The sequence below is a fragment of the Citrus sinensis genome, chromosome 5 (assembly GCF_022201045.2).
Source record: "Citrus sinensis cultivar Valencia sweet orange chromosome 5, DVS_A1.0, whole genome shotgun sequence".
NCBI classification, from domain to species: domain Eukaryota; kingdom Viridiplantae; phylum Streptophyta; class Magnoliopsida; order Sapindales; family Rutaceae; genus Citrus; species Citrus sinensis.
This window is the reverse complement of record NC_068560.1, coordinates 3551998-3624086: the sequence shown is the minus strand read 5'-3', so window position 1 is coordinate 3624086 and position 72089 is coordinate 3551998. Positions and strand designations below refer to the sequence as shown.

General features: G+C 33.3%; 2 protein-coding genes and 2 long non-coding RNA genes across 6 annotated transcripts; 1 reads left to right on the top strand and 3 right to left on the bottom strand.

Annotated features, from left to right (window-relative positions):
• Positions 1-6434: 6434 nt before the first annotated feature.
• Positions 6435-14033, bottom strand: LOC102628868 (protein ACCELERATED CELL DEATH 6-like). Of its 2 annotated transcripts, none has more exons than XM_006487572.4 (11): positions 13440-14033; positions 12220-12315; positions 11686-11774; positions 11455-11574; positions 11221-11340; positions 10583-11083; positions 8785-8934; positions 8411-8563; positions 8253-8306; positions 7745-8163; positions 6435-7315 (listed from the first exon to the last, which is right to left on the bottom strand). In XM_006487572.4, exons 2-11 carry the CDS (start codon positions 12270-12272, stop codon positions 6650-6652), a joined length of 2325 nt encoding a protein of 774 aa, XP_006487635.2. In that variant the 5' UTR covers positions 12273-12315; positions 13440-14033; the 3' UTR covers positions 6435-6649. The 2 variants fall into 2 exon arrangements, with proteins under 2 accessions (XP_006487635.2, XP_052296426.1); XM_052440466.1 differs by having other exon boundaries at positions 11686-11762.
• An 18762-nt stretch (positions 14034-32795) lies between these two features.
• LOC102622311 (ankyrin repeat-containing protein NPR4-like) lies at positions 32796-34702 on the top strand. Its single transcript, XM_025102347.2, has 3 exons — positions 32796-32844; positions 32935-33353; positions 34062-34702. Exons 1-3 carry the CDS (start codon positions 32796-32798, stop codon positions 34650-34652), a joined length of 1059 nt encoding a protein of 352 aa, XP_024958115.2. The 3' UTR covers positions 34653-34702.
• Positions 34703-43847: 9145 nt separating this feature from the next.
• LOC112499230 (uncharacterized) lies at positions 43848-45355 on the bottom strand. Its single transcript, XR_003066731.2, has 3 exons — positions 44685-45355; positions 44291-44388; positions 43848-44179 (listed from the first exon to the last, which is right to left on the bottom strand). It is a non-coding gene; the product is annotated as an uncharacterized LOC112499230 (long non-coding RNA).
• Positions 45356-47836: 2481 nt separating this feature from the next.
• LOC102629332 (uncharacterized) lies at positions 47837-50240 on the bottom strand. Of its 2 annotated transcripts, XR_008054620.1 has the most exons (6): positions 50138-50240; positions 49970-50030; positions 49795-49852; positions 49595-49675; positions 49120-49263; positions 47837-48582 (listed from the first exon to the last, which is right to left on the bottom strand). It is a non-coding gene; the product is annotated as an uncharacterized LOC102629332 (long non-coding RNA). The 2 variants fall into 2 exon arrangements; XR_008054619.1 differs by lacking the exon at positions 49120-49263 and having other exon boundaries at positions 50138-50239.
• Positions 50241-72089: the final 21849 nt, after the last annotated feature.

The window sequence follows — 72089 nt, the reverse complement described above, 5'->3', positions numbered from 1 at the left end:
AAGCACTTATGACTATTAGACATGCCATACCAAATATGCACTAAGCCAATTTTTGTTGTTACCAAAACAATTACATGGTTCATATGTATATGTAGTGTTAGAAAGCTAGGGCGCTGGGGATATCTTTTCTATGTGGGATTGCATGCAACTTTCAAATGGTGAAAGTTCAACAATTTCACAACATTCCCCTTTGAACTTCACCATTTAGGTACTTAACTAAGTCTGCTAAAAACAACCTCATTAAACCTTGCCAGTACTATGAGTGGGAAAAACCTAGTCGAAGGAAAAAGAGTACAATGCACATTTATCCAATATAGCTGTGGAATTCTTCACTTCAAAATATGCTCCTATGATGAAATATCTATTCAAATGCCGTATATTAATTTGATGATTTGCTGAGTCAACACATGCCAATATTGTGGACTAACTTCACAAACGTCGATGTAGGTAAAGCTTCAATAAAAAGATCAACAAAATTATTAGTGGAGCGTATATGCTTGACATCAATCTTCTTGTCTTGCTGTAGCTCATCAATGCATAAAAACTTTAGTGAGATATGCTTGGTTTTATCGCCCTTGATGTATCCTCCTCTATTTTGAGCAATATAAATAGCATTGTCTTTATATAATTATTGGAACATCAGTTACAGAAGTTAAATTACATGTGCCCAGAATATAATGGATAATAGAACACAACCAAACATACTCTTTGCTTGTTTCATGTAACGTAAGAATCTCTGAGTGATTAGAGGAGCTGGTAACAAAAGTTTGCTTAGTAGATCGCCCTGAAATTGTTGTACCATTGTAAGTGAAAACATATCCTATTTGTGAAAGGGCTCTGTGGGATTAGAGAGATAGCCTATTTCTACATAACCGATAAGATTAGGATTCTCTGTTGGTCAAATTGAACAAAATAACCCTAAGTCTGACATTCCACGAAAATATTGAAAGATTTGTTTGATGCCATTTCAATGTTGGTGTATTGGTGCTAAGCTAAATCTCGCTAATAAGTTCACAAAGAATGCAATGTCTAGTCTAGTACACTAAGCTACATACAATAAAGCACCGATTGCATTGAGATATGATACCTTTGGACCAAGTATTTCCTTGTCATCCTTTTTGGGCTGGGATATATCCTTTTTAGGATCGAGAGACCGAACAACCATAGGAGTGCTTAGTAGACAAGCATATTCATATAAAAACGCTTTAAGAGTTTTTTAACATAAGCTGATTAATGGATAAGCACTCATTTGTTTGATGCTTAATCTATAGGCTGAGACAATATTTTGTTTTTCCAAAATCTTTCATTTTAAATTCTCTGTTTAAATATTTAGTAGTTTTTAAGAGCTCTTCAGAAGCTTCAATTAAATTCATGTCATTAACATAAACTGTTACAATTGTAAATTCAAATTCAGATTTTCTAATGAATATGCATGGACAAATAGGGTAATTTTTGTATCCTTCTTTAATCAAATATTTACTAAAATGATTATATCACATGCTTCAGAAATTTTGAATAAGGACCACTATAACTTAATTAAGTAGAGCTTACAATTTTTTGATTTAAATGCTTTAGGAATTTTTATGTAAATATCAGCATTAAGTGACCCATATAGATATGTCGTCACTACGTCCATGAGACGCATGTCAAGTCTTTATGAGATTCCTAAGCTGACTAGAAACCAAAATATAATAGCATCCATCACTGGAGAATACGTATCCTCAATATCAGGTCTTTGTGAGAAATTGTTAAGTCCATCTCATTTGGGTGGCCCAAGCCTAAAGTTTAATAAGTTTGGGCAATTAAGTAATTAAAGAAATATTGAGGGGCTAAGTGAAATTTTACAATAAAATTTGGCTATATAAATAAGAGAAAGTGAGATGGCAAGAATCCTTTTTGCGAGAAGAAAAGCACGGGAGAGAAAGGAAGAGACAGTGAAGTTAAGACCATTTGGGGGTAAGATTTTTAATCTTTAATTGGGCAATTGGAAGGCAAAATTAACTCCGTTTTCTCCCAAATTTTGAGGGTAAGCTCTTGGCATCACCCTCTACAATTCTACTGGTCTTGATTTTTATTTTATCATCTCATTGACTATTATTTGAAATACCTATTTCTTAGAGAGACAATTACTGGGCTATTACTGTAAGCGAAGAATATTGAGATTTTTGATGTTGGTAGCCTCTAGTATTATCTAAAGAAGAATTTGTGCTGTAATCCCATTAATATAGTGGAAGATTATATCGGACTACGGTCCTGTGGTTTTTCCCGCTTTGGGTTTTTTCATGTAAAATCTGTCTCTTATGGTTGATTTTTGCTTTGAATTTATTGGTTTATTTTTCGCCTATTTATTTGTGGTGCACATCTCATTTTAATCATATAAAGAGAGAAAGAGTTTTGTTTCCGCTTAATTTACAACTACTTGGTAGTCCATTTCCCAACAGAGTAGTATTAGAGAGTTGGGGTTTTATATTTTTATTACTTGCGTGGTTGAGATGGAGGAGTCCTCAGCATGCATGATTAAATTAAAGTCATAGAATTATGGTATATGAAAGTCTAAGACGAAAGATTTGTTGTGCATAAAAGATTTACATGAATCCATTGAAGGCGAAGAAGCTAGACCCGTTGATTTAAATGATAAGAAATGGGCTCAATTAAACCAGAAGGCCGTGTGTACTATTAGATCATGAATTGATCGGAGTGTGTACCTCCATATCACAAAGGAATCCAGGGCTGATATTTTTTGGAGAAGATTAGAGACGATTTATGAGTAGCTGGCAGCACATAATAAAGCTAATCTGATAAAAAGGCTTGTTAATTTGAGCACACTAGTGAGTTTCAAGGCTTGGTTGATCAGTTGACTACTATGAAAATTATTCTAGATGATGAGTTACAAGCATTGTTGTTACTTAGTTCTTTGTCTGATAGTTGGGAGACATTAGTGGTGTCAGTGAATAATTAAGTGCCGAACGAGAAATTAACCTTGGATATGGTTATAGATAGGCTGCGAAATGAAGAATCTAGAAGAAAGAGTGTTGAAGCAATTCCCTCTAAGTCAGATGCACTTGTTTCATAAAAGAAAGAAAAGCGAGGGAGAAGCCAAAGCAGAAATTACCGCCAGCAAAAAAATAATAATCTCAGAGGAAGATCTAAGTCCCAGAGGAGAAACCTCAAGTGTTTTCATTGTTAGAAAATAGGTCACATTAAAAGGAAGTGTAGATTGTGGAAAAGAGAATAGGCGAAAGAAAAATGGTAATGGTCAGAAAAATGACAAAGAAAACACTACAGCCATAGTTCATGGTGATTTGAGTATTGTTTATTATAATGAGAATTTAGTAAATCTCACTTGTCATACTAGTGATTGGGTGATTGTTTCAGGTACTTTGTTTCATGTTACTGTACATCGTGATTACTTTACATCTTATGTTAATGGTGATTATGGCCATGTTTGGATGGGAAATAAGGGGGCATCCAAGATTGTGAGCATAAGAGATATTTGCTTGGAAACCAGCATTGGCTGTAAGTTACTTAAAGATGTCAGACATGTACCAGATATGTTAACATATATGTGTTTATAATATTGATTTTGATGATAACAAACTTTATATATGTTTTTAATTAAAAATGTTAGAGCTTTCTTTAATAAACAAATTCTTAAAAGTCGTATAATATTACTAGACAGTTTATGAAATTAGATATTCATTACCTTTAATTAGAAAATCATTCTCTGCAAAAGCCTATTAAAATGAATTCTAAAAATTAACCTTGAACCGTTTACTGAAAATGATTAACCTATTATCTCCATAAACGTATTAGTTCTTAACCGTGAACTGTTTAGCAAGAACGGATAAGCACAACTTGTTTTACAAGTTTCTGGAAATAAACTGCTAACCAATAAGTGTAAACAACTAATCAATAATTTCCAGAAAGGAATTACATCTAACCATGAACCGTTTAGCAAGAACGGTCAAGCCAAATTTGTTTTGCAAGTTTCTGGAAATTAACGGCTAACCGATAATGTAAAAGGTTAACCGATTATTTGAAATTTCAGCTCAACGGTCATTTAAACTAGACAAAACGGTTAATCGACAGCCATTAACGATGATCCGATTTTTCTCAAAAAGTCAACAACGATTAGTTTGCAGCTCCAACTATAAAATAACATAATCAAATTCAAACAACAAGAGATCCAACTGTTATCGTTGAGATGATTATTGAGTATACAACCATTATTGAGCATCAAACTTGTTTTTGTTTCATTCATTCACACATTTAGCTTCCATTTGTAATCAAACACATTGTGTGAGAGAAAATTCATTTGTAATCTTGAATTTTGAGTAATTGTAAGTTTTAGGATACACTTGGGTTAGGAGATTGGTGATAATATCTTATTGTAAAGGTTGATTGACACCTATGAAGTCAATTGTAAGAGTTCTTGAAGCCTTGGAGGCTCAATTAGTGGAATCCTCAAACCCAGTGAGCTTAGAGGTGTGGACATAAGCACGGTTGGCCGAACCACGTAAAAGTCTCTGTGTTTGATTTTCTCTTCACTTATCTTTTTACTTTTGTGTATTGTTAAATTTATTGTTATTGGTTTCATTAAGGCATTAATTTATATTATTATGTGGTTTTATTTATTCAAAGTTTTAGAAACCCAATTTACCCCCCTCTTGGGTTGCGTAGTTAGTATTTCAAGATATTTGTCTTAATTTGATCTCTACCGACAAGCTTCATGATGATGGTTATACTAACCACTTTAGTGAAGGAAAATGGAAGCTCACCAAAGCTCCCTAGTATTAGCTTAGGGGAGGAAAGTAAACACCCTCTATGTGTTAGAAACCAAGATTAAGAAAGAAGATGTGAATGTGGTTGTAAAAGATTCTAACATTGAGATATGGCATAAAAGACTTGGTCGTATTGGTGAGAAATGGTTGAAAACTCTTGCCAAAAAAGGATTACTACCCAGCTTCACAAGTATGTCCCCCAAGACCTATGTACATTACTTAGTTGGAAACACACACAGAGTAGTTTTTAAAAGTTTTCTTTATCTGAAAAGTCGTAAATCCTTGATTTATGCAAAATAGATCAATAGGAGATGCACTTTATTTTGTGACTTTTATTGATGATTGTTCTAGAAAAGTGTGGGCTTTTGCTTTGAATCTAAAGACCAGGTGCTTGATATATTTAAGTTCTTCCATGCTTATGTTGAGAGAGGGACATGAAGAAAATTAAAATGCGTTAAGGGCCATTTGAGCAGTATTGCAGATCCCATGGAATTAGACTTGAGAAGACTGTACCAAAAACCGAGCAGTAGAATGGTGTTGCAAAAAGGATTAATAGAACAATTAAAGAGAGGGTCAGGTGTATGCTTTCTAATGCCAAGCTTCTTAAATCTTTCTGGGCAGAGGTTATGCATACTGCAATTAACTTGATTAATTTTTTTCCTTTAGCTGCATTAAATGGTGATGTATTTGAGAGAGTTTGGACAAGGAAAGATGTCTCTTATAAATATTTGAGTGTTTTATTGCCAAGTATATGTTCATATCCCTAAAGATGAGAGATCGAAACTTGATAATAAAGTAAAGGAATGCATTTTTCTTAGGCAATGAGCATGAAGAATTTTGGTATAGACTATGGGATCCAGTGGCAAGAAAATTAATTAGAAGTAGAGATGTTGTGTTCCTTGAAGATCAAATAGTTGGTGATACAAATAAGAGTGATGAGTCTCAGTCATCTCCAGAGATTCTTATTATTCCAACTTCAGTTTCTCCACCTGTAGTTCATGATGGTTATGGGGAGCTGGAGAGGATAGTAGTGACGGTCCAGTAGAACCAGTTGAGCAGTACCTCCAGAACCACCAGTTGGGCCCCACTCAGGACCACTTCGTGGTTAAAAAAAAAACCATTGTGAGGCTGGTCTGAGTTGAGGAAATAGGCACCATTTGACAAAAGGAATGGAATGGATGCTTCAATTCCTACAAAGATTAATTTTAGCATTCTAGAAAAGTTGGTAGTCCAAAATATTTTATCGCAAATTCTAATCTCCAATTTTAGGGGATGATAGAAATCAAATGAAGGGCATAGAAATCAATATTGATTGTAAAGGTAAAGATAGTGATTAGAATAAGAAGAATAGATCTTCCTCGATCGAACATGACATCCACATAAAGCAAAACATCAAATTCATTATAAAATGAAATTATGTCAAGAATTGGGACTTATTAAGGAAAGAAAAATATAGTCCCCAAAATATTGTATCCGACTACATTACTTTTTAGGTCATTCAAAAATTTGACAGATTGGGACTTGAGCACTATCGAATGACAAGAGTGAAAATTATTTTGTTTCTCTAAATTTTTCATCCACTAAGAGACATATATGTCCTTTGGTGGTTGAAATATGTTGATCTTGTGGACCTTATTCAACCAAGAATACAACTAAAGATCAATCCAAATATTGTATTAATTATTAACAAGCAAGGATCAGTAAGAACCTAAAATGAGATCAAAACAAACAGAAGAACTATTTTAAGCTTCAGTTTCTCAATCGAAATTCAAGTACGCAGTTCTAAACACTCAATAAGCATTATAGAACAGGCATCGTGAAAAATCAAAAAGAAATAGCTTAGTGACTCAATCGAACATAACTCCCATTTAATCATCTTTTATAACTCTGTTTTTGTAATTTCCTTTAGCAGCAACGTCGTGCCCAGTTAATTCTCTCCAGCTGGTTTGTATAAAGATGCCACGGCCATAAGTGGATGAGTACATATCAAGCAAAAGAGGGAACTGCAACAACGCAAACAAGGTGACAGGGACAAATCCAACAAGGGCAATTGGAATAAACACCAAATTCCATTTATGATAAAGAGATATGTGAACGGTTGCACCAAAGGCTACCATCATGCTTGCAATAGAAAAGAACAAGGTGACGAGGCCAATAATTAACTTCCTCGGTAACGATACAAGGAAATCTTCTTCTGCATAGCGTGAAGTAAGGATGCCCAAGAACATTAGAACTGAAGTAATGGAAGAAAATAGCGCAAGCATATCTGAAATGGCAAAAACCATGAAAGATGGTTCGTGTAAATAATTTGGTATTCCTCTGCTGTCATTGCCACCAGGTACAGTGAAAGCTGCGGCAAACACTACAGTAATAATGAGTGCAGCTACAACTGAGCATGATGAAGCTGTTTCCTTCATCCATTTTTCTCCTTCTTTCACTAGTTCCTTGTGTTCTTGGGTAAACACCTCTCTAGGAGTTTGCCTGAGTTTATTTTCGGCTTCTCGATCGGATGGATGGACAAGATTTTCTACCATCTGTAGAAATTAAAAGCCATAAGTCCGCTGATACAGTTGCTCTCAAAGTAGATTTTCAATAGAAAGATAATAATTAAAGACATTTGGAGAAGAATTTCCTCAGAAATTATCATTTTGAAGAATTATTTACTCATTTTCATGCTTGTATTTATCCTAAAAATACAAAAGAGGTGGAGTGGCATAAGTTAAAACCGCGCCAATCTATATTTTTATCAATTAATTTTAATTGAGTAAACCGGCACTGGTATTATTACGTTGTTTCTGTCAATATTTGGTCAAATTTTGCTGTCTAATATCATATATCTTGTTGTGCAACAAACATCAAATTGGGGCTATAAAATATAGAAATTATGTTGATTTTTATTTTAATGGAGTAGAGAATCCTGAATTTTTTATGTATATATCGTATGATTAGATAAGCAACCAAACCTTGAACCACTGCAACTCCCGCTGCATCTGCAATGCTGCACCAGCCACTTCACTTGAAGGTACCAATCTTCCTGCTAAATGCAGGATGTTGTTGCCTAAAAAGTCTCTAAAAGAGAAAAGAAATGTAGTGAAATTTACGCCATGTATGAGATTAAAAACTTTTTCACGACGATGTAAGACTGCAAGATCAAATATCCTGTGTTCATCTTGAGCAAACAAATGAGCAGAATTATCATAGGCCATGATAAACTCATTGACAAACTCAGGAATCCCCAATCTAGCAGCTGTGAACATTGCCCCTAACAATCGATCTCTGTTTTCAGGATTAGTCCAAATCACTCCTTGGCAGATAATTCTGACTATTTCAACTGTTCGCATATGTGTTAACTTTTGGTCATGTATAACTTTGATGCTGGGGCCTGCAATTGAACTCGATCAATATAAAGGATATAAATTACTTAACTTCAAACAACTATGTTTTAATAGAAGACATCCTCTCAAAACTTACCTAAGCGCATGAGAACATTCCAGAGCATCCTATGCAATTTATGCAACATTGCACCTGCCATGAGTATAAACAAATGAATACATTTAAATTCAGATTCATGAATTCAAGAAGACTTAGTTTATCATTATCTATCACAAATATATAAGAGTTTTACAGACCATATGTAGTAGGGATTTGTTGAGTAGATCCAAAAGGTGTAGGTTTTTTTGAGTGGATTTTTGATGTTACAGTGAGGTTTTCCACGTCTCTATCGACAGTTTCATCATCGTTGGTCTGAATGGAAGGAACAAGTTCCTTTCTCGCAGGAATACCTGAAAATTTATTTAGTTGGTTTTGTAAGGCCACATCATAAAATAATGTGTATATAGATGCACACTCACATATATATAGAGTCATCTTCCGATCAGTGCTTCCTCATTTTATTAAAGCACTGTTTATATCCACACACACACATATATATATTCATAGATGTGTGTGTTTTGAAAGATCACCATATAGATGTGTGTGTTTTCAAAGAATTGTTGATACCAACAATTGTATATTAACCGTTGCAAACGTCCAAGCCGACTCCCACTTGCAAACGCGTAAGGCTTTTTAGCCAAGGTCTTTAGAACAATTCTCCGACTATCGATGTTGTCACGGCCAATCGTTGGATGAAGCTTCAATAAATCTAAAGCTACATCTGATTCATGAACAAAGTCAGAGTGGTGGCAATGTATTTGATCTCCATATAATGCAAGCATCATATATATACATATACAAAGGAAGATAACATAATTAAAATATAACCAAGCAATCAACTGTAGAAGCCGGAATTTGGTTTAGCGAAAATCATATTATGAAAGCAGCAAACAAAATTTAAGTGTTCACATCTAACCAATTAAATATGCATTAAATAAAAAGAACAGGTCATTCTGTCTGGTCATCAAGAGATCCCAACCATTGCTGGTAATAGAAGTGTTTTTCCCTTCCAGAACTTTTTCTACCGGGGCTTTCACTCAATTCACATGGTTGATGGTTTAACAAGCAATCGATATTTCGCGATCAAGGGTGTAGTGCTACTATTGTCCTATCTATGCATCGCTCTAGTAGATCTCTAAACAAGCAATCAATGTTTAATATAGAAAATACACTCTCAATGGTTAAATTCTTTCCCCTAATTGATTTGTGCTAGAATCCCACTAGAATTTGGATTTTAATTTTTTAGCATTATTGTTTTCTTATTTAATTTAGGATATCCATTATTAATGTTGTTCCTTGTACGTTTAGGGCCAATTTGGCAATGCTTTACCTTTTAAAATAATTATTATTAGCCCTGCTGTCAAAATCATCAACTATGAAGGGAATCAATTAAACATCTGATAAAATTTACTTTTAAAAGTGCTATAAGTTCTAAAAACAGTTATTTGTGCTTGGTAAATTTTATTGTTAAACTGATGTAAGTATATAAATCAATGAATTGAACATAATATTGAATAAAATTTATTTAAACATTTATAACCATGTATATAAAATGTTTTTTACTGTGTAATATAATAATTAATAACTAAAATAATATTTTGTATTTTGTATTGTGTAATATAATATTTTATAATATTATTTTTATTTTTTATTTGGTTATCTCAGTAAAATTGGTAATAATAATGATAATTTCTTTAAAGTTAATGATTTTATTTCCTAATTAATAAGGATGATTTTAGATTTTTATAATATAAATGAACATATATATGCAATTGTATATATTAAGTATAAAAGTGATTTTCAAAATCAAGTTTTGAAAAGCTACTCCTTTCCTACTTTTTAAAATATGTTGAAGAATCAGGTGATTTTACCAAAAGTGATTTCTAAAAAAATTTACTAAGTACTAAAATTAGCTTTTATCTTTTCAAAATCATTGGTCCTTATATATAAAATCATTCCCAATGCCCTTTTTTTTTTAATGCGGACACGCCGACAAGTTATGTGGCTTAATAAAGTTAATTTTAAATATACTATAAAGTTGTGTGGTTTAATATCATTAAAAGCTAACTTAATTAAATCCCATAGTTCAAAAACGTGTCTGCATGAAAAAAAGAATGACGGTGTCAACATTAGATTTAAAGTGTTTTGACAAATTGGAAGGCTACCTCCTCCAAGAGATCAATCCTTTTCTATTCCTTTTCTTGAAATTTTCAGTTATAGAACCCAAGGGTCCTAACAGTTTGTTCTTCCATTTTTATGAATATGACGTATATGGAGAGGAAAACGGCGGCACCAAGGCATATGTTTAAATTTTTTGACTAATGTGTTATTTTAGTTAGCTTGAAACTTTTAGGTTAATTAATACTGACCATATAAACGAGCGTGGATGAGATTTGCAAGCACCAGTGCACCATCGTTGCCGCTGTATATGTCTACTCCATGAGTCTCCTTTAATAGATATTGAAACGTATCCTTATGACCATATAGTGCGGCAAGTTGAACCGGAAGAGTGCCTTCATTGTCCCTTACGTTTGTTAAATCGGGCTTATACTTCATTAGAACTTTTATGGCCTTTAGATTTCCTTTTGCCGCACAAAAATGTAGAGCCGTGCGCCCATGACGATTTTGTCGTGCTAGTGCTTCTGGAACGACTATGGACGCCAGGTTATCGACGAGGCAAGTGCCCTCATCAGACTCAACATCAACTAATAACATCGCAATCAAGTGAAATATTGTCTTATGACCATCAATCTTGTCGGTCAAGGCATCGGGATGTTCACCGACGAAATCTTCCACACCTCGCCAATCATTCTTCTGTGTCATTTTGTATAGCGGCCAATAACGACCGTAATACTCATCCCTTTGAGCATCTGAATTAATCATCATAAAAGCAGAATCTTTATTATTTGTTATTCTTCTTTTGAAATTTAATAATTTGAATCAGTAAACTAATTAAAGAACCAATGCGTAGCCCAACTTCATTTAACTACGTTAAATAATTAATTACCTTCCGAACTCTTTGCTTCTTTTACTTCTTTGACCAAATCTTCCGCACCTTGCCAATCATTCATCTCTATCATTCCGCACAGCGTCCAGGAAAGATCATAATACTCATTCCCTTGTGCATCTGATCATCACGAAAACAGAATCTACATTAATTGTTATTATTTATTTTTTGAGAAGTAATAATATTGAATCAGTAAATAAAACAACGATTTGTTTATGTTAATTATTTGGTTACCTTTGGAACTCTGTGCTTCTTTAGTTTGTTTGACGAAATCCTCCACACCTTGCCAATCATTACTCTCTATCATTTCATATAGCGGCCAATAAGGACCATAATACTCATTCTTTTGAGCATCTGAATTAATCATCATGAAAGGAGAATCTTTATTAGTTGTTTTTATTAATTTGAAAATCAGTAAATTAAAAATTAATGTAACCCAATTTCTCAATGTTAATTAAAAATTACCTTTCGATCTCCATGCTTCTTTAGTTTGTTTACTTATGTTTGGCTCCATCACAGTGATTTGGTCTTCGTTTTTGTTTCTGCGGACCATTCTTGATAAGACATTATACTCATAAGTTTAGCAGTTAGGTAAGGACTCCGTATTAGAAGAATAAAGAAAAAGTGAATCCAATTTAAGGTTTGCAACTAAATTTTTTATTACATAAGGCAAATCCAACAACTTATTTTTAGTTATCTATTGAACATCCTACAGAATTTCCTCTGCTTTCCAGACAATTTCCCATTGATAATTATCAAACATAGCCCTTCTAAAATTAAACTTCATCAACTTCAGCATATATACATACGTCTAGTTCCCTCACATGCAATCCGTAAAGCAAACCAACCCTCCACAAAAATATTCGAGACTTTAAGCTTTAATTTTCAGTATGAATAATGAACCAAGAACTACACCAATTGAAATTTTATACTATCCAAGTAGCAAAAATTCAATTCTGAATATCGAATATCAAATACATAGACTATTTGTTTTTTAACCTGAAGACGTTGGTTTGATCTTCTCGGTTTGATGATCTGCTGGTTTCTTCCATATTGGAGTCAAGAATTAAACTTAATATCTTGGTGTATGCCGTTCTGTAACAGAAGCAAAAGAATAGACATAATCAATTTTTGAATTAAAGCAAAATCAAGAAGTCAGAAATATTGAATTGAGATTGTCAAATTTTCCCCAACCGTAGTTAAGATATATCATTTACTCCCTTGGTATTTTTATAATAGCCAATAACCCCCCACATCATTAGTTTAAAATACTATCCCTATTTTCGAATATACTTTTATTTATATTTATTATAAATTAAATAAATTGTATGAATTGAAACTGAATAAAAAAAATTGAAAAAAGGAAATATATGTTTTGATGAGAACAAAAAAATTAATAATAAATTTTTTTCTTGTACTTTTTTATTTTGTAAACATTTTCTTCGAATAAATATTTTATAATATTTTAAAATTAAAATACAAAAAGTACAAGAAAAATATTTTATTATTTATTTTATAATAATTTTTATATCTTTGTTATAAGAAAATGTTTATAAAATAAAAAAAGTACGAGAAAAATATTTTATTATTAATTTTTTTCACATCAAAACATATATTTCTTATTTTAATACTTTTTTTTAATTTTCATTCATGTGATTTATTTAATCTATAATAAATATTAATAAGAGTGTATTTAAAAATAAGGATAATTTTATAAGCTTATAGTATCGGGAGATTTATTGGTTATTATAAAAACAGTAGGATACAAATGGTATATATTGATTACAAAATAGGGGAAATTAACAAACTCCCTATTAAATTTTGTATAGAATCATAACTTTTCTGAAAGTCAAAAAAAAAAAAAAATCAAGAGAGTAATTTAGTTTTCTTTACCATTATATATAATAGTTAAATTAAATTTCTATAAGACAACCTTAATGGTGGAAGATGGTTCAATAGAGCCACGAGTCCCAGTTAAGAATTTTTTAAAAATGCAAATAAAAAATATTTTAAAAATACAAATTAAAAAAGATAAGATTCACAGTGAATATAATTGATTGATTAAGTTAAATTCATACAAAGCACTTGAAAATACTTTACATTTAGGTTACTGTCCCGATCTAATGTAAAGACTATCAAGCCTAATTTTTTGTATAGAAATTATCAGTCAACTCAATGCTGTGATTAAAAAGGAATATTATGCACACACACATACATACCTGTGAATGAGAAGAGGAATGGTGACGGCGGCGGTCACGAAGCAGTTAGAGTACTCTAGTGGTGGCGGCGGCCGCCATGCCTACTGTCTTTTATCTCTTTCTGCCCTTAGCTTCAATCGAACACAGCTAACTTCTCAACTGAGCTTATAGGAATGTACCTATGCAAAGTAAAGCAACTCGCAGAGACAATGGCCCCTTGAAGTAAAGCAACAAAGCTAACTTTTGCTTTAAGCATCTACTCAACGGAGATAACTTCTCGACTTGAGCTTATAGGAGTTTATACACAAAAAGTAAAGCAACTTGCGGAGACGATGGCCCCATGAAGTAAAGCAACACAGCTAGCTTCTGCTTTTTAGGGTTAAAGAGATGAGAAACGATAAGAATCAAACGAACAATATGGATGGAAATAAAATAATTAATCAACTGATTAATCGTTTCCATCTTAATTAGTTACTAATTAGGAAAGATCACGATTGCCAATCAACATAAATATTAATTTAATTCAATCTTTGTTAATCAATCATTATAAATATTTCCGTATTTCTTTAATTGTATCATTTTTTTCTATATTCAAATATTTATATAAATTAAATACTCATGAATGAACAATCGTGAAACTTCTATTTTTTATATCGTCTTTTAAACTTTTATTAACAAATAATTCGGATCCCAATTGAAAGAAAAGATTAAAAAAATATGAAAAAGGCAAAAAAAACAGTGAGAGAGAGAGAAAAAGAAAATTAAAAGAAAAAAAAGAGACATGCTGCACATGATAATGTCCCAATGTCCAATGGTGACTTGAGCAAAGTCGCCGGTCCACTTTCATGCAATAGTTATTTTATCTTTGAGGGAAAATTCTCGTTGTGTGAATCACATGGAAATTTTATGTCCAGTAGCTTTGGATATGGATGTCAAAAATACGGTCCGGACACAGATCCGGAGCTGGCCCGATAACGAGGACAGACAGGATTCGGGCTTCATTTGATTTGCGCGGGAGCGGTCCAGAAACTCCGATTTTACAGAAAAAAAATATTAAAAAACGTATATTATTATAAATAATTATATTTACTTGATCCACTTATTGCACATATTTAAAATTTTAAAATTTTAAAATTCATATTTTCAAGTCTAATTTAATTAAAATAAATATATAAAATTTTAAAATAAATTATATATATATAATTATAAAACACAAAATCCGGATTGAAAGAAATCTTTTAAATTTAAAGTTTAAAAAAATTTAAATTTTTAAAGAAATAATTCGGATCCCGATTGAAAGAAATGATTAAAAAAAACAGTGAGAGAGAAAAAGAAAATAAAAAATAAAAAAAAATGAGCATGCTGCACATGGTAATGGTGACTTCAGCAAAGTCGCTGGTCCACTCTGATGCTGTGCGAAGATTTTTGTCTTTGTGCCGAAAATTGTCGTTGGGTGAATCACATGGAAAATGGGAAATTTACAAAATTGGCCCTAAAATTTTTTAATTTTTGAATTTAATCTCCCAAACTTTTTCCTATCATAACTAGCAAAAAAAAGTCTTTTTACCCCAAATTATCCTCCTCATTCCAACCGCTCAACTCTCTCTAGCCACACCCAAACTATTGTCTCTTGAATGCCGAACGACAATGGCAATGGCAACAACAACGGCGAACAACAAGGACACCAGTAAACTAAAATCCAACCGAATCCATCATAGTATATCTAAATAAAAAACGAATCCAACAAATTGAAAATAGCTCAAACCCTAGATAAGTTAACCTCATCATTTTTTATGATTTGGGTGAACTTGATTGAGATTCTAGATGGTTATAGATTGTTAGAGGGATATAATAGAATAAAATTTAATCAAAATAATGAGTTATAACTATCGCACATTATATGTTCGATGAAATTCCTCTTAGATAGTTTATGTTTAATTTTTGTATGATGAAGGTACGACGGGTGTTTGTTGAGTTGTGTGAGGTGTTTTTTGTGTATCAAGTGCCATGGAGGCTAAATTTGATGCTTCAACACGGAACAACGCGTGCATTGTGCGTGCAGCAACACGCTTGTCACACCATAAGATAGTGCTTTGTTTTTTTTTTGTACGTTATTAATTATTATTTTTTGTTAATGTTATTATTTTTTGTGTATTATTAATTTTTTGTGTTAATTTTATTAATTTATTACATGTAATTGTGTAATATAACAATTTAATTATGTAACTTGTATCAAATACAATGACGAATCGAAAATAGGAAAGCATAATCCACCCAGACCGACAAATGAACCCTGCACAATCAAAGTACCTTATGGCGATCAGTTCCTCGGGTGTATAATGAGTGTGTGTAAATTAGATACAGTTGTAAAAGGCATCCAAAAAAAATTAACAAAACAGCAGCTAAAATTGTTCAAGGAAGACATATTTGGGCATTACAGAGACTGTCAAAACTTTCTGTTTAGTGGCGTAATTGTGTATAATGTGTTGCTTAGGCAGTGGCTCATGGAAAAAGTAATGAAAAAGATCAATTATGGTTTCTAATTATGGGACTTTCCTATGGTCAAGATGCCGTACTGAAAAAGCAAAAAGTGGTGCATAAGTTACTTAATAAGTATTTTGGCGGTTTCTTTTGCAAGATGAATCTTGGCCAGTTCAAGGAAAGATTTGCGGACCTCTTGGCTAGTTCGAGGAAAGATTTGCGGACTTAGACTTTGAGGTTATGGACGACACTAATGCGCTAAAGATCGTGTTGTATTAATTTGCAGAAATAGTACTAAATGGAAGAAAAGATCATTGTCATATCAATTTCTCATTACTTAATGAAGTAGATGAGATAGATCACTTTCGAAATCGTCCGCAAGGTCGTTTGTCGTGAGAAAAGATATATGATAGTCTTGATAATGTATTGAACAGAAATGCCAAAAATTCAAGAAGGCTCGCTCAGAAAACCCCAGCCATAAAATTGAAAAATTCAATATTTATGGCCTTACATCTATGGTTCAGGTGTGTAGAGAGATTTTTTTTAACTACTTAGTTTTGTAATAATGAATATTTAACGATATGAATATGAACAGAAATGCCAAAAATTCAAGAAGGCTCGCTCGGAAAACCCCAGCCATAAAATTGAAAAAGACAATATTTATGGCCTTACATCTATGGTTCAGGTGTGTAGAGAGATTTTTTTAACTACTTAGTTTTGTAATAATGAATATTTAATGATACGTTTTAAGACTTTATAATTTTTTAGGCAATCGGAAGGCTGCCATTAGAGTGGGTAGTGAAAACTAAAAGGAAGATTTCCCAAATCGTGCAATGGAAAACTATTGCTTCTTCTAAAATAAACTTTGTAGAAGTGTATTCATATCTCAACGATAATTCTCATCTTGTAAGTAATATATATGTGTAGAAGTGTATTCATATCTCAACGATAATTCTCATCTTGTAAGTAATATATATGTACGTATGTATATAGCTACTTTTCACATTACTAAATACTAGATGATCACATAACTTAAAATTTAGGATTCTTTTATGGCAGGGAAACATTTTACAAATCGTCAAGCCAAATGCATAGGAGAAAGCCACAAAATATTAGAAGAGTGTGGAGGATTACATGCCATATATCCCAGGTTGGGCCCGTAACGTGGGTATCCTTTAGGACATCATAGCACGATTTAAAATATAATCGAAACTTGAAATTTTTTGGCTTTTTATTTACTCATTTTCAAAGTTACTTTGTGCAGCATCAACATTCAATCAACACACCACCCATTACAAGGAAAACAAAGGAGCATTGCGACACTACAATTTCAATACCAGTGCAACAGAATCTCATTGAGGATGAGCTTATTGCATATGAACATCTCGAATCTACACACGATTATGATGACACATAGGATTCAAAGGTTACTTTCTAATTTAAAAAATCATTTTCTTTCCTTATATGTAAATGATTTTATCACTCTCTCATTATTCTTTTGTTTCATCGTAATAGTCGATGACAAAGTTCGGTAATGATTATATCATTCAACAGATAAACAAGATTGATTATTCAATTTCTGAACTGAAATCATATTTTGAGGTAGAGCACAAAGAACAACTACAATATATAGAAGCAGTCATTTGAATGTTTATGGCTACATATAATGATGATTCATCCAAACGCTAATACTGTGATTCTCTGAATTGATGCTCATATATGGTGAGCAAGTTTAACATGCAACAATTGTGTTTTTAGCTTTTAATTTGATATTAGTTCAATAAGTTCATCTTAGTGAATTGACAAGCCTCGAATGACTAGGGAATGTATATTGATGCTGGTGGTGATAACACCCCATGTCGTTATATAGTTTCTATGGAGACATAAGTATTGGTGACAGCGTACAGATCCTTACGGAGGCACCTCCTGGCATAAGTAAATTTGGATATCCATACAGACCATTGTGTCTTTAACAGTCCTTACTTAATTCCTTCTTTTAAGAGAGTAAGGAGTGTTAGAGTACAATTTATGCACCAGTTTTGCATTGTTTACTTCTCTTAATATCGATGTTTTGCACTTAATAATAGTGATTTACTTGTGTTTTACTTTTGTAGGTGCAATTCCATTTATTAGTGATAAAATTGAGCTACAAGATGATGTTTAAGGATTATTGTTCTCTTGGAGAAATTATAAGCGTCAGAAGAACTTTGTTGATAAGGCATGGGCGCGTGCTGTCAACTATGAACCTGCAGTTTTTAGTTTAACGTGTTTTGTATTTTTGGTTATTTTTGTAATTACGAATTTGATATTTCAGATATTAGTATTTTATTTTAAATAGAACTCTAGAGGAGAAGAGAGAGAGAGAATTTAAGGGAGGAATCTATTGTAAAAAAGGGGAGATTTTTTAGAAAAGAAAGAAATCCTAAATCTAAACTTTTCTCTTCTCTCTATGAAGAACTAAACCTATTATTCTGGTTGAAGGTTAATGAAGCTTTGATTCATCACTACTGTAAGATCTTTCTTATGCTTTAATTGTTTTATTACTTTTTGGGTATTTGTTTTTTCTCTAAATTATTGTCATGATTATGTTTGTTAATTAGATAATTGGCCACTATTTAATTATTAACTTAATCTATTGTCAATTAAAGGATTCATCGTATGAAGATTTTAATGTTTGTGACAAATAACATAGCAGTGAGTTGTGTTATGAGAATAAACAATCTAATTTAAATGAACCATCGTATGCGTTTGTTGATTAGGATTTAGGTCTCTCTGGTTTTTCAGGCTATCAATTGATTAAATCCTATGATCGTATCTAGGGTTGTTTATTGATTAGGGAAATAACCAACAGTTGTACCTTGGTTATCGACTAGTTAAGGAGAGATTGGCTATTAGAGGGTCTCAGTAGCTATAACCGGTCTATTCATAAGTAGTAATAATTTATATTTGAATCAATGATCAGTAGTCGAATCAAGCTGAGTTAATTCCTTCAACCAGAGCTTTCTCCAATTTGAATTACAATTTTAATTTGCGTTCTTGTTATTTTAATTTGATTTTTATCATTGTCAACAATTCCCCCATTTTGCATTTTATATTTTAAAAGGATTTAAATAATTACCGATCTCTGTGGACACGACCCTACTCAATCACTATACATAATTTATTTAGAGTAGGTATTTATTTTTGCTGCCTTCGACAACCATCAAGGAGCGGCAGGCCTCCACCCATACTCGAAATAATAGACCATGAGATAGATGAAAGAACGAGAGTGGATATAAATCCACTTAGGGGCCTGGAAGATCCAAGGCTATTTAAGGAGTTCGATCAATGGTTTGCTAGCAGAATCACAGTGGATCGGCATGTCCAACAATCGCACAAAGTCTTCGAAATACTTTTGGGCCATGCTTCAATGAGGTGGCTTGGTGAAGATTCAAGTGTTGTTAAGTATTATTTCTTGGAGCATTGTTCATATTCTATACTATATTTTGTTCTAAATTGTCATGTTTCTAATCCCCCACAACATATTTACGCGCATTTCTGCTTGATCAGTGAAAAATCAACTCTGAACGTCTTATCTTAACGTGTCATTCATATGGACACTTTTTTTTGGGTAATGAGTTTATGGAACTTAATAATTATTGATTTAATTTCTTATCTTCTAATGCCTTGAAGTTAATTTTTTAATCTTCATGTAATATATCTACTAGGTGTTCTTGAATCAGTTATAGAACAATGGTGACTGTGATATCCATTCATTACAATATAACAATAACTTGAATAACTATATTGATTTGCGGGAAGATATAATGTTGAAACGGTTCACAAACGTCTATGTGGTGTGTATAATCTTTAAAAATAAAAAAATATATATAAAAATAATAATGCTCACATTAAACAACTCAATTAATAATCTTTAAAAATTTAAAAGCAAATTATAACAATTCAAGATACCTAGTACAACATTAGTAATAAGTCTTTGGACAATAATACCAATTGTAAATGGTACTCTTGTTGTAATGATCAAATTTTGACGATAAGTCATGTCAAGTAATAAACCTATCTTTGGATCAGTGTATTACTCACATTAAGTTATCTTAATAATTGTCACAAATTTACCACCATAGGTGTGTGCGCAATTAAGCCAAATATTAACATTCCTTTGGGTCGATTAACATCTGCAGGAATTACACAAACACAAACATAAACATTTAACACCCCAAATAAACTAATCTACACGAGAGACATCACTTTGGTGACTTCCCGCTTTAATCAGCATATTTTCAGTGTTAGACAAATAATTAACATAGATGTTATAAAACATTTTAATTTAAAGATTATAAATCCGGAACCAAAGTACTGTAAACTTAATTTAATTTAAAGCATTTTAATTTAAAGATTATAAAATTGATTTAATAATTATTAAAACCGAAACCGCAATTACAACATGGCCAATTCAAATTCAAAGCAAATTGATATTATTATTATATCAAAACTGAAACAAGCCAATTCAAATTTAATTTAATTGATTTGAATTACATATTATCATTAAAACCGAAACCGTGGCCACTTAAACTCAAATTAAATTGATTTAATTTAATTTAAATTTATTATTAAAATCAAAACCGAGATATGGACGTACGGCCACTGCAACTGAATCCAAATTTGAATTCAACTAAATATTAAATATCGAAAACTGAAACCAAGATTACATGGCCACTGCAAACTCGATGTAAATGATCATGCTTCGGTTTCGTTAATCATGCTTCGGTTTTGTGTTTCAAAAGACTAACATACGACTTTTTTAATTATTCTCGCTAATCTATTCATGGATTAGCAAATTGATTTGAATATTACCATTAATCAAATACTGTATCTCAATAATCTAATCATGAATTAGACTCTAATACTGCTTGAAAAAAAAATTCTTGAAAGTTATTTAAATCCAAACTAAATTACTGAGCAACATCAAATCGGAAGCGTACCTAAATCCATTGTTATTATGCACTAGAAAAAATTTCTTAATCTTGGTGATGGAATCCCAAACTAGTCTCTATCATTTGTTAAGAATTCTCACTGAGAGGATTTTGTGAATGAAAAGAGATTGAGATAGAATAGGGACCATAACCACCGTATAAAAAGAAAACTGACTAGCATTAAAATTGTCTAGCAGTTATTTTGTGTTAATTATCACTTCTGCCCCTCATAGAAGTAATAATTAAAATTCTAGTATCTATTTATTTAACCCACAACAATTATACCCTTTGCCATTTAATTAACATTAAATAGATCACTTAATTGTTGGCTAATTAAATAATAGCACACACATTTTATTTGTTTTATGTGTGGCCCCAAATATTAGATTAATTAAAGAATTAATCTAAAAAAATCTACTACTGAAGTATTGCCATCTTGGCAATTTATCAAGAATGAAGGTTAAGTGATCACCTTCAATAATTAACCAATTAAACGTACACACCAGATTAAAATAGATAAAAATACGCGTACAACCTATTAAAATCCATATCTGTTTTTTTTTGTTTTCAATATTGTTTTTTCACTTAAGATCTTTTTTTCTTTTTTCTTCTTTTTTTTTTTTTTGATCTAAAAGAGAGACTTGGAAAAACTAAACAATAAAACTAGAGGTGTTGACTACTATGTTTGGGTTTTATTATCTAAGATTATACAGTTGTAATTTTGTATAGACACCTTGGCCGAATGACTTCATGTTTTATTTGGTTTTAGTCGATTGTATTTTATCTTTATGCTTAGCAGAAGACTTTAAAATTGTTCATAAAATTACAAAGATGATTTTTTCTTTTTTTTTTTTTGGAAAAAAATAGCAATGAAAATTTAATATGAAAAATATGCTTCTATGGTTGAAATTTATCCTCCCATTGATTTGTTCTTCCATGATTTATATATTATCATCATTATGTGATTATGATATGATACACTTGTCATGATTTTAGGAGGATATAAGTAATTCGGTTGTGATTTAGAGATGTGTTTTAAGATAGGTGTAGAGAGTAAATCAGTAAAAAAAATTCGTTAAATTTAATTACAGTACTTTATCTACAATTTGGATTTTATTAATGGCCTTATATATCGAAAAAAAATTAAAAATTGGGTTAAAATGTCCAAGTAATGAAAAAAAAAAGAAGGGATATTTTCATTGACGTTCATCTGCATGGAATTTCAAACATATGTGTAGTAAAAAACAATTAATGCTAGTTAGAGCATTGAGGTTTTTATGAGAACATTTTAGTTAAACGGCTCATGAACCATGAATATTGGCGGTCGTTTGATAGTGTTATGAACAATTTTGAAAAGCATGAAACCATGTGACCATCACAGTGGATGGATCGAATGGCCACTTTGAACTAATAAATATTTTAAAGCCAACGATTTTTAGCTTTAACCCAAATTTTACATAGTAATTTATAGCTTATTTTGATGATTTCGCAGTGGGCAAAATTTCTCATCATCGGCATCATACCACACAGTCTTTGTTTTTCTAATTCCGTTACTTGTTGAAGTTAATTATGTTCAAGGCAAAAATAAAACTTAGTTCAAAACACACCTGATGAGTTAGTGTGCATTTCAGTTGGCTCTATTGATCTAGAGCTTTGCATATTTTGCTGACATGAAATCACAGATTCAAAGTCTTCATGGCAATTGCTGTGATCTCAAAATTTCTTTGTTCAGTCTCTATGGTGTCGATTACTTTGCCACACATTTGGACACGTCAATTTAATATTGAAGGCTTTTGTTATTCTTGTTGTTGCTTACAACACAAGGCTTTCATAAGAAATAAAAATGTTCCAATTTAAAATTTTAAAGTGTAGAAATATTTAAAAAAATATATAAACTATGTGATTTAAGTATTTTAAGTTGTAAGTTTTTAAAATTTTTTAATTTTAAAATTTTATTAAATTTTTTCCGCACTTTAAAATATCGAATAAAAAAATTGCTACCATAGAAAGAGTGAGGGAAATGAATGAACCCTTTTTTATTTCTTTAAATCTGTTAGTGGGTCCCGATGCCAGAAAGTTTTGACTTAACTTTATTTCTTTTGCAGACGCAGGTCCCACGAGCCTGCAAATCCTAGCCTTCAAATGGATCCAACGGCTAGAATCTCACATCCGGAAATTTCGCACTTTCTGATTGACCTGACGTGAGAACCCCAAGGTAAGAAACCCTCTCTGTACGTGCCAGATGTGAGAACCCCTCTCGGTGTTCATGCACCCAGAGTAATTTTCTATAGGGATTGCTTATTTTAATAAAATAAATGATAAGTTGAAAGAATATATCTTTTAGTACAATATTTTTATTCTATAATTTACTAAAATTTAATTTTTTAATCTTTTAATTTACTTTTTATTATATTAAAATAAGAGAATTCTTACTAGATAATGATTTTATACACACATGCATAAATAAGAAAATTAAAAATTAACTACTAATTAAAATATATGGTTAGAATCAATGTTATCAAATATAGAAATCTTAATAAAACATATCTTACAAAATTTTGAAATGCTTACAATTATGGGCATAACTAATTTGCGTCAGGGGTTTGGTACCCCAGTCGTTTGTCTTATAGTGAATGAGCCTTTAGATATCATTTAACGGCTGCAAAAGTGACACAAAGACAATTGGAGGTAACCGGACAAAAAGGTCATGGGCCGGTAACCTACAAGAAAAGAAGATTTTGATAAAAGTACGCATGTAATGGGTCCAACATTTGTTAAGAAGACATGCATTGAAACTAACAGGAAACAGGTGGATGCAACTATTGGTTGAAAACAAGTTGGTGGAAGCGTGCAACTCTGGGTTAGGGCAGGATCGAAATTCTATTTTTAAAAAAGTGACAAAAATATTTGGAAGAGAGGGTCCAAGAGATAAGGTAATGCACTGCGAAAGTAATTGGCGGGAAAAAATGAGAAAATGCCCCTTTAACCCTGAGGTTTGACATAATAAATAAATTTTATTTTATTCTTGTAGTTTCAATAATAGGCCGTGTCATTGCTAATTTTGAACAATAATAATAATAAAATTATTTAAAGAATAATATTAAAATATTGATGATGATGATGATGATAATTTGCGTGATGATAATTTGCGTAATAATAATAACAATAAATTTAAAAATAGTAAATCGTCAACCAAGAAATAACGTGTCATGACTCAACCCAGACCTGGCAAGATATTGTCCGCTTTGGGCCTTAACAAGGCCCGCACGGATTTGTTCTTGGGGCGCCCATACACCCCAAAACGCGTCTTGCCAATTAAGGTGTGGATCACTCCTTATAAACTCAGCATCTCTCCCGTGCTTTGCCGATGTGGGATTCGCCTAGGGTGTTACATACACCCCCCCTTGGGGACTCAGCGTCCTCGCTGAGGTTTGCCCCACCATCGCTCAAGAGGACACGCGGAGCCGCTCTGATACCATAATGTCATGACCCAACCCAGACCTGGCAAGATATTGTCCGCTTTGGGCCTTAACAAGGCCCGCACGGATTTGTTCTTGGGGCGCCCATACACCCCAAAACGCGTCTTGCCAATTAAGGTGTGGATCACTCCTTATAAACCCAGCATCTCTCCCGTGCTTTGCCGATGTGGGATTCGCCTAGGGTGTTACATAACGGCTTAATTGAGATGAAGGATAAGTTAAAACAATAAAAAAGAAAGAGAAAAATATATTCGACACTCTATTTTATTTGTTGTAAGTAATAGAAAGTATGAGTTGTATAGTTTGTTACAGAAGAAGCCCGAATTAAATTGCAATAATTAAAGAAGTAATAAAATTATCTGACATATTATTTAGTAGCCCCTATTTGTTTCGTATAAGAGTTTAAAGTAATAAGTGTGAAATAAAAAACAATAATTTTAGTGTTTGAAAGAACTTGTGTTGTATATATGCATCCCTTTTAGTCAGTATGTTTTATTGTAAATCTTAATTTATTAAGTAGAAAGCATATAATTCCCCTAATACAGTAACACACAGAGAGTCTTATAGGTGACACAACTTAAAAGTAAACTTTTAACTCTTAAGTATAAGAGTGTCTTGTTATATTATAATTCGGTGAGTCCGAGATCGATACATAAAAAAAAATTTATTTGTTTATTTTACTTTTGCTAAAAATGAAAATAAAACTTATGCAACTTAATTTAAATTAAATTGGAAAATTGAAATAGTTAGGGTTATGGATCCACTCTTAGCAGTACATAAAATTTAATAAATTCTTTTTGCCATTTTTTATTTAGATTTATTGCCGAAAAAATTAATTATATAAATTATCATTATTTTCCTTTAATTTTATGATGGATTAAGTATTTATTGTGCCAAAATTTAATTTGTCTACAATAAATGAAAATACCATTTTGTCATACCTTATATTAAGATATTAAGAATTTATTGTGTCAAACTCCCTTATTTGTTTACAATAAATCAAAATTTTAAAATATAAAATATGTAAAAAATTAAATAGAGTTTATGTCCGGTCACCTGGAGGGGAACAACTGGTTAGTAAAAAAACACATGTAGTAAGTTGAAAATATTTTTACAACTTATGTGTTTAAACAAATAACAAACTGATGTATGGAGTTGATGACATAATATAATATTCTATATTATGATTATGTAAGTTGATGACATAAGGTGTTGCATTAAAAAATAGAACTTATATCAATTAATTAATTTGTGTGTTAGTAAAGTGTCAGGGTTTCAATACCCAAATGAATTAATGAAACACATATTGAATAGCAAAGCTGTCTTACTCTCTCATTTACTGAGATTGTAAATATCACATTTACTCGCTGGGTAGAAATTGAAGAAAACTCTTCTACAATTTCAGTCGTAACTATCTATATCACCAGTTCTTCAATTTATTCATAAACTATTTTACCTTACCCTCCACAGAACCTGCAGCTACACACTAACCCAAAGTAATTGTAGACAGGACCCTCACATATCATACATTCAAAACAATTTGGACTCATAAATCATAATTCTTGAATTTATCCCAACGAGAAATGAAATTATAGGAAATAAAGAAAAGAACAAACAAAATCAATTAACAATCATACGAACAAAACTCAGAAAAACAAAATAAATTAGCAATTATATGAACAAAACCCAGAAAAACAAAATAAATTAACAATCACATGAACAAAATAGATGCAGCAAAATTTACCAAAATACAAACACTTGAACATAGCTTAATTTTTTTGGAAAGAAAGTCAAAAAGTCAATAATTAATATAAATTGAAATTCCGACCAGATTTTTCAGCCCCCAATTTATTTGTTTATTACGATTTCACAATAACGAACCGGACTTAATTTGATCCAAAATGGAACTGAACCCGTCATGTCGTGCGGTTTTTTTTTTTTATTTTTTTAAAATCATTAAGTCAAGGGATGAGAAAAGGAAAAACCCCAGCCCCAAATTAGCAAAGCAAGCCGCCCACTTTTGCAAACTCATAACTCAAGTTGGCGCCACCCTCACATAGATGCAGCACCACCACCACTAGCTGAATCAGAGCAGAGACGAAGCGGCAGCAGCAGCAGCCGTCGATTCTCAATTACAGCAGCAACAGAGCAGAGACGCAATAGTAATAGCACACGAAGCCGAGATGCAGCAGCAACTTTCTCTCTCAACGCAATAGCCGATTTTGCTTGAAGAACTGTGACAGTCAATTGTGGATGAAATACAAGAGTATTCACGAAGAGAGAGAGAGAGAGAAAGAGAGAGAGCTCTGTGAATTTGGATTGAATTATCTTTTTTGTTTTCGTTTTACTGGTATTACAACTTCAGCCGGTTACCCATTTTTTAACTGTTAAATCTCAGCCGTTAACTATCTTTGTTCACAATCTAAAGGATCATTTGCTAAGAGACAAAGAACTAGGGTATCAAACCCATGACGCAAGCTAGCTGGACCCTACAATTATGTATATTATTATAAGATTATGGCTCAACAGGCCTTCCTCAATATTTATTTTCTATAAAACACCTAACTTAAATAAAATGGTTAGAACTTTATAATATTGACTAATATGATTGTATTATTAAGGATATGCCTAAGAAATGGAATATTCTTTAAATAGTAATGTTAGAGAACTCAACAACTGGCATTCATCTATTGGTTGAAAGAATATTAATTTGATTAATCATAAAATTTATTATCTAATAGATAAATGACACGTAATATTTAGAACTCAATTATTAATATTCTAACATTATTACTTCTTAAAATATGGGGTTTTAGGCAATGTCTAGTTTACCATACTTGAGTCACCCCTAACTCAAATTATTCTTATTTTATAAGAGGTACTCAAGAGTCTAGAGTCTTTGGTTTGAGAAAAATTATGTGGAGCGAATATACCACTTTGTATGCTGAGGTGATATACTAATCCAACCACAAGTCCTATAGTAGAACCAGCGGTGGAATCCATCACCTTAATGATATGAGACAAAAAATATTAAAGATAAAACAATTTATGAGGCCACCTACTTAGGTACGTGGAAACTGATTAGTAAAGACAATTTATGACGCCACCTACTTACGTACGTGGAAACTGATTAGTAAAGACAATTTATGACGCCACCTACTTACGTACGTGGAAACTGATTAGTAAAGTTAGAACAAAGACTATTTTGTTTTATAAAATATTAAGGTTAAATTTAAAAACTTAGAAGGTAGTAGAAGTTAGACCATATATCAATTATTAGCCTTGTGCGTAAACTCCCATCTTTTTCTTCTCCATTCTCTCGTTTTAACTTTAATTTTGCCGTTTTCTAACTCTCAAAAGCAATATTTGGGAATAAAAAACTAAAACATGTATCCTTCGGTTCCCTTGGAAATATGTTGGATGCGGATGAAACAATGCTAGACCTTTCAAGGTACGTATATTAGTTGTGATGAGTCGTGATCATTTTTGCTAATAATATCTAGCAAAAAACCTTCACTTTTATTATATATATATATAAATCCTTTTCGGCAGGACGTAAAGCATAGATGGCCATTAAAATAAAATTAAGAGAATATTCTTAATTTATTGGTGGTTTTATATACTCATCCACCATTATTAATTCATTAGAATATATTCATTAGAATTATGGATAGGAAACATGAAAAAGACCGCCACCTGTCCTTCTTTGATTTTGTCTGCCAAGAGGGCGAAAAAATCTAGCGCTCCGCTGAGATTTGCGTGCACAGAGTCAATGATTAAAAAGTAATTGATTCATCCGTGCAGGTCTTCTATAATCTAGATTTTTTTTCGCTGTTCAGTTAAACTAAGCTGAACACCGACCCAAATTTGTTCACTTTACGAACAGTGAAAAAAAAAATCTAGATAATTTATGAATCCGGACTTCCTTATTATAGAAGGCCTATACGGATGGGCGGAAAGTATTAACTTGCTGACCTGTCAAAGTGAACCGTCGGATGAATGATGAATCGAGCGATTTTGTTTTGTTTGAATAGTATGTGACACGACAAATTAAAAAATTACAACCTACAAATTAAAGACTAGTGGGCAGCTGGGTCATTGTAAGTAGAGCCTTCGCTTAGTAAAATAGACTGGCACGGTTAAATCGATCTACTGTTAATGAACCTGTAGTGTCATCCAGTGCCTATTCCTCCTCAATAAGTTGGTTTCTATTACCTTTTGAAGGGTTTGGTCCTGTTCAATAAGTTGACAGGGAAAGGTGGAATCTTATTGTATTTGTTTGTCAGTTCTTTCTTCCAAAAGATGGAACAAAAGAAACCACACTTCACCAACTGTTCGATTTTTTAAATCTGCAATCTCGCCGTTGCAGATGAGTGCCGCCCAGCCGCAAGTAACCTCACTCCGCTGTAGGTGTACTACGCAAAGCAACACCCAGACCATGTGGCGGCGACGCAATGGCCTGGGGAGGAAAAGCCCACACCATGTAGTGGTCGTGTTGGTGAGGAGATGATAGTTACTCTCAGGATGTGTCCGTAGATCGTGTTATTATTAGGGGCATTATCTCACGTTGGTTGAGAAATAATTTAATTTTTTAGTATGAATTAGGTCTATAAATTTTTATATAGTATTAAAGTTAAAATTAAACACGAGTCAATCTTACTATCTTACTATATGACAAGAACAACTAAGAAAAATGAAACGCCTACATGTGACTGTAGTAGTTATGTAAATTATTTTAGGTTCGTTAAGAATTAATTTTAAGTTAAGTATATAAAATTTGGGTAATTCTCAATATTTAGGCTTACTTCTTAATATTAGTTAGAACTGTAAACTGTTATTTCAAATAGTCAAAAGTAACTTTATGTTAATAACTTATCAATGACGGACAGCCATCAGGCAACAATCATTATTCACAGCCAAAGTTAGAATGATTCTAATTGTTGCAACTTTGACTACAGGGCTGAAGGTCTCATTAAAGTCAAGTCCTGGTGTCTGTAGAAACCCTTTCACGACAAGTCTGGCTTTGTATTTATTTATGGTGCCATTTGGATTCTCCTTTACTTTGTACACCCACTTGTTTCCAATGAGTTTGTAGCTTTGTTCATGTGGTATTAAGGTCCAGGTTTGGTTTTTTATAAGAGCATTGTATTCATCCTCTATGGCTCTTCTCCATTTAGGGTCCTTCAGTGCCACAGTTGAGTTTTGGGGTAAACCCTATTTACTGCTTGTTTTGTCAGCCTCACTAGACTCAATAACACTGGTACCAACATTGGTACCGACAGACTCATTACTACCAGCACTGAAATTAAAACACATCATTGACATTGGATTGCTAATGCAACTTATTGACTCAAGTTTGGAGGATGAAGATAACTCAGCAGCATATGTGACCTTGTTGCCACTCAAATGAGTGGGCATGCATAATAGCTCGTATAGTCCATCTCTAGCCATTCCTTTCACCAGAATTTTCCCTTGGCTCTTGTCCTTGATGAAGCAAATAGACTTATGAAATTCAACATCAATATCATTATCATAAAGCAATTTAGAAACACTAATAAGGTTTTTGGCAAAATCAGGCACACACAAAATATGGTTTAGTTTGATGTGTTTGTGTGGATTGTAAGTGGGCAGTATGGAATAACCAATATGAGAAATGTGAAGTTTGTTACCATTACCAATAGTGGGCTTATCATTACCTGGTATTTTGAGTTCAAGTTCATGTTCCCAATGGCATTGGTTACACGATTTGTGGCACCACTGTCAAGATACCAGGCATTGCTGCTCTATCCTTCTGCTGTGGCCATATATGCTCCTCTTCTCCTATTTGGTTGTGGCACATAATTTTTCTTGAACCTATGCCAGCACTCAGCAGCTGTGTGACCCATTTTGAAGCAGATTTGGCATGGACCCTTTGACTCAGAGCCTTCATTTTCTACAACAGCTTTGCCTTTGCCTTTATCTTGAACATTTTGATTTCCCCGACCAGGGCCACCACTTCCACCATTTCCAGAGCCACCACCAGGGTTTCTGAAGACTATCTCAGGTTGTTGTTGATTACCAAATCTTTCACCATTGCCCAAGTTCCTTCTACCATTTCTCATTTGTGTTAAGTTGACCTCAAGTGACCCTGTGCTGAGATTTTGCTTAGTCCTAGTTTCTTGGCTGAGGAGCATACCATACACCTTTGACAATGAGGGAGATTCTGGCATAGAATTAATGTTAGTGACAACAGAGTCATATTCAGATCCTACTCCAGCTAAGACACACATAATGAAGTTCTCATCACTCATATTATTTCCAGCTGCTCTAAGTATGTTTAAGATGGTTTTCATTCTGGAATAATAATCATGAATTGTAAGAGACCCTTTTTTGGTGGTTTGAATCTATGTTCTCAAGTATAGAACTCTAGCCCTTGTTCTTGCACTATATTGATTGGCAAGAGTTATCCAAACTTCACATGAAGTAGAACAATCCACCACAGTGCCAAGGACACTGTCACTGAGTGATGAGAGCAACCAGCTCAGAAGAATGTGGTCCTGTTTCTTCCAGATTTGGTATTCTAGATTTGGGGTGGTATTAATAGTTTGGTTAGGTCCAAGATTAGTGAAACGTCTAGGGGGACAAGTATGGCTCCCATCTATGAAGCCTTCAAGCTCATTTGCTCTTATGCTGGAAACCACTTGTGATTTCCAGAGCATAAAATTGTTCTATGTTAGCTTGATAAGAGTAGTGAACACATATGTGTTGCTGGTGATGTGTTGGGTAGGAGATGGATTCATTATGGTCATATTTCTAGTGTTATTATTTGGATTCTGGTTATCAACATTTTCTGGTTGGTTTTGGTTCAAGTCATTTGTTTGATCCTCTGGATTTTCTAGTGTTTGATTTATTTTTGTTTGTGAATTTCTGTTGCTTTCCATAGCTTAAAGTTGCTCTGATACCAACTTAAATTCTTATGAATTGCTTAAATATGCAAGCAGCAGAGAAGAAAACAAACATTCTTTTTATATTATAATAACTTGAATGAATGAATATACATGGAGTTCACATATTTATACTTGAGTAAAGAAAACGATAGCTTGCTCAAGGAGCAGCAGAAAATGAATAAAACAAAAGTTACAGCTGCATCAGCCAATCATTGAAAACCTTCTAGAAATTCCAGCTTGCAGAGTTCGCGTGTAGAAATTCCTCAACATAACAGTTCTGCCAGCTCATTGAGTACACCTCATCTTCTGCATCAGCTGGTTGCTGGAAATGGTTGCTCAGGTGGCATGCCAGCATGGCCTTTGTGTCAACTGTTGACTCTTCATAATTTGTATTCTCAACATTTTAAAATACGAAATTCGTGAGTAAGTTATAGTTTCTTTGTTAAATCCTCTACGGGTGGTACAAGAGATCTGGAATTTAAACCCCGCTCACTAATTAGCACGTATGATTCCTGGTACCCGTTAGGAGGTAAGTAGGACTTTTGCATTACACATGGAAGAATGAATGAAATGCTTGCTCTAATGACTTTCGTCCATCTGTATGCATCGGATATAGCTTTAGATTTATTAAAGAATCATCCAGCGATAGGCCGTGACCACATCACACATCGCAACGATGTTTTACGAGCGATGGCTCAAAAGCCTCTCGCATTTGCGAATGGGAAAGGGAGTAGGCTTGGACGTTTACAACGCTTAATCTATGATTGTTGGTATCCTGATCAATTACTTTACATATATTCATTGATGTTGTGTACAGTTGGCCTGATAAAAAAAAAAAACCAAGTAAATTTACTTTTGCAGGTATCCCTGTGGAGAAGGAACATGTTGCGTCCATACAAACAGACGATAATCGAACTGCGGATGATGAGGATATTGAAACCTGTTGGGGGGACTTAACATAAGATTTCTAGGTATCCAACCCAAAAGACTAGCCTTTTAGGTGGAGTGACCTACCACCTTATGAACCCAAGCATCTCCCCTTTACTAGCCAATGTGGGACACAACTCAACAATCCCCCCCTTGGACGAAACTACCGCCGAACTCCAGTTCTTTCGTCCGACACACCTGAGTTGTTCCACCATCACATTCCGACTACTAGGGTCTAGCTCTGATACCACTTGTTGGGGGGACTTAACATAAGATTTCTAGCTATCCAACCCAAAAGACTAGCCTTTTAGGTGGAGTGACCTACCACCTTATAAACCCAAGCATCTCCCCTTTACTAGCCAATGTGGGACACAACTCAACTAAACCCTTATTACTGGATCAAATAGCCACTCTAGAAAATCGCCAACTTTTGGACCTATTCGACAAATCACTGCTACATTTGGTCCGTAAATCTCAATGAATCTTCCTGAATTCTTGTTTATATATTTACTCTTTAGAATAATTAATTATGATGATTCTGAATTGAAAGGAATTTTATTTGTTTATATATATATGTGTGTGACAGGTGCAATGTGTCATAAACTCCATATGATGCTCTGGAATGGCCTCATGCATCTAGGTAAGTCTTGACTCTTGAGGCTGTTCTCCTAAAATATGGAATGCCCTCAATTTCATATGCTTTTTATTGACTTAATTGATTCATTTGCAGCCCCTAGCATCAAAGTAATACATAAAGAAAAAGTGAGGAATATGCAAGCAGTTGAAATAGTTAGAATCATCTGTAAAGGAGTGATTTGGAATGATCCTCAAAACCAACAACTATTAAAGAAGGCGTTCTTCAAAGCTGCAACATTGGGGATTTCAAAGTTTGTCCAAGAAATTATTGCGGCCTATAAGGGTTCTGTTTATTGGGAGGATGAAAATAAACATACTATATTTCATGTTGCAGTTTTGCATCGTCGCGCAGAAGTTTTTAATCTCATATATAGCTCCACTTTCAAATCGAACTGGCTGGGTAGTAATGACAATATTCGCAACAACATCCTGCATTTTGGGGGGAAGTTGGTACCGTCAAGTGAAGTGGCAGGTGCAGCATTGCAGATGCAGCGGAAGTTGGAATGGTTCAAGGTGAGATTTCTTATCTACCTCATGATATATTGATATACATATAAAAGATGATTCTATATTTACGGGACACAATTTGATGTTTGCTACACAAAAATGGACGCAGGCGAAATAGTTAAATTCCCCATTAAAATGATAGTATTGTTCTTGGAAATTCTTGGTTCCAGCAATAATGATACATTTACAAATTTGTGGTACAATCTGAGATGGTGGCTCACACGATATATTGGCTGAAATCATAGCAAGACCACATAATTGTTTTCACTTTTCAACCAAACCCTTCAGGCCACGTAAACTGCCACCTCATATTGTAAAAGAAAATTTGTGTAATTTACAGATGTATCATTACTGTAGTTCAAAATGCCTTTATTATCTTCTCGTATTTTTTGAAGTGAAATTTTCTTAATTCCTGAAGTTCGGGTGGAACTATGTTGCGTGTTGGGAAGCCCCTAGTCCTAGGTAAGCGTCTTAGTTGAAATTTTAGTCAACTTATGTATATAAATTTATGTTTTGCCCCTCTCAAGTTTAATGTTTTCTGTATTATGAGAACCAAAATCTTGTTCCATCATTGTCTGTACGCAGAAGGAAACCAACATTAAATGTAGCGTGTTCTCTCTCTCTCTCTCTCTCTCTCTCTCTCTCTCTCTTCCCACCTTAAAAATCAACCTTGAATGTAAGATAGTGTCTTTGGATTTATGAATTTTCCTGCAGGCAGTAGAAAATCTTGTCCATCCATTCTTGCGAGAAGCTGTAAATAATGAGCAAACTCCTAGAGAGGTTTTTACCGAAGAACACAAGGAATTAGTAAAAGAAGGAGAAAAATGGATGAAGGAAACAGCTACGGCTTGTTCTGTCGTAGCTGCTTTCATAATCACTGTGATGTTCGCTGCAGCTTTCACTGTACCGGGTGGCAATGACAGCCGAGGAATACCAAATTTCTTGCATGAATCATCTTTCATAATATTTGCCGTCTCGGATGCTCTTTCACTATTTTCTTCCATCATTTCAGTTCTAATGTTCTTGGGAATCCTTACTTCGCGCTACTCAGAAGAAGATTTTCTGTTGTCGTTACCAAGGAAGTTAATTATTGGCCTTATCACCATGTTCTTTTCTATTGCAAGCATGATGGTATCCTTTGGTGCAACCATTTACTTAGTTCTTTTTAGTACATGGAAGTGGGTTTTTATTCCAATTACCCTTGTTGGATGCGTGCCTGTCACCTTGTTTGCATTGTTGCAGTTTCCTCTTTTGTTTGATATGTACTCATCTACTTATGGTCGCGGTATCTTTGGCAGAAAGTGACGGCTCATAATGCTAATTATTAGGAAGCAAGAGTAGGAGGGAATCGAATAGCTTGCTACAATGTCAGGATGGTCAAATTAGTGGAAAGCCCATCAAGTGAAAACAGAGCTATAAAAGCTCATAAATGAGGTTTCGGTTCCATTTGATCTAATTAATCGTTTTTCACGATCCTTGTTTCGTAACTAATACTTGTTAAGTGCTTTACAACTTTGTACTTGGATTTGGTTAATAAAAAGCCATGTGAGGCTGGTTTCAATAGAGGAAATAGGTATCATTGATGAATCTAAAACATGTTTTTGCGTTTTGCATTTTTATCTAATTTTTCAAATTTTTTTTTAATTGCTTGCGTTTTGCTTGATATTTCAACTCTTTAATTGATACATCTTTAGTTAGATTCTTGGTTCATTAATTAATTAAGGTGTAAAGATCAACATATTTCTAGCACCAAAGGGTCTAGAATTTTTTGTTATTTTCTAGAGCCAAGTCTTGACTATTTTGAGCCTTGTCAACTTGCAATTTAACCTCAGTATGACAGTTTGTTAAAAAGAAATAAAAATGTATAGTAGGCTAAGATGGCTCTTTGTGAAGAAAGAACAGTTACAAAACAATGTGTTATGAGCTTGATAAGTTTTTTGTCCTACGGTCACTGGCCGAAGGAGGAATTAAACCAAAGGGAGAAGCAAAACTAGAAAATTAAATTGAAAGGAAAAAGACATTCGAGAAATAAAATTGCTTGTGATTGAGAGGAGTAACAAAAGGGGAAATCGTCGGATACTTTACAAGTAAATAAAAATCTCAGGAGATTTATGTTTGATCCATGCTGGGGAAAGTACGTAAAGACCGAGAGGATTCATATGTTTAGAATTTAGACGGAAAGCGCTTACAAGTGCGATGCTTGTTTAAGTTGTGTAGATCTTTAACTAAACTTTAGTATCTCGTAGAGATTTTTTTTTTGTGGTCATAACGTGGACAAAATCAATTATATGAAGTTTGTATAGCTCATTCATCTTGGCCACCAAGAAACAACTATTCATTTGAACAAATAAATAAATAAAATCACACGAATATATTTTCAATCATTTCTAAGCTGCAATTGCCGGTCATGAAACATTTAGTGTTCTCCGACGGTGACTTATTGAGCTCATTTTACGACATTTAAAAAAAAAAAAAAAAGAACCGATGCAGATGATGAATATATTGATGTGTAGTGTCAAATATTATGTGCATTTTAATTAAACTGGGTATTTGAAATTTTGAATATTTAATATGTCATTCAATATTGACGGTGATCAAATTAGCAAATAATAAGTAAGTTGTTGTTGTTAATATTAGACTAAACAAAAAAATAATGTTTCAATGCATATTATTCACTCGGACTAATATGAATATTTTAAATATACATGAAATTTTTTGGGACTGATATGAACATTAGTAAGTTTATTGAGATAATAAAAATTGTGTAGAGAACCAAAATGAATTTTACCTATTTTATTATGATTAATGATTTATAAAACTATTTAAAAAAAATTTCGAGTGTCAAAGATATTACTAGCCCGAGTCTAAGTAATTGCACATTATTTAAAATAGAAACTATGCAGTATGCACTACAATTTTCGAAGCACAATGTTACAGTATATTAATATAATATTCAGGTACACTTGCGATTAACTTTATTATTATTTATTTCCAAGCACCTTGTTCCTTTTGCAATTAGACCCTAATTATTTAAAGTATACGTATACGTACAACATTCGTACAAAGAAATTAATCAACATTCGTACAAATATAATTCAATAATTATTTTAACAAAATAGAGGTCGGTTGGTCGGTCTTATGTATGCTTCCAATAATTATTTTATCTCCAAGCTTTGTCCAAGCTTTGCGTACTAATAATGCAGGGAGAGAGAGTTTTTGATTGCTCTTGAGATTAAAGTTTCTCGTTGTCGCCCTCCTTTGGTTGTGGTTATTAATTGGCGGTCTTCGAGGCTTGTGGCGGGTTTTGTTGTAGTAGTTTTAGGGCTGTTGCTACGCTGTTTTTCTTGCCCCTTAGGGATGCAATCGGCTTTCTAGGCAAGCTTCTGGCTGTTATTTTGATCATTGAGCGGGCTTACTTATGCGCGGAGATGGCTAAATCTCTTGTTAGCTCTCTAAAAGCTCAAGATACAGAACTATCAAAGCACTCCCCAAGATTAAGATCAAGAACTACCAAATTGCATCTATCAATCTGATCGACCTTGATACTTGTCAATTCTAAACAATGAACTTGGATAAAAAATTAATGGAATCAAAGAAGTAAGAAAATGATCAAACACAGCAATCAACACACACAGAGAAGAAGAGGCTCAGTTTACGTGGTTCAGTTGTGCTGTGAGTACAAGCTATTATTGCAGATTCAAGTCAAGATTACAGAGCTTTTTCAGAGATGATTACAAGAACAAAGATTACACTTTTCTCTCTCACAGATCTCTCTAGAAAGCTCTCGATTTCATGCTCAAAAAACTGCTTCAGCCATCAGCTTTATACCAGCTGATATAAACTCCAGTTTGCACAGATTGACGCCACGTGCATAACGACCTCATAACGGATTTGATTCCCTTCTCACATGCGTTCTCACGTGCTCTACTTAAATCAGCTTAAAACGATCTCTATTGATGCCGTTTTAAACCTTTAAGTATAGCACATGACTGGCTCGTGACTTCTTCAAGCTTTTATGTTCAACCTGAAACGCTGCCGTTTTCTCCCTTCAAGTTTTGAATTCAACAGATTAATCCACATCTCTAGATCGAATGTGATTATGCTTACTATTCTTCATCTCCGTAATGGTCATTTTCCTCCTCTTGGACTTTGCTTAATCGTTGGAAAAGCTTTTTGCTCTCAATAGAGTAAATGGAGGCTCGTTTTTACCCACATTTTCTGAGATGGAAATGGTGCGGCACACAAATTGGCCAATCTTGGTGCTTGAACTTCTTCTTTTGTCTGGTGACTGAACCTTCAGCCGAGGTTTTATATTTTTTTATCGAAGATCAACATGTTCTCCCTAGTTATAGTTTTAAGTAGTAACTGTTATAATTGTATTTTTGCATGTATTTTTCTTTTTATATGTTTTTTTAGTGGATTACTATTATTATTATTATTATTTATTTGGGTAAGATACGTCTCCTTTTAGGTAAAAAAAAAAGAGTTGAATTGAAGTGGAAGAGAGACCAGAAGTGTAAAACCGAGGAAGAGGAGAATGGGGAAGATGAAGTGGAAAAGATGGAAGAAAATGAGGAAGATAATGGGTATCTGGAGTCCATCATCTCTGATGTAAGGAGTTCTTCGCCCAAAGGAATTCGGCATCATGTCATTTGAACCATTTGTCATAGAACGTCATTGAATAAAACTAATCCAATAAAGTTTTACGTTGATTACATTCCTATATACATGCCGTATAAACCGTCAACTCAGTTTGTACAACAAATGTAGGTGGCTTATATCATTAATGTTAATAAAATTTAACAAAGAAGTCGCAACTGCTAATTACAATATGGAAAATACAAAATATTTTCCTAGAGGTTACAGAATCTTCAAAATGGCTTCGGAAATCTATCCGCGCCCGTGGCATTTTCCTAGGACTGTTGCGCTTGCTTATCACACCCACTGACAGAATTTTTGGGTGTTCAACAATATATTACAATTGCTCTTCAAACAGCCGATACCAAAGTCAAATGTTGCTGCTTCTCTCTAGACAAAGGATTAAATAACGGTCATATGATTTATCTCTGCGTTGGCTCACGCATTGCTCCCTACGGATGTTTCATTCTGGTTGGTCATAGTTTCTTGAAACTCCACGCACTTGGAAGCTCTGATGTCTGCTATACTAGGTGGCATGGCTTCAACGGAGCCAGGTGAAGGAATTCTTGTTTTGTCAAACTTTTCTTCCCAATCGACCACAGCATCCGGAAGGTTTTGGTTTCACTGCAGGATCGGATATGGATGGAACACAATTCTTTATACAGATATGGGTACAAAATTGTAGCAACAAAGTGCTTCTCTTAAGAAGTTAAGATTTATGAATTACCTCTTTTGCACGTTCATAACATAAGTTCACAACATAAGTTCACAGTCCGCGATGCCTCGTTATCAATTTCCTGAAAATTAAATGTCACGTAGCATTAACATTTTACGTAGAAGAATTAACAGTCTGAGCAAAAAATTTTCCCCCCTTATCAATTATGAGGCATTCATGTATTTGAACTGCATTTGATATTTTATAACAATAATGGTCTTCGATACTAAAAGCAGGGGCGGCAAGATTTCATCTCAATTCGTACCAGCTTGATATCCACTTTCAAACTACGGGACAAGTACAGTACATACGCAGCAGGTTATGAGTCTAGTTCGGGAAGTAGCACATCATAGATACTGTTTGACCACTGAAACCTTATTAAAAGTTTTTGGTTAGATTCAAACGTAAGTGCTTATCAAATTTATAAGCGCGTACCTCAGTTGTTGCTTAAAATAATAATGGGATGCAAAAAGGTTTACCACAGAAAATTTCATAGTAAATAGCAATAGTGCAACCGGCACCAAAAAAAGGCTAAAAGGTTAAAACCTTGAGTAGAAAGGTAAGGAGAGTGTATCATACATTAATTCAATCTGCCACCCAGAGGTTAGATAACCAAAATGGTTGTCAGAAAGTCCACCAAGAACAAAGGTCCGTGCTGCTGACCTAGCTGTTTCTGCCGATATTGTACTCAGCTGGAATGATTCAATAAAGAAGAGAATTCCAAGTGTTGGCTTAGGGAAGTGGACCAGAATGAATGATGATACTACTTCTACAAAGCAACTAATCTTATAAAATATAAACATAACCCGATAGAGATACATCTGAAGCAGCACAAAGCATCATAAGAATGCCAGTGCTCCTACGACCCAATTTGACATTCTCAACAAAAAGCAGAGGATGTTGCAAAAGTTTTCCTTACCTGGCCCTTGCCATACCAAAGCTCATCAGCTGAACATGCTGCTAGCTGAACTGATATGATCCAGCAAGGATTGCCAACTGCGTTACCAAGAAATAGGATATTAGAAAAGAGGAGAAGACAGCTAAAAGCCGAAGTGATTTCACATGCAACTACGATAAACAACTAATCCACACACTGGGAAACTGTAATTACGGAGGACAGGCAAGATTTGTGAGATCTTTTCAAAATGGTGCACTATGATACTTTTCACAGTAACAAGACATGCTCACTCATTTTTTTTTTGTTTTTATAGCCCTGGTAACAATGTTTCAAAAGTAACGACGGATTTAAGTAAGACAAACCTTAGCAGGCCCTATTTAAATTTCATGTGGTCCATTTTCATAAGATCATAACCCAACTCCCTACCAGCTGTACGAGCAATCGGTACCTGCCAAAAATGAATAGACCATAAGTGCTTGTTGAATTTGTGAACAACAAATGAAGACAAATTTGGATAAGGAACAAATAGATCTTCAATGAGTCAGATAATAGGTGTTTACCGACACGAACATGTCAATTCAAGGCAACTGTACTGCTCAAGAATTTTGTAACTGCAACTCACAGGATCAGACTTCACATGACAGAATTGCCAGGAAACTTAAAATTCTTCTTGCTAACTGTTTGCCATATGAAAACTACATTTTCGTTACCTTCAAGCTAAAATAATATGAAACCAAAAGCTCTAAAACCAGCCAACTGAACGAAGTTGCATATGTTTATCAGTTGATGCCATGCAGAACTAACAAGTATTTGCTTCTCAAAAAAATGAAGAAAACATGTGACAGTGCACGCGAGAACATGCAAACTGAATATTTTTAAGGTCTGGAAAATTCACAACCACAACAGCCATTGCTGCTTCGTTGATTCCGACCTGTCTCCATGTCTCAGTGCTCCTCTCCTTGCTATCTAGCTTTCCCCTTTCTTCTATTTTCGGAGCTTGAAGCAAGTCATCCATTGTAATCTATGAAAATGAAATGGATTCTTTCTGACAAGAAACTACGATATATCGGATGGAAATAAAAGGAAAACAAAAATAAATAAATAAAAAAGGGAGAGAGAAGAGATACAGAGTTGGGCTATCCAAAAAGATGGACTAAAAGAAGAAAACAGGGCAGGGGAAGGCGAAACAATTTGTACAATCCACCTGTACAAAAGTAACCCATTCCCTTCCCAATTGCGGATTGAGATATAGAAAGAAGAATGAACAGTCTTGATAATGGATTCGCTACCAACACATTGCATTCCACAGTGGCAATTATCTGTCAAAATATCACTGAAATTATTAAAACAAAATAACTATATCTGCACATTGAAACTGGGATGTGTTTTAACGTTACCATTAAGGAATATACTTTTGCATCCAGGATGAATTGTTTAGTTTGAAAAAGACAAAATATAAGAGATACAGGATAATAAAAGCGATTAATCCTATTACTGCAGAGTCGCTACCATCATATATGCCGATTCATTATATTGTATTTTATATTTAACAGCAGCCAAGTTCCTAGCTCTCATTTCTCACAGCGCTTTCTATTGAGCACCTAATTCCTCAAAGTCTTTCACAAAATTGAAGATATATAGAAATACAGAATAATTAACCGAAAAGTTACAATGTCTGCAGTAGCAGTTACTACCTCAGTCCGTCCATCACGCAACATGTTGATAGCAGCAACTTCAACTATATTTGCTAGTTCTGTACCAACCATTCCATCAGTCATATTAGCAACATCCAGATAGTCTACGTCATCAGAGCATGGACCTAAAAGAGATGAAAGTGTTAGCATATGTGAAAATACAGAAGTGTAGCAGAAACAGGTGTAGCAGAATATGATAAGCTTGCTGCGCACTCAGCAGCTGATACCCTCCCAGTTGCTGAATTGGAGGATTCTGTTATTAGCAACAATTGCTACAAAGTTAGTCTAGTAGCTTCTATGATTAGCTAATTAGGTCTTAATGAGTTACTCTAAAAATAAATTAGTAATCATTCTTTTATTATGTATCACAAATTTCAGTTTCAAGATGTTTCCAGAATATTCTTCTAAGCTTTTTCACTTATTTTCTATCACTTTCTTGCTTGCTAAACACTCATATAACAAGTTCTTCAGGCACCTTCTTAAGCAACTAGTTTCCAAGGCTCTACCCTACTAATATTTGCACAGCTTGCATCTCCCATCTCAACTTAACAGATTGCTTCTCTTTTATCTCAACATGTTTATACCTTATCACATTCTAATCGAAATGCACCTATATCACCTCTCTCTAATACTTCAACTTCTTCAATTCTAGTTCATCAACTTTCACCTTCTCAGGATATAGGCCATTCTATGGTCACTAGATTTAAAGCCAGAATTTTAAGCCTAAAACATATCTTCCTGCACTATTTATTGCCTCATCAGAACTAACCTCTGTAGCACAAGTATTAATAGATTTAAAATGGTACAAAGCTATACAATAGGAATATAGTGCTCTTCAAGCTAATCATACTTAGATTCTAGTTGAACCTCGAGCTCCTTTCAAGGCAGTTGGTAACAAATAGGTGTTTAGAATTAAGTACAACTCAGATGGTTCAGTGTCCAAGTACAAATCTAGGCTTGATGCAAAAGGATTTCATCTAGCTTATGGCGTTGATTACAGTGAGACATTCAGCCTTGTAGTCTAGGCTTCAACAGTGAGTTATTTTGAGCTTGGCAGTGATGAACAAGTGTGAGATAAGATATGTGATGTCAATAATGCCTTTCGTAATGGCAGTCCTGTTGAAGATGTGTACATAGCACAACCAGAAGAGTTTGTTAATCCTTCTAAACCTTATCGTGTGTGTAAGTTGAAAAAGGCCCTTTATGGCTTAAAGCAAGCTCCAAGAGCGTGATTTGATAGATTCAAGGATGCCATGACTGCTCAATGGTATTTTATTGGCACCAAGTCAAATTCTTCCTTATTACAAGTGGGAAAATGGACAAATCTCAACGGTATTGGTATATGTTGATGATATTCTCATCACTGGTTCACTTCTTGTAACTATTTTCACAGTGCCATTAGATATACAAGCTACTTTTACTCTTATAGACTTATGAGAAATTAACTATTTTCTTGGCATTAAACTTAAAAAGACTAAGAAAGTTTTCATCTATGAGAATGCAAGTATATAGCTAATTTTTTAGCTAAACATAACAATTGTCATTGCCAATTCCTCTCAATAGAGAAGCATCATTGGGGCTTTACAGTATGTCACTTTAACAAGGCTTGACATAGCCTTTTTTGTGAAAAAGCTAAGCCAATTTCTCTCAGCTCTAACAGATGAGCATTGACAAGCTTGCAAAAGGTTATTGAGATATCTATTCATTATGGTCTTCAATTTTACCAAAGCCATAGCTTGTAGCTTAATTGTTTCAGTGACTCTGACTGGGCATGTGATAGAGATTATAGGAAGTCTATCGCAAGTCATGCAATATATCTTGGTTTGAATTTGGTGTCCTGTTCTTTAAAGAAGCAACATGTTGTCTTAGTCAAGCACAGAGTCAAAATACAGAGCTTTGGCATTGGCTACAGCTGAGGTACTTTGAATTAGAGCTCTACTCACTAGCATGCAAATAAAAATGGCAGGTACACCAATAACGTGGTGTGATAATCAAGGAGCTATAGCCTTGGCTACAAATCCAGTTTATCATGCTAAGACTAAACACATTGAGGCGAATATTTCATTCGAGAAAAAGTTCAAGCTCAAGAAATCTTAGTTAGCTTTGTTCCTAATGAGGATCAAACTACTAATGTGCTAACTAAAGCCTTGACTTACGGCCATTTTCATTACCATGAAACCAAACTAAATATTCTTCCCGGACCATTCAGCTTGCGGGGGAATATTAGCATATGTGAAGAAATAGAGGTGTAGCAGAATACGATAAACTTGCTGTGTACTCAGGCAGCTGATACACTTTTTGCTGCTGACTTGGAGGATTCTATTATTAGCTATAGTTGCTATAAAGTTAGTTAGGTATTCCAGTATCTTCTGTGATTAGTTAGTTAGATAAGTTAGGTATTCCAGTATCTTCTGTGATTAGTTAGTTAGATCTCAACGAGTTATGATCTAAACGAATTTGTAATCATTCTTTTATTATGTATCAAAAATCTCAGTTTCAAGTTGTTTCCAAAATATTCTTCTAAGCTTTCTCTTTTATTTTCTATCACTTTCTTGCTTGCCAAATACTCACATAGCAATTTCAAAGGAAGAAAATATGAAAATGAAGAGTTGGCAATCTAAACAACAAGAATCTACAAAGAGAGTTGTACAATTAACATTTTTTACAATGTCAACATCAGCATATATAACAAAAATGCAAATATCAATTGATACGTATAGAATTTCCATACGAACAATAAGGCCAGGTTTAGGGATAAAATTAATTTTACGGTCAAACCATCCAGGTCTCACAGGGGCTGGATCTAGAATGTCGGCTCTATTTGCGGAAGCTACAGTGATCACATTCCCTCTTCCTTCAAACCCATCCCAGCAGACAAGAAGCTACACTGCATCAACAACATTTCATATCAACTTACAGGGACACTCTTAGAGGTCACTCAGTACAAACGTTTAAGTTGACTTGAAAAATAATCATAATCAATATTGTCCCAACCAACCTGATTAAGAGTAGCATCACGTTCTTGTCCACCTGAACCCTTAAACCACGCTCCCTTCCAACGGCATCCAACTCATCAATGAATACAACTGATGGGACCTACGTAGATCAACAACAAATCCGGGAGATCATAATTTCAAATTTCTAATAAAAATGTTAGAATCCCCAAGATGTTTGCAATTTTTTATGAGAAACAAAAAGATGAAGAAGAACAATCGATGTATGGGAAAGACAGTCATTCTAAAATAAGATGTGTTCTAGTTGGAAAGCAACATAAAAGCCACAGTTGATTTTTGTTATGTAGTTAAATTGTTCAAAATCAGACGGAACTGGACCAAAAGGATCTTTTTTTATAGAACCATTTCTATGGAAAAGAAGCAAGAAATAACATTTACATTGTCCTTGGCCTCCTGGTAAAGTGAGCGAACACGAGAAGCACCAAAGCCAACATATATTTCCACAAACTGAGAGGCAGGAATGGAGAAGAAATTCGCACCAACCACAGCTTTTGCAAGTAGTGTTTTCCCCACGCCGGGAGGGGCCACAGAGAAGTATGCCACCTGACTAAGAATAGAAGATGAAGAACGTGTTCATCGCTAATAGATTTCAAGAGCAAAAAGAACTATTAGAAAAGTCATCCTCTTCAGGCCTTGGCAACAATTAAGCAAAAATGATTTGACCAGAGATTAAGCACCGACAGCGAGCTTGATTATGAGCGGGGATGGTTAAATCTCTGGATTGAATGTGACTATGCTTATGATTCTTCATCTCCGTAATGGCCATCTTCCTCCCCTTGTACTTTGCTTAATCGTTGGAAAACTGTTTACTCTCAATAGAGTGAATGAAGGCTCGTTTTACTCGCTTTTTTTTTTTTTAAGATAAAATAGTGTGGCAGACAAATTGGCCAATCTTGGTGCTTGTACTTCTTCTTTTGTTTGGTCTTTGAACCTCCAGCTTAGGTTTTGCATTTGGAAAATGATAAAGGAACTAAAAGAAGACTAAAGGACGACAGAAACGCAGCGCCCACTGCCGTTTCACGCGTTTTTTTAGTCTTTTTTTAGTTTTGCGTGGGCTCATAATAAATAATAAAATAAAGAATTTAAAAATGGAAAACAAGTCAAATTTCAGCTTTTTATCTCATCCCTCTCTAGCTAGATTTTCCAGTCCTTAGTTTACTCCCCTCCTTCGTTCTTCCCTTTCCGTTCATCTGGAAGGAAGAGAAAATCGACCCCCAGCAATTGGTCATCATTCCTGGCCGGCTGGTGCTTTTCCCTCCCTTTCACAAGCTTGGTTAGCAAAGTACGATTCTCATTGGCCATTAGCTCAGCCTCGATCTACGCGCATTCATCTCCATAGCCCCTCCACTCATTTTCCTCGTTTGGAAACAGTAGCACTTTTAAGAGACTTCTAGCTGTTGCTTGCTGCTGCAGTTCTAGTGACCCATTCGTAAGCATTTTTTTTTATTTGTTTTTATTTTATCTTGTGGATGATGAAATTTTGAATCTTTCTGAACTTTCAATTCAACAATGTGGTATCGTGGTATCATTTATATGATCATCCACTTAATTGAATTAATTAAATGTGAAAAATAATCTGTGGAACGTGAACGGTAGCTAGCTACTTGACACTGGGAGATTGTGACATAAATCGAAATACTGAGCAGATGTGTTTTATGTGTAATTTGGATACAAATCCTTGATTATCAAAACAAATGGTACCGAAAATCTCGAAAATGGCAAAATGGGTAGCATGCGGGTGTTAATCTCTTAACACAATTTGAATCTAGAAGCAGGAAAATATTGTATTTGTTGTAATTTTTGGCTTTGAAGTGCCCACTGCTGAAGAGTCCATTCAAATGGGACATATGTAGAATACAAGTAGTTTCACATTTTGTAGCTGCGGCTTGTGATAAGTGAGATGCAGAGAGGGAACTGATTTTTCCTTGTTAAATGCAGATGGCTCACATTAAATGAGAGGTGAGAGATGGAGAGAAAGAGGACAACAAGAAAATTTAATTGTAAAAAAGTGTTGCTATTGTCATCTCTTTTTGTTACTTTTGTGGTTTCCTTTTCATTATTTTAATATTTTCTTTTGATTATTTTATTTTTTAAATGAAAAAAATAATAGACAAATGATGATGAATGGAGTTGAAGCAACAGACAAAGAGACCCACGTTTCTGTCGTCCCTTTGTCGTCAAAGAGTTCAAATAGCAGAACTCTTTGCACTTTGTCATCAAAGGCCCACATGGTCTCCCTAGTTATAGGTTTTTATTTTTTTGACAAACCCCTCGTTATAGGTTTAAGTAGTAAATGTTGTAATTGTATTTTTGCAAATATTTTCTTTTTATTTTTATTTATGTCTTCATATTTTTTTATTGGATTTTAATTTTTTTTTTGGAGTAAGACACGTCTCCTTTAGGTGAATTTTTTTTTATTAATAAATTTTCATTGTACCGTCAAGATTTGCTTTAAAATATATATATAATTCTTTATTCTCTGCTTAAAAATACAATTGCATAGCTCTTGTTCTGTCCTGTTGCTTAAACAGCTTCATATACAAAAGAGAATTCTATATAAGTTTCAGTAAAGTTTAGTTTTATATTACTATATTCTTAAAATGTAATAAAATTTAGAACTATATATATGATGAACTCCATTTACATACATCAATGAGAAAAGTTCAAATGATCGGCCGCACGCCCGCACCCCCTCGGTATGAGGCGGTACGTGAGGTGATGTGTCTAACTAATAAAAATCTACCATTTGATTACAATCTGCAAAATATATATTTTAAATAAAAATTAATAAATCTAATAATTAATTCATCCAAATGGTAATCTTCTACTAATTAAACGTAACACTTCATTATGTCAAAGATGATGCATCCGACCCGTATAAGTATCAAGATAGGAAGATGAAGCATCCTCCAACATGCATCGTCGCACGTGGGTTGTGGCCCGATTTGGAGAATTCGAAATCGTTTGCGTTTAACTTTTTTAAGAGAGCAGGTTATTTTATTTTAATTTTTTTGAAGGAAACAAAGAACTTTTTCTTCAAACTCGGCATGCGTTGAATAATAAATTACATTTTTGTCGTCCCTGTGCCTCCTAAAAAAGTGTCACACACATAACCAAGCACAAAAATAAGTAAATCTTATCCTCACATCATCGAACCATTTTTTCTCTTTGTTTTTTTAATTGAAAAAGTTGAAAAGATTTGGATTTCGAGGGTTTCAACACGCTGAAAGATTCTTATAATAGAGTAGATAATATTTTGAAATGAAATCTTAATTAATTAGGTAGTGATGAATGAGTATTAATTGTTGGTTTTTTAAAGAATGAAGAACCATCCTAAGGACTATTAGGAAAAAAAATGAGTTAAGTAATTTAAAATTCATTCTTTACTCATCTATTAATTCTCAGAAACGACAACTTCTATATTAAAATTTAACGGTGGATGACCTTTTGAAAAATTATCCAACATACATATCGATTCAATAAAAATAATGGAAATTATATAGGGGAAATTATAAAACTAAAAGACCGTAGGGGAGAAAATGAAAAATCTTTATAAATATGGTTATTAAGCAACAAGCTTTAGGGAGACAACAAAAACGCCTCCCATTAACACCTTAATTATGCTATATTTTGGTATCACTATAATATTTTTGTAGCGTGTAAAATCACTTTTACTCCTATACAAATTAAGCACCAGCACTGCAACACAGACTGAAAACTTCATTTGCTCCGCGCTGCAGACGCCATCCAGGTGATACACAAGCAAGGAAGTGTCATTAGTTTGGAATACTTCTAGACTTGTGGTCGCCGCGCCTGCTCGGTCAAGGAAGTGTCATTAATTTGGAAACAATTGCAAATGTCAGAGAAAATTGGCACCAAGATTTCGTTGTAACGCTGACGAGAGATGTCCATAAAAATTCTGCCATAGTGATACACAAGCAACACAACGAGGGTAATGCCATAGAAAATCAAGGTGTTGTACAAAATGATGTCACCAACGTTCTGCGGAAGCAATGTGGAGGCCAAAGAGAATGCAGAAGCAGTCCCCGAAACAACTGCAATCAGCTCCCAGAATTGGGAAGAATTTTCTTGACGGCGTCGAGAATTCCCGTCGGCAGAAAATGCATAGAAATAGATGCCTATGGTGACCAGAAAAGACCACATATTTAGCGAGTGTGTTTCGATCAAGGTCTTAGTTTTCCCCTGAAAATTCGCACCCACAATCCCGACGAGAACTGCAGTGAGATGCCCAAAAATGTTGGGATATTCTCGCTCACTACAAAAAATTAAAAAAATTAAAAATAATAAATAGATAGGGAGTGATTAACATTTTGAACAAGAATAAGGCACAATCCTAACATAGGGCTGACTTAATCAGGGACAAAACAATATTATTTTATCTTTAAAAGAGGAACAAATTAGTGTCGTTTTATGATAAAATACAAAACTAAAAAGGGAAAACGATGTCGTTTTACCTGAAAAAAGAGGAACAAATCAGTGTTATTTTACCCAAAAAAAAACGAAGATATAAAATGGTATTATTTTGTCTTGAAAGAACGAAGAATTAAAAATAGAAAAAGTCTTTTTACCTGAAAAACAAAAAGGGCGAAAAAAAAAAAGAAGCAAAGCGTTGTTTAAAATGGAAGCACAAACGTTGTCGTTTTACTTTTAATCCCTAAAAGGTAGAACAAAACGACCCGGATTCTGTCAGCCTTATGCCAGAACCATGTGCCTATCTTTTCTTTTTAATGAAAAATACAACCAGCATGAATAATCTAATTTTTGAAATACTTCCAAGAAACTCTAGACTTACCTTCCCTCAACTTAATAACTGTTTCCTTCGATTGTATTTCGATCATTAATTAATCTAAAATGCTTCAAACTCACTCTGTCCCCATAGATCTCATCAAATCCAACTCATCACGGTTTTATTTGGATTTATAATCTCGAACCCATTCTTTGAGAAACCAAAAAAATAAATACGAAATTAACACAATAGTAATACCAATATTCTCAAAAATAACAATTAAAAACGAAATTAACACAATAGTAAAAACAATATTTTAAAAAATAACAATAGCAAGAAAAACTAATATGCTTCGAAAAATTTACTCAAACGCAGAAATAAATCTCATTTGTTTTAAAAATCATCGCTGATGACATGGTAAAGACATGTCGGAAGTAAATAAATAAAAGAAAGCAAAAACAATTGTAAGTGGAAAAAAAAAAGAATAAGTTGAAAACTATAAATGATTAAAAAAAAATGCAAGAGTTTAAAAAAAATGTACCGTGAATGATTTGGATGATGGAGATTGCAGTTACAGGTTTGCATCTGCATCGTCTCCCTTGTTTTCTTTAAACGAGCAGCTCTTTACAAAAATTTAAAAAAAAAAATTGTAAATGTTATGAAATAATGTAAATAAAAGAAAATTTGGAACTTAACTAATGGCTAGAAATCTTAAATGTTAATCGAAGAGAATACGCTTACCAGAGAATGTGCTTCCAAGAGAGAAGAATTTTTTTTTTTTTTAAAACGAGCAGTAGTACTGTAAAAAATTAAAAAAAAAATGTTGTAACTCTTATGAAATAATGTGAATAAAAGTAAAATCGAATTTAACGAATAGCCAGAAATCTAAATTGGTAATCGAAGAGAATACGCTTACCAGAGAATGTGCTTCCAAAAGAGAAGAGTTTTTTTTTTTAATTTTCTTTAAATGAGCAGTACTGTAAAAAAAAATTGTAAATATTATGAAATAATGTGAATAAAAGTAAAGTTCGAATTAAACGAATGGTTAGAAATCTGAATTGATAATCAAAGAGATTACGCTTACCAGAGGATGTGCTTCACAGAAAGAAAAGCTTTTTTTGAAAGAGAGGGAAGTGTTTCACGTAAAAGGCAGCAGAGCACAAGCTTACATGTAAGGGCCAAGAGTGTGCATAAATAGAGGGGAGGAGGGAGAGAAAGTTCTAGTAGATTGATATTAACCGTTAGATGTTTCAGATCTTATGGTTGTAAATTGCTTGGTCGATGAACGGTTGAGATTAGGTTTTGTTTCTAGATCTACGGTTTGTTAGGTGGTGGAAGAATGGAAACAAAATTTGCAAGTCAAAGAAGTCAAACCCGCTCGCTAAACCACCCGGTTTCAGCCGCTTGATTCAACTTGTGAGGAGTAGTGGCCAATTGCTAGCGGACAAGCCCGTCTACGCGATGAGATAGCGTCTGAAGTTCACTTTTTGCTGTGATTGGACCATGTGGATTGGAAAAAACCTCCTATTTTCTTTTTTTTGCCAGCGAGGCAGCAACAAGGAAAATTACAAATTTTTAAATTGAAATTACTTAAAATTATCTTGAGTTCACGCGATTTGATGGTGTCGGAACCCCACGTATATGTGTTTTACGTATCTTAATTTTGTAAATTTGACATTAGTCAAAAGATTAGTGACAGGATGCAGATACCAATGTCATCCACGCGTAATCGCATATTCGAAGGAAGATTCAACAGGGACCGAGCGTCTAAGTAAGCTGCATTAGCCATAATTAACAACGCTAATCTCAACCGTCGGATTGTGAACAGAGAATCAAAATTAAATTGTGCTATAATCCCAAGTACAGTCCCAATCTTCGAAGGTGCTAAAATAACCATGGCTTCTTCAATTATGATTCTTCCGTTGGACTATCTATGTATACCCAATATATCTGCTGAGATTGATGTTTTAAGGTATGCTTAAATGGACTGTTTAATTTTAATTTTTTTTAATTTGTGGGTACAATATATACTCGGCTTCTTTGAATTATTTTTATTTTTTAAATAATTTGGAACTATTTTTAATTTTTGGTTTATTGATAAATTCGATCTTTTTTCTATTTTTATTCAGGAATTAGTTTTTGGAAAATATATATAGCAAACATGTTTATTGGGGGTGAATTTCCTTGTTAGAATAGAGACTTTATATCTGCTGCAAAGGCAAAGCAGTGGATTACTTGAGGCACAAGAAGACTCCAAATATTAACTGTATGAATTTTGAACAAAGGCTCTATTGTGCCCTGGAACAACAATAATTATTATCCGGAATTATTTCAAGCATACAAGAAAAGGAGTGATCGTATTCTGTTTGCATCAAGGGGAAAAAAAAAGGGGAGAAAGAAATGTCTGATTTAAGGGAATAATATTTACACCATCCTTTTGTCATATATATGTGTGTGTAACAGAAAGAGGGCAAAACGGTTTTGTAAGGGACTAATGATTTAATAACTCGTGTTAGATATTTAGTTAGAATATTTACTACTGTAACATATTATGTGTCGTTAATTGAGTGGTGATAGGTTAATAATTAATAATTAATTAATATCATATACATGACATTAAATATTTGTTGACTTATCTCAACTAAATATTTAAACTAAGTAAGCATAGCATTATTATTTATAAGTTTAATATCTATTGTGATTGGACCAGCTAGGCAACTACACAGAAAATAAAAATAAAAATTTTTAAATTGAAATTATTTGAAATTACTTAAGTTCTTGAGATCTTGACGGTGTTTGAACCTCGCCTATTTGTACATTATGTACCTGAAATTTGTAAGAGTAATGATACAGTCACAAACTCTTGTACAAACTTATTTTGTACAAACTGATGTGACATTAATTCTTTGGTTGAATGAAAATATAAATTAATAAAAACAAATCATGTGGGCCAAGTGATATTTAATTCAACCAATCTTATCATGTCACATCAGTTTGTACAAAATAAGTTTGTACAAGAGTTTGTAACTGTATAATTACTCAATTTGTAAAGATTACTTTACACCTAAAATTATGCATATAAGATACCATTCACAACGGCACATTCCCAAGATGATTCCACAGTAACAAGGGGTTCTAGGTGGCCTACAGTAGCTGCGAGTAGCAACGGATTGATCTCAACCACTGGATTGTTAAAAGAGAATCAAAATTAAATTGTGTTACCATACCGAAGACAGTCCCAATCTTTGAATAGTACAACATATATTTGCTGATATTTCTAGTTAAATAGATAGTTTTTTTTTTTTCGGTTTACTTTTGAGTACAAAATATATTGGATTTTTAATCCAATATTGTTGGATCATTAATCTAATGTTGAGCTTATATATTGATTAGTGTTAAACTTTGTATGTTTATTAAGGGGTCAAAATATTATTTTGTGCTTATAATATAATTTATATTTGTAATTACAAAACATATTGTGAATTTCTAATTATTTTTTAAATATTTGATTTTGTATATTTTTGTGTGTTTATTAGGTAAAAATAATAATTTCATACAATTTGGGACTCTAAACGAATGTACGGATATCAAATTTAGATTTCAGAAGTTCGAGAAATTAGATCGTTGTCAAGGAAGATCTGAAAATTTTGTTGCAAATTTATAAGTTTTTACCACGGTAAATATGGTAATTATGAAATTATAAGTTTTTACTATGTTATGTGTGGTAATTGTTAGTGGAATGTGTTGGATGTGCTTGAGTGGATTAAATTAGGTTTATGTTTTGTTAGTGGGACAAATGTATGACTAAAATGTAGTTAGCTTTATTTTCTTGTGTGGTATGGATTAATCATGTACTAGTATAAATAGAGAGGGGGAACACACCTCTCTACACCTTTCCTTCTCTTTTTTCCCCTCAAATTCTTCTTCTCATCTCTCTTTGTAATATATTTTTAATAAATAAATTTAGTTTTATTTTCAATTTTTTAAAAATTTTATTATGTTTTTTAAGTACTAATAGTTAGGGTGAGGTGAAACTCTTAGCAGAAAAAAATGATTTAATCAAATTCTATTTTTAATTATATAAATTAAAATATTTTCTACTTAATTTTATCCATTTTTTATATTTTGAAATTTTGATTTATCGTGGACAAACATGAGAGTTTGACACAATAAATTCTTAATATCTTAGTATAAAGTATGATAAAATAGTATTTTAACTTATTGTAGATAAGTTAAGTTTTGACACATTAAGTACTTAATCCATAGTAAGATTAATGGGAAAATAATTGTAATTTATACAATTAATTAATTGTGCAATAAAATAAAAATAAAAGAATTTATTAAATTTTATTTATTACTAAGAGTGGATCCATAACCCTAATTGATTTAATTTCATAATTTTTCTCAAATTAAATTGCATATTTTAAATTTTATTTTCATTTTTTGATAAACTTAAATAAACAAATTAAATTTTTTCTATGTGGATCGACTTCAGACTCATCGAGATATAATATAATTAGGTACTCTTATACTTGAAAGTAAATCAAACACATTTAAATCGTGTCATATATGAATAGTTATGTAATGCAAACTATTATATAAGGTTAAGCCTAATAACAATAGGAAAAGTTATCGATATAAATGTTTATGGTCCCCAAGGTACATGTGTCATTTTATTCTTTCTAACATCCCATCATCAGAGAGAATACAAAGAAAATTAAAGGATTCTCTAGAAAAACTTGTTGATCTAAAAGGCCAACCACATGACTCCAGAGAGCAATTAAACATTATGAATTTAGGTATGCCTCTATATAATTTGTTATTTACTATGGGTGATACAATATGAATATTCCTGATTTGTATGTGATAGTTTTCACTAAAGGTTTTATTATTATAGCAAATGGTATTAGAGCCTATTCATAATGAATTATTGAGAACAATTTGTGATCGTTTCTGAAATTAAGGATTACAAAATTTTAGAAATCATTTTTCAATTTCAACAATTTGATTCTTCAAAAAAATCAAAATTCAAATAATTTTTTTCCAGAAATTCTAATATTAAGAAAATTCAATTTGTATTAAGGAGTTAAGGGCTGGCGGCATCACCGCCGTCGTTGGCATTACCAACATCAGCCTGGGTTGTCTAGACATGAAAAAACTGCTTACAATAAAAGCGATGGCCAAGAAGAAACATCGAAAAAGGGGCAGCAGATCAGGGAAGGTGCCACCATGGGCTACACCAGCAAGCCAGCCGTGGTCACCATATCGCGATGACTTGGCATGGTCGCTACCTAAGACAATAAGGAAAAAAAAGGGGTTTTGTGAAAAGGGATTAGGTTGTTTTAAGATCCGAGTCAAGTTGACCCGAACTCGATTTAAGAAATGGGTTGGTTTAAGATCTGGTTGCGGATAAATCGAACCGGTCCAACCCTGAACAGGTCAATAATTTGATTGGTCAATAGTTGACCTATCAAACTGTTGACTTTTCAGACTTTAACCTAATTTTTTTATTTTTTTGATGGATAATTTTAGTACAATTTTAAATTCAAATGTTGGTATATTTATGTATATTTTGAGATGAATTAATTGAAGCATTATGTCACTAAAGTAACCTCTCTTGAAGAAATTAATTTGTTTAGGAATATACATAGTTGTGTGCATGTAATTTTTGTAATGTCGATAGACCCAAAGGAAGGTTCATATTTAACAAAATTACAAATGCGCCTGTGATAATAAACGCATGATCATTATTCGGTTTTACGTGTAAACAATAAATCAACCCAAAGGAAGATTTATTATTTGCAGTGTTCTTATTGCCAGTGTTTGATTATTACACTAAGATATCACTTACAAGTTAATATATTATCTAAAAATGGAATATTAATGGAGTGTCCCGCATCTTGATATGAGGTTTACCTGTATTTGAATTTATTTTTGTTTTGAGACTCAAATGAGCTTATTTTGTTTCTTTGTTGTTCTCTATCCAGTTACATTTGTTGTTAATATTATTGTCAATATCAGTTCTATTCCTATGTTAAATGGCTATGACATTAAGTCATAGTAAGAGACCTCTTAATAGTTTTCACAATCCCCTTTTGATCCTGAAAATTTGTTATCAAAATCCCCATCCAAAATGTAAACATCAAGTTTAATTCAGATGCCATAAGATCCACTGAAGAAAAATCAATTAAATAAAATTCACTAAGGTGAGTAGTTTATGTTCTCTTGTGCAAGGAGAGTTAGGGCTCTAGGGATATCTTTGCGGGTTGGAGATGTAAAATGAATATTTTAGTTATTTTTATATTTTTGTTGGAGCTTTTATGGTAAATTAAATTAAACATGGGACCAAGCCCCAAGTAGCTCCAATGTGGCACTGCCATTGGCCTCAGTTGTTTATCAAAATCCCCATTACTGTAGTTAGAAGCAAAATTCCCAAATTCTCGATAACTACATCATAGCTATGAATGAAAAAGAAAATCTAAAATCAATTTGCTATTAATATTTGAAGTTTGAACTTGGCCCCTCAAAGATTTACTCTGAGCTTCGCCGCTACTCTTTTATATATCTAAATATTATTACGCATGGACATTATTAAATACACATGTCTATCGAAATAGTATACATTTATATCTTTAAGTTTTAGGTCTATCTAGAATTATAGAAAATGGGATACCATATAAATATACATTATTCACATGGTTTTTTAAAAAAAATCATATCCAATATTTGAGTTTTGATAATAAGAAACTATAAGTAATTGTGATTAACTATTTAACAATCATATTATTAACTGAATAAATGGGTCGGAAAGTTGAATCTTAACGTAACACGAAAAAATTGTGTCAATTTTTATGACCCAAATCTATTTATTTGAATCGTGTTCATGTCGGGTAAACCAGTCCTGTCAAATGTTTTTAATTCTAGCTAATATGCAACATCCAGTTGAAAAAAGAAAATTACCAAACACACCCTTAACTACACAATGGAGCTGTAAGAATCAAAGTGAAGATAAACGAAATATATTGAGATAACAAGCCGAAATAATCTAAAGAATAGAAATTAGAAAAAGCAAAAAACTCAAGAACAGATTTAAGGTACAGCAACGATGAGAAAGAGATGTGAAAATGGCCTTGCCACAAAGGCTACCATCATGCTTGCACCAGAAAAGAGAAAGGGTGATGAGGCCAATATACAATTAACTTCCTTAATAAGCGTAAAAGAAAATCTTCTTCTGTGTAATGTGAAGCGAGGATGCTGAAAAACATTAGAATTGAAGTAATGGAACCGGAAAAATGTGCGAGCATATCTTAAATTGCTAAAATTATGAAAGATGGTTGATCCAAGAAACTATTTCTCCATCTTTCACTAAATTCCTTGTTTACATAATTCGGAAAATTCATCAGTCTCTACTCATTATTTCTTGCAATAATTTTATTATCTTGATTGATTATTAGACTCAAAGTAGTTAATTAGACAAACGCTTATTTAATCATTATTTTTTTTAAAAAATGTATATATTAATTTTAATTGTAACATAACACAATAGGACTATTTTGGGACATTTTGAAAACTAAACCGACGTTTAATCTAAAATATAGAAACTAAAAAAATAATTACCTTAATAAATCATTCAAAATATTTTAATACGAATAATTGTCATTGTTCCATTGTATTAAAGCCAAGTGTTTTTCTCTCTTTTTTCCTTTTTTCTTTTTCTACTTTCATTATTTTATTCGTGACCTTGGCGTTAATTGTCCATGATAGACTTTTGCAAGAGGTAATACAAAAATCAATGTCCGTCGGTTGACTTGCTAAAATCCTTGTGTCCGTATATTTGCTAATTTAGGCCTATTATGGGTCGGTTTGTCTGCTAATGTACGCCGTGGGTCCCTTTTTTGCTAATAAGCGTTGGTGATCGGTCGGTTAATATGCTAGTGTACGCCTAAACGTGCTGGTATACGCCCCATTGGTCAGCCAATTGAATGTCCGTTCGGTTGACTTGCTAATATATTCGTGTCTGTATGTTTGCTAATGTAGGCCTATGATGGGTCGGTTAATTTGCTAATGTATACCGTGGGTCCCCATTTTGCTAACAGACGCCAGCGATCAGTCGGTTAATCTGCTAATGTACGCCCAAATGTGCTAGTGTGAGCCAGATAAAATTGCACTTTTAAAAGACTCGTGCACCCAAGGAAGAAACGAATAAGCAGCCAGCTAGCTCTTCATCATTTCATGGAGGAACTTGAAGAGTTGCGTTACGATATCCATATGATACAAAGTTGCCACTTCCATCTTCATCATCATCATCACTTCAATTCTTCAAGGTAAACTTTAATTTACTACAGTTTTAATTTCTCCTTTTTTAAAATTTAAAAAAATATTAAAGTTGTTTTAAAAAAATTAAAATTAAAAACAAACTCAATCCCCACTCACAAGCTGACCAAAAGTCCCTTGCCATTTCGTCTTCTCTTCTTTTTTAATATCCTTTTTGTTAATTGCTTTAGTATTACTATCATCATAAACATTGACTATTTTAAAAATTTTTGGGAGTAATTTCATGTTAACAAAGGAATAAATAGTGGCCCAAATGAAGTTTACCGAACAATTAAATAACTCTTCAATTTAATTACACATCTTTACTTCCTAATTCCCTCTCTTATTGGTATTTTGCCTTTGCTAACAATTATCAATGTGTATTGATGATTTTTTACAGCAGTGAAAAATATGTATCCTCAATTTCATACAATAAAATTTTCGGATACCTCATTCCAACCCTTGTCACAATTGTGGGTGCAAATGTGCAAGGGACAACTAAGCCATTGATCGAGACCCATAAAGTAAGCTTGTGTACTTTTCTGCTGGCCACAAATTTCTATTGTATTGCACTTGCAGCTGATTATAAATGTCAACGTAATCAAGCAAATTCCTCACAATTTTGGGGCCTTATTGTCGTTATCTTCGGATCTCTTTCTGCTGTCTCATTGATCTCCACATTTGTTCCACACTCAATTGGTGATACCATTTTATACATTTTCTGGATTGGCGCTGCTATTATTATTACTATACATCAGTATGGGAGATTTTTTATGGATGCTTGTCATTGGCTTTATCAAAAAATCTTGAAGCCAATTTTCTTAAGCATCTTGAATTGGTATCGAGCTAATGATGACAGCATCTCTTCGACAGGGCGGCCACAGGCACCGGTTTAACGGGGGCCATGAAATATATATTTGAGTTTATATGTTGAATTGTTATCTCAAATTTGAGGCCGAAGCACAATGTCGTTTGTCTTGTGGAGGGCTCGCTAGTTTGTCGTTTGTTTGTAAACGATCCATCCGTCTTCTTTCAAATTTGTGCAAAATGATGTTGTCGTTTTACCAACCTTGGTGTTGCAATTGCATGCAAATTGGATCATTCTTGATCGTTGGACTGATCTAAGACTGCAGTATTAGGCCCAAACAGAAAGGCTGGGGACGGGCACAAACCTGCTGGCCCAAATCAGTTAGCATTCGTTGCATATGTAGTTATAAAGGGTTATTTGACTTTGATGTAAAAAATTATTTAATTTCGCTGTAGCCCCCTTTTTATTTTTCTTTTTTCGATGTTGCACGGACGTCCAGTGCGGAAAATTTTACAACATTTAATTATCTGCGCAATTGGAGAAGAGGTAAAATTAGAAAGATAAATTCTCATTTACTCTTCAGTTAATTATCAAGTTAATTCTCGTACTTTAAAGAATTACTTAAAAGGCTTTCTCTTCTCGTTATTTCTTTAACTATTTAATCAATAACATAAATAGCGATCAAACATAAAAATAAAAATTATGAGTCAACTTTATTGGTTTCTTGGATTAGATCATATCAGACTGAATAATAAAAAATATTTTCTTCTGTTTGTCATAATTATTCATGATTATGTTAAACTTAATTTAATAAAACTAAAATAACTATTTAAGTAGAGTAGCATAATTGTCTTGAAATTATACTACTAATTGTTGAATTTAATATTTAATATTCAATATTATTGCAAATCAATAACTGAATAATTTTGTTTTTAACAGTCAGAACTGATTTAATGTATCATTGAAACAAAATTTTGATAGTAATCTTAAATAAAATACATGTTAAAATAAGTTCATGAATAAATTTTGATATTTAATATAAGATAAAATTCTAGTTTAAATAAATTAGGCAATTAATTTTTTAAATTTAATTAATAATATATATTAAATTAAATAAAAAGGGAAGACGGGTAAAAAGGATTATACCCTAAACTCATGATGAAATTTGGATTAAATAGCTAGCGCTGATTGCCAAACACGACTTAGCCCTTAAGTGGAGGAGGACTGGAGGAGGATGCAGGTACGTAAACTTTCCTTTGCATTTTTTTCACTTTGGTTTGTTTAATATGTCTGTTTTGAGTTGTTTTTCGGAGCTAGTCTTGAATCATGTTACGCTGCGGTCCTTTGAGAATGAATGAACGAAGCTAAATTACATTCTTAATTTCATTTCTCCATAACAAAGACCATAATCTTAGTTATGAGCATGTTGTGAATTTGTGATCTAGCTTGAGAGTAAAGGCTTGAACTTGAGGGTACCTTGTTAGAATAGTGTATGAGGTTTGTTCATGCATTAATAAATAATTTTGATTTATGTAAAACCTTTTTTTTTTTAAAAAAAAAAAGTTAAGTTAAATTTCCAAAGATCGTGGCCTTTTTAAGTCCAGTAAGCTCATTTCTCTCCTTTTGGGTTTTGTAGAATTAATAATTTTCTCCTTTCCTTTTAATTCAGCCCACTAATATAAAAGAGGTTCGTATGCTGCTGTGGTTTATGTTGCTGCTGTTGTTCCTGCTCTGTTTCTCCAGAGCATGATGAATAATATTATTTAGTTATTATAACGATAATAATATGAAGCAATATCAGATTCAGATACGCCCCTGGATGATTGATAGAACATAAATCAACACCCTTTAATCAAGAAATAGCACAAAAAATTAATCAAGATTAAACACAACAACTGATCAATTCCAGAAAATGCACTCAACAGAACACAAAACAAGCTTCTGACTTTAACAAACATGGTTCGCCACCATTGTTCCAGAGGGAATTGTGGAAGGCATAAATAAATTTTGATGGTTTTGCAGTGATCACAATTTTTCATTCCCCCAATTTTGAACCCAAACAAATAACCCTTAGCTTATAACATCCCTTTCCCTCTCTTTACTGCTGCTTCTGCTAACCTTTACAAATACCCATATTGAAGGTTTTGCAGTGATGGCAATTTCATTTCCTCAATTCCGTACTCGAAAATTTCCAAATATCTAATCTTGACTATTGCTGTTGTTGTGGGTGCAAATCTTCAGGGCACAACAAAGCTGTTGATGGAGACTCATGGAGTAAGTTTGTGTGTGTTTCTTACAACTATAATCATCCACTATATTACATTTGTAGCTGATCAGAAATCAAAATGGAATCAAGCAAATCCTTCGCAATTCTAGGGCCTTATTACTATTATCTCTGGATCTCTTTCTGCAGTCTCATTGGTCTCCACATTTTTCACTCATTCAGTTGTTGAAATCATCTGCTACATTGCATTGGGTTGCGCTTCTATTATCATTGTTGTGTGTCAATATGGCAACATGTATATGTATGTTTGTCGATGGATTTACCACGAAACTTTGAGGCCATTTTTCTTCAATACCTTAGTTTCAAGCTAACATTCATCTATCAATGGCTAGTAGTGCAAATGTAAAAGTTTAAATCTTTACAGTATAAAATTATATTTAAAGAAATTGTGAATCCAATGAAGAGTGTTGTAAATATTGTAGAATCCCAAGATATGGATTCCACATTTATAAACAAATGAAAATGACACCTTTCACCCCATTGTTTTATATAAACATGAGCATTACCTAGGTTTTGTAGTATGGAGAAAAATGAAGTGAACAAGAAGAAGCCGAAGTTCTTCTCCTCTCTGCTAAATTCTCTTCTTTCTTTCTTCATATGTTTCTTTATTTCTTTTATTAATTCATTTCATTAGCTAATTAATCTATTCTATATGGATATGTAAATTTGTCGCAAAACAAGATATATGGCTTCATTTTTAATTTACGGGGGGTGTAAATTATAAAAGGGAAAATATCCACCGTCCACCTGATTTTGTCCACTTTTTCAAAAATACACAAATCTTAATTTTTTTGGCTGCACTCCACCTAAAGTAAGGTTTTCTTGCATCCATCCACCTCCGTTTGCACGCGGTTAAGAAAACTAACGGAAAATTGATCAAATGACTATTTTACCCCAAATATAAAATTATAATTTTGCCCTAAATAAATGTAAAAAAAAAAAAAAAAAGTGGCTGGCCCTTACCCCCCAAACTTAGTAAACCCCTCCTCTACTTTACTATCTTGGCTATCGTCGCCCGAGCCCCTTGCTTCTTCTTTACAACATTTTCTTTCTTATTCTCTGTCTTAGCCTCCAAAGTATCATGAGAACTAAGCTCATTACCACCAAACTGATGCTTCACGTCACCACTCCTACTGCTACTTCTTGAATTTCTCCGCAACGAAACAGACCTCTCTTGGCTCCTCTTCTTCTTAATACCCTTATCCTCAATACCCACAAACGAACTATCAACCTTCTTCTCATTCACCTTCGGTTTCTCTTCAACTTCTCTATCCTTTCTATCTCCTTTTTTACCATAAGCATTCTTGGATATTGCTTTAATAGAGCTGCATCTCCCACACACCACCATTGTTGGACCTCTGTTAGGCTTTGAAAGGGAAGCAGGCGGTGGTTGTAGTTGTTGTCGATGGTGGCTTTAATAGAGCTGCGTCTCCCACACACCACCATTGTTGGACCTCTGTTAGGCTTTGAAAGGGAAGTGGGCGGTGGTTGTAGCTGTTGTCGATGGTGTTCAGGTTTAGGTTTAGTAACAGTAATGGGTTTTTGCTTACGAAGCATATCGGTCATTTCTTTAATGACTACGGCCTGGAGGTCTTGTGCCCTGAGAGCTTTTTTTGAAGAAAATTACGAAGTTGTTGAATAGCAAAAGGAGATCTCTAAAGAATTTTTGGAAACAATTGGAGTAAAGCCCTCTGTCAAGCCTGGATTGAATTGTTCGAAGATTAATGTGTTGTAAACGACGTCGTTTGGGGCTGCTCTGCTGAAATGACCGATTTGCCCCTACGACATCAGTAATGTTATAACAGATTCCAAACGGAAGTGGAAAAATGAAACAAAATGTAACTTCAGGTGGATTCCAGCAAAAAAAAAAAAAATTGTGTATTTTTAAAAAAATTAGAAAAAATGGGTGGACGGTGGATATTTTTCCATTATAAAATCTTAAAGACAAAGCAAAAGAACGATACCTAATTAAAGGCGAAGGCAAAGGATTTGTTTTGGGCCTTTGGAACCATGAGTTATTTTATTATTTTTCAGATTTTTTCCCCCCTGAGTTTTTATCCTTCATTCTAGAACACTTCACTATCATTTTTGTTGTTTTCGTTATTTCAAGTATTATAATTTTACTAGATATTCTTTTATGTTAAATAATTTAGAATTTACTTTTTTCGGCGAATTTGTGTATTAGAATTTAACATAGAAGAGGGTAAACCTTAGTTACGAGACTGTCCATTAATTCGGTAAAATGCTCTCTTTCAATTGGTGCATTGATATTTCTTTGCTTATGTTTTGTGTTATTAGAATAACCTTGAGGCAGCCATGTTTAAAGCTTTAAAGGCTTAATTATCTCTAGGTAATACATGTTTTGATAAATTTCAAAAAAAGTGTCATATGTTTTAAAAATATTTGAGTGGATGACAAACCATTAACTTTACCGTTAACTTTAACGTGAACAGTAAATTAATTACAAAATAATATTTTAGCCCATAATTAATTATAAAATTATGTTTATGTCCCTATAACAGCTACAAAATGACATTTTTATCCCTACAATTAATTACAAAACATGTTTTTGCCCCTACTCAATTTTTTTTATTTTTTAAATAGAAAAATTATAAAAATTTCATCTAAGTGTAATTACCGGACTTTTTTTTTGTTAAATCAAACAAATTTTTTTAAAAAATTTCTTGTTGACTAAAAAATTGTCATTAAATTTAATAAGAAATTTTTTTTGATTCAGCACGAAATTTAAAAAAAAATTGTATGATTTAACCAAAAAAAGCCCATTAATTACACTTAGATGTAATTTTTTTATAATTTTTCTATTTAAAAAATAAAAAATAATTGAATAGGGGTAAAAACATATTTGTAACTAATTGTAGGGATATAAATGTCATTTTGTAGCTATTATAGAGTATAAATGTCATTTTATAATTAATTCTAAGGATAAAAATATTATTTTTTAAGTAATTTACTTTTTACGTAAAATTAATGGTTTGTCACCCGTTCGAGTATTTTTAAAATATGTATCATCTTTTTAAAATTTATCAAAACATGTGTGACTCAGAAGTAATTAATCCAACTTTAAATCACAGACTAATAAATTAAAAAAATAAAAATAAAAAGTAAAAACATAAAGATTGCCTGGTGAACCAATCACTATCAAAGTCATTATTGGAATGCAATATTTCACTGAAACGCCATGTGACCGCCATTTTCCTATATTGACCATAATCTGTTTTTTTGTATCACCTGCCACGCTTTCCTCTTTGGGAAATTTACACTAATAGCCATAAAAAATTTGGCTTTTTCCATCTTAACCCCCCAAACAAACTTCTATCAACATTAGCCATAAAAAAGCCTTTGAGACCAAAATACCCCTCTCTCTCATCTCTCTCCCAACAATCTCTCTTTCTCCCATCTCTCCCAAACCGAAGAACCTCCCATTGTCGGCGGCAACTTCAGCACTCGTCGGCGGCGGTCCATCCCTCATCGGTTATCACTGTTGATGATCACGTATTGAAGCAGAAGTAACGTTAGAAATTACCGGAGTGTGCCTGAGTGAACGAGATTTTATGATGATGACGAGGAAGCTTAATTATGAGATTGATGATGAGATCAACAAGAAGAAGCGAAATATAAAGTCATACTGCGCGGCGGGTGGGAAGAAGTTTAGTAGTGAGAAGGAAAAGAAGAATCACGAGTGGTCGAAGAAGCATTAGATGAAAATGGCGGCCGGAGCTGACAAAGGAATGCCGATTATTTACCAGTTCGAAGATGCATAATTTGATTTTGGATAGAAATCTTAGCATTCTTTAGTTTATTATTATGCCAACGTTTTTGCTTTAATTTTTGCTCTCTCTACAATGGGGTATATAGTTTAATAAAAGAAAATCATGCCATTTTCTTTTTTCTCTTTTTTTTCAAAAAAATCAATTTTCAAGGATGACAGAAGTTCGACTCAATCCTGGATAGATGAGAAAGTTTTCAAGTGCTTTTGATATGCTATGTCTTTGAAGCATGTTCGAAATATAGTGTCTACTTAATCTATCGAGAGGATTCAGATTCAAGAAGTGTAATGTATAAGTGAGATATCTGGCGGCGAAAATTGAATGGCTTATTGCAGATAATAACCAACTATCGAGAGGACAAAATCTGATCTGAGATCTACTATTTACAAATACATACTAAGCTACCTAAGATAATCGGTACCTCCAAAAGCTCTCTCTTGGTGTACCCAAAAACAAAAGAAAGTAAGCTCTTCGTGCGACATGCAGCCTGTCGCACGAAGCCTCGGTGCGACAGGCAGCCTGTCGCACCAAGTTTTGGTGCGACAGGCAGCCTGTCGCCAGATTCACTCCGACTCGTAGTTCACTGAAACTCTAAGTTCAGAAAATAACTCATACCACTATGTGATGCCGATTAGTGTTGGATCTAGATAGATTATTATTGGATTTTACTTTTATCATTGCCTTTTGCCGTCGCCGTTGGTTGATGATTTAAGAGTGGAAAGATGCTTTTGGTTTGACGAAAATGGAGAAAGACTGTTGCTTTTGGTTTGTAAAGAAAGGTAATTTGGGGAGAAAAGGGTGTGTTTGGTTAATGTTGAATAAAAAAAATTAAGAGGGTTAATTGTGAAAATAGTAAAAATTTTATGATTATTTTCGTAAATTTCCCTTCCTCTTTATGTGTCACATAGCTCATGTATTTTTATTAATATTAAAAGGAAAATTTACAATGGTCCATCTATTTGTTTTGTTTTTTTTAAATACACAAATATTTTTTTTTCAGCGCACCACCTAAAGTTTATTTTTTGTTACATTCGTCCATTTTCGTCTAATTTCCGTTAGTGGATTTAACAGAATGTTAACGAAATGACCTTTTTACCCCTCAAAATTACAATTTAACCCAAAATAAATGGAAATTGGAGATAAATTAGATGGATTTAATTTTTTTTCAAAGGTGGATGCTAGAAATTAGAGGAAAATAGTATTTGTTGCTTGCTAAATTTAGAAAATTTGTATTTATTTTTTTGAAAGAGAAAAATAAATACAAATTTTCTAAATTTAGTAACAAACATTATTTTCCTCCAATTTCTAGCATCCACCTTTGAAATAAATTAAATCCATCCAATTTATCTCTAATTTCTATTTATTTTGGGTTAAATTTTAATTTTGAGGGGTAAAAAGGCCATTTCGTTAACATTCTGTTAAATTCGCTAATGGAAATTAGACGGAAGTGGACGAATGCAACAAAAAGCAAACTTCAGATGGCGCGCTGAAAAAAAATGTGTTTGTGTATTTTTTAAAAAGGCAAAACAAACAGGTGGACAATTGTAAATTTCCAATATTAAAATTCATGAACCCAAAATTTGACTTTAAAATACGTCCCAAGATGGATATTTTATTGAAAATTGAAAATAAGCTGTCCGAGGAGACATGACCGGAATCATGCCACAAGACACAATCATAGTAAAAGAACCCAGATGAATTTACCTCTTTCCAGGCTTCACATTTAGTCATTAGACACTCTAATTCCCTAATTTGATCAAGATACCAGTTCTGGAAATAGCTCTGTTATTGTTAGTAAGCTTGTATCACTGCTCTGGTCAATAAAAGTCAAAGCTAGTTGTTGCTGTCACTAACTTGCATCAAGTGATAGTGTGGATTCCTTGATATATTTAATAATTGCAGAATTTTGTTTAGGTCACATACGATCCTATTTGCAGTGAATTGTGGATATTGTAGCATTTGTTCTTAAACAGGGGACGCTTTAAGATACACAAGGAATTGTAAGATTGGGAGCATATGTTTCTTGAAACCTTGTTTGTACTTGTATGTTAGGGTAGTGCGTAGTGACAATTATTTTAAAATTTTGAGTGTATCTTATTCTCGACATACTAAATTTTACCTCGTACTTTAAATCGAACTAGGGTTACCGTAAAGTGCATTGACAATCAATCGAACTACCCCAAAGGGACATATATAGTAAGTAAAATCATAAAAATACTAACCTATTGATTTATAAATTTTGATAATTTTCAGAGATGGCCATTTTATTTCTGACCTTGGCTTGCCACTGTTGTCTGTGCGCAAATGTGCAAGGCACAACTAAATTGTTTATGGCCATAGAGTAAGCTTATGTGGTTTCTCTAGCCATAATCTTTCATGGCGTTGCATTTGTAGCCCATGATTATAAGTCTCAATGTGATCAAGTAAATTCTTCACAACTATGTGGGCTTGTTGCTATTATCTTGGGATCTCTTTCGGTAGTCTCATTGGTCTCCATATTTTTCACACACCCATTGCTAAAATCGTTATATACATTGCTTGGAGTTGCACTGTTGTTATCATATTGCAGAAAGTTTATGAATGCTTGTCGTTGGCTTTACCACCAAATTTTGAGGCTTATCTTCAACATCTTGAATTGGATTCAAGATCATTATAAAAACTTCTTTTCAACAAAGTTGCAGCAACGCCCTGCAGTGTAAGTCATAAAGAAGTTTAAATCTTTGTTTTTGAAAATTTCATCCAATTTCTGTAGAGAGGTTCCACTTATATTTGTAGATTTCAAAATATCAAAATATATACTCAAGAGCTGTCCTCATATATTAAAGTGGATTTTCATTCTCTAATAGAGTTTTTGATAGTGTGCTCATATCCTATTCTTAATCGTCACATATTAGTGAGACAGACAGTAGGATAGGTGCATGTCTCACTAAATTTCATATATTTTTCGAAAGGCATAACTTGGGCTACATGTGTCCGTTTTAGGCATATAATATACCGTTTCAAAGCTTACGACGAGAAAAATCAAATCTAAAATCATATACTCCATAAAATCAGTAGGTTTATGTGTGACATGCACCTGTCCCACTGCTTGTCTTTCTTGTTATGAACTTCATTTTTTGCCCGATTTTTCTGTGTTTTTAATTATTTTTCTTCATTTCTCAACTCAAACTAAGTACTTTAACAAATCACATTTTTTTACGAATGAAAAATAACAACATTTGTAACAAAACTTACTTTAATTTCAAACTTAGTTGATAAAATCAATAGATTAAATGTTTATATTGTGTAAGAGCATAAACTAATTTTAAGAAGTTCTCCAATTCATGATTATATCTTCAATTATGCAATGTTTGTTTGATGAAATTTGTTGATTTATTGAGAGTGATGAATGTTTATTAAGTTGGTTAGGGTTGAGAGCATTATAGTTGTGTTGGATTTTATCGAGTGGCATGCATTTGTAAATTTGATGAAAGTGGTGAGGGTAATTTAGTCCAAAAAAAGGTGTTTGGCTAGTTATGATAAAAAAAATTAGGTGGGTTAAATTCAAATATTGTAAAAATTTTAAGACTATTCTTATAAATTTCCCTTCTATTTCCCATTAAGCTTATTTTATCTTCTCCTGGGGTTGTAGACTCAATCGTTTTCTCCTTTCCTTTTTATTTTATTTTCTCTGTTTTGGAAGAGCATGATGATGATGATGATGATGATGATAATAATAATAATAATAATTGCTAGATGATCAATCAACACCCTTTAATCAAGAGAAATCACACAAGTAATCAAGATTGGATCAAAGAAGCAAGATTAATCATAGCAAAATGACCGTCGCAGAAAATGCATACAACAAAACAGAGCATAAGCTATTAAATTTAACAGTAAAGAGTAACGAACCCTAAACCTTCCAATACTAGAGAAAAGGACCAGAACACTAGACCTGTTTAAAAGATTTGCAATGAGTCATTAGACACTCTCTAAATCCCCATTTTGATCAAATTAGAAGGGTTGTAAGTAGCTCTGTTAACCGGCTGATAACCCAGCCTGGTCGGTGAAAGTCGAAGCTGCTACTGTAACCAACTTGCTTTGAGTGATAGAGTGATTCTTTAATTGATATATTTAATAATTGCAAAATCTTGTTTAGGTGACATAGGACCCTACCTTTATTGAATATTATAACATTTTTCCTTAAATATGAGACGCTAACCCATGAAATTCTAAGGTTGAAACTTAAAGAAAAATAATATTTTTTAAAAAATTATAAAGAGACAAAACGTAGATAAAAGAGCAATGATATTTAACCCTCTCGTTTTATCTCATTGTGCTCCCATATCTTAAATTAATTCATTGTTTAAAATTACCTTAGTTAGAAATTTTTTTTTAAAAAGATAAAAAATAATTTTTTTTCTCCCTCATATGCTTTCTGTCTTTATCTAGCATCATCTTCACTCAAACATCTATTTTCATCACCACCATCACTGCCATCACATCACATCTTAATCACCATTAATCAGAGACTAACTGCAACGCATGAATTTTTTTTTTTTTTTATAAAAGGAACCACAAGAATAACCAATGAAAGAAAAATGTCTAATTGCTGAATCTGTTACATGCCATCAAAATCAAAATAAGCGTCCTCAAAGTGGAGCACTCAAAATTATCTCATCCTACAAAAAGTATTCAGCCCTGACAATGCTTAGTTTTGCAAAATTAACCCCTTGATTTGTATCTAAGCCGCCGCGGTAGATATATGGTTTTGAAGCAGCAAAGAGCTTGGATCTCTTCTTTGCCAAACTCTCACTACAATGCTAACGTTGTTCCTTCAACTCGAAAATTTCAATTTGAGAATTTTTTTTAAGGATTAACTTTCAAGAAAGTGATATAGAAGAGGAGAATTTCATGAGCTTCTGAGAGAAAAAAATGATAAAAAATATTTTTTATATTTTTAACAAGGGTAAATTTTGAAATAATTAGGAAAAATTGAACTGCCGTTATGGCTAATGGAAATGACATTGCAATTGACATTACCTTTCGCAACATGGTAAATTTTTAGTGGGATATGGGAGAATTGTCAAAAGTTCACGTCGCGTGAGAGTTTTTGGTGTGATGTGGGAAGATTGTCAAAAGATCACACTACGGAAAACTAATGATAGACCTAATTTCATTGTTGATTCTCTGTTTATTTACTTAATATTCATATGTTATTGTTTTATGATGGTAAACATATAGTAATAATAAAATATTAGGCAATAATACATATTGATAATGCATTGAGTTTGGGTTTGATTTTTGAAAAACTATTTGAGTATCACCTACACTTAAGATATTTATGTGAACGTATTTTAATATTAAACAATCAAAATCTATTTAATTGCTTTTTATATTTCACACATTACATGTTAGATTTGTTTAAATTTTAAGTTGTAGCTAATAAATATTTATGTTTTGAAAGTCGAATCTAATAGCTACAAAAGCTGCGATAATGGTGCTATATATAGTTTCTAAGAATACAAGGATAAGCTGGTTAATTAACTTAAATTGTAATGATTAGAACAGCAACTATCCCTAAAATCATAATGTCAAATTTTTTAGTTTTTTCACGTGATATAACCACAATTGCTACAGTTTTTTCTTTTTTTTAATAATGATGGGAGTTATAAATTATTTACATAAATTTGCGTAGAAACTAAAGTAATATAAAAGTAGCTGAATAATAATATTTGGTGCTTCAAGTGATTTTTATACGAGCCTTTCTTTTATTTAGCGACTTTAGTGCTTAAATAAACGTGTCCTTGATCTTAATTTACTTACCCCATTTAAGCCTAAGATGACATAAACATGTTCTTTTGTGACGAAGACATTAAGAGAAGACATCTCATGTTTTATTATAACAGAAAAGAAGTGGTCCAAACGTCTATTCATTATTTATTTATTCAAGGGAAATGATATTTGGCCACCCTCAGGCAATAGGGAAGCCAGAAACGACATGCTTAATGTGCCGTTTTTGGAGCTTTAGATTTGTAGACTAAAAACAAACTTTATCATTAAAATATATTATATTAAAAACAAACTTTACCATTAAAATATATTATATTAAAAGTAGATCTAGAAAATCTAAAAAAGCTAAATTCTTTACTACTCTCTTTCTCTCACTCAGTCACCCGCTCTCTCTCTGTCACTCAGCCCAGAAGCTCTCTGGTCTCTGCCCCTCTCACCCACGAAGCTCGTTGCACGCCACGCCCATGAAGCTCTGTGTCACGCCACGTCCATCACCGACCGGTTGTCTCACGTCGACGACTAGCAAGATTTGGTACTATTGGTGTTCAGTTTTTGATTTTTTTCTGGATCTGAAATGTAGATTTTGTTTGTTCTTTTATTTATTAAATCTATGGGATTTGATGAAGTATGTCTATGTGGGATTTTTTTTTAATTATTATATGCTAATCTGACGAACTCTTTTGCTTTTGTTCCATGGTTTGTCATGATTTTAAAGTGTTATATTTCCAGGGTCTAGCAAGCACCATTATGTGTTTAAATTTATTTTGGGGCCTGCATGCATGCATGTTTAATTGATAGACATATCTGGGAATTATTGTTTGGTAGCTGAGAAATTAAATAGAAAATTTTTATTTAAGCTAGCTAAAGGGTTTGCTTTTCGATCTTTGTTAAGCTTATGCTGGTAGTCTAACTATTTTTTGGGTTGTTCTAATTAATTTCTATTAAGTTTAGGATGATCAATACACAAGTCATATAATAGAAAAATAGAATCCATCCTGTTCGTTTTCTCTTTATGTTGCTAATTTGTTGTTAGACCTCGATCGAAATTAATCAACCAAGACTCCCCAAGATTTATCTAAACACTCTGATACTTGATAAAGAAACACTTAAGCAATCGTAAAAGAAACAGAAATGAAGCTAAAACTGTTTGAGAGAATGAGCTGAGGAAGCAATAACAAAAGGATTATCAAGTATATATAAGTGGATTCAAAAAGAGAGAACTCAGAGGAGTCAACAGGTGCTGGAGTTGGTATATACAGACATTTGTGGGCCATTTACTCCTATTGCTATTGGAGGTTATAAGTACTTCATCACGTTCATCGATGACTTTTCTCGTTATGGTCATGTTGAACTTCTTGTTGAAAAGTCTGAATCTTTATCTGTGTTTCAAGCCTTTAAGGCTAATGTTGAGCTCCAAAAGGGCAAGAAAATTAAAGCAGTAAGATCAGACAGAGGTGGTGAGTACTATGGGCGATATGATGAAACTGGGTGTAATCCTGGACCTTTTGCTCGTTTTCTTCAGGAATGTGGAATAGAAGCCCAGTATACAATGCCCGGGACTCCTGAACAGAATGGAATTGCAGAAAGGAGAAATCGTACCCTTCTTGACATGGTGCGGTGTATGCTGTGTAACTCCACCTTACCAGATTTTCTGTGGGGTGAAGCCTTAAGAACTGCAGCTTACATTTTGAATCAGGTACCTAGTAAATCGGTGCCCAAAACTCCTTATGAGTTGTGGTCAGGGAAGAGACCTAGTCTTTTCCATGTCTGGGGATGCAAAGCAGAAGTGAGGCCCTATAATCCACAATCGAGGAAACTTGATCCGAAAACCATTAGTGGTCATTTTATTGGCTATTGTATAGGCTCAAGGGGTTCTAGATTTTATTGTCAATTTTGTACTAACACATGAGGGGTCCCTGCGCTCAACCGCTGTATTTAAGTAACTTCAGCCCATTGGGAGTTAACTGTTGGAAAAATCAGTGGCATGTGTGCAGTGCACCTCTCTCTCCCTCTTCTCTCCCGTGTGTGTGTTTGTGTGTACAGTAACTTAGAGAAGCAAAGTCGATCCGTG

Excerpts from the sequence above, each read along its gene's own strand:
- LOC102622311 (XM_025102347.2), top strand. The coding sequence starts at position 32,796 with ATGTGTCATAAACTCCATATGATGCTCTGGAATGGCCTCATGCATCTA. Across the intron at positions 32,845-32,934 it reads GAATGGCCTCATGCATCTAG|CCCCTAGCATCAAAGTAATA; the intron begins GTAAGTCTTGAC and ends ATTCATTTGCAG. Across the intron at positions 33,354-34,061 it reads GGAAGTTGGAATGGTTCAAG|GCAGTAGAAAATCTTGTCCA; the intron begins GTGAGATTTCTT and ends ATTTTCCTGCAG.
- LOC102628868 (XM_006487572.4), bottom strand. The coding sequence starts at position 12,272 with ATGGAAGAAACCAGCAGATCATCAAACCGAGAAGATCAAACCAACGTC. Across the intron at positions 8,935-10,582 it reads CATCCACGCTCGTTTATATG|ATGTAGCTTTAGATTTATTG; the intron begins GTCAGTATTAAT and ends TTCATGAATCAG. Across the intron at positions 8,564-8,784 it reads GCAACGGTTAATATACAATT|GTATTCCTGCGAGAAAGGAA; the intron begins GTTGGTATCAAC and ends ATAAATTTTCAG.